At 39.5% G+C, this 72,089-nt stretch overlaps 1 protein-coding gene and 1 pseudogene across 1 annotated transcript; one reads left to right on the top strand and one right to left on the bottom strand.

Annotated features, from left to right (window-relative positions):
• The first annotated feature begins 17,249 nt into the window (after positions 1 to 17,249).
• Positions 17,250 to 18,278, top strand: LOC124118024 (NAD kinase-like). The gene is made up of 2 exons (XM_048402823.1): positions 17,250 to 17,548; positions 17,948 to 18,278. Exons 1-2 carry the CDS (start codon positions 17,448 to 17,450, stop codon positions 18,129 to 18,131), a joined length of 285 nt encoding a protein of 94 aa, XP_048258780.1. The 5' UTR covers positions 17,250 to 17,447; the 3' UTR covers positions 18,132 to 18,278.
• A 10,614-nt stretch (positions 18,279 to 28,892) lies between these two features.
• On the bottom strand, positions 28,893 to 52,738 carry LOC124125874 (annotated as a pseudogene).
• Between the last annotated feature and the right edge of the window lie 19,351 nt (positions 52,739 to 72,089).

The raw sequence follows: 72,089 nt of genomic DNA, 5'->3' as shown, positions 1-72,089 counted from the left end.
CTGGGGTTTTTAGTTGTGCAATTTATACTAAGTTGTTTGAATCCTTGGTTCAGCCTTTTATGCAATATGGTGCTTCCATCTGGGGGTTGTATGAACATAAAAAGTTAAACACTCTACAAAACAAAGCATGTATATTGTTCTTTGGCCTTAGACGTAATGCGTCAAATGTTGCCGCCAGGGGAGACATGGGTGCGAAATCATGTGTCACTAAGCAACGCATAGAAGTATTTTGTTTAGTCCGACTTAACAGTATGAAAATGACAAGATTGACCCGTGCAATTCATGCTTGGTCAAATAAAAGAGGGCGCTCATGGGAAAAGGAAGTTTACTAGCTGGCTAGAAACTTGAACGTCGTCGACTTGATCGATATCCTGTCGATGACACGTGGTTACTTCACCCTCATTAAGCAAACATTATTTCAATTGGATGAAACTGCTGGGGTTTTCAGAGCTGTGGAATGATGCCAATCACCCTAATGGTAATAAGCTGAGGACCCATAGATTGCTTAAGAAGAATCTAGCGCCTGAGCCTTATGTGTTTTATCCTACAAACACTAGAAAATATTTGGCACTTTTACGCAGTGGCTGCCTCCCCATTAACGTTGAAAAATGAGGTGCAGTCTCCCACCTGTCGTCCCTTCAGGATAGAACTTGCCCTTTTTGTTTTAACTAAGTTGAGACTGAGGTCCACGTTTTAAATGTCTGTAGCAAGCATGATGATTTACGTTATGATGTAATGAACGCTATGTGCCAGATTTCTTAAACTTATCTTCAACCTAGAAATTTATTACATTACTCAGATGTGAACTCGGGTATTAAACTCTTTATCAGTTAATTGATTAAATGTTCCAAAGGCGCTTGAGACGTATTTAATTTTTTGTGCGATTTTTTACATGTATGTTATTATACTTGCGAATAGTAGTATGTCTTTTGTGATTAATATTATACTTGTAATGTATATGAGTATGAGTGTAATTGCATTTCTGTGAGTAAGGGGTGTATGTGTGTGTGTTTGTGTAGGTTGGTGGGATGAGATGGGGTGGGAGTCTGGGTGGGGGTGGGGGAGGGGGAGTGTGTGTGTGTGGGGCTGGGGTGGGGGTGAGGTCATCAGAGTGTGCGCGTGGGTATGTGTATGTATGGTGTTCGTTCGTTCATTTGCCTGTGTTTGTCTACGTGTTTTGAGTATGATTGCGTGCGTCCTTGCGTGACTATTAGTCATTTGGCGTGTGTGTATTTGTGTGTGTTCAACGAATTTCATAACTTCACTTAACATTGTGTTGATAGAAATCTTATCCAAACCATGACTTTATAGATATGATTTTATGTCTAGTGTCTCGAAAGCCATACCTGGTCGGATGTTATATACTCACACGCAAAAGAAACGCAAGTCGAGTATGCAATATGCATGTTATTTATTTTCAACAGTAAAGACAAGAAATACTAATATGGCAAGATTGACAAAAATTTGACTGAAGACAGTTTAATGGATTAAAAGGCAGATGACATAATTGTTTTTTTCAAATGTTAAGGGCTTACACAGATTCGGGTCAATACCCAAAATGTCAGTCAATACCTGGTAAGACCACCATGAGCATTGATCACTGCCACACATCTCCTGTACATTGAGTGGATCAGACGATTTGTGAAGGCCCTAGGGATCCAACAGCTGTGCCTAGTTCATCGGCAGTTGTAAGGACTGGGCGCACATTGTACTGACGCCTTTGAACCTCATCCCACAAGTGTTCGATAGGGTTCAGATCAGGGCTTAGGGCTTGCCACGGAAGAACACGGATGTTGTGTTGTTGCAGAAAGGCCATGGCAGCTCTGTCAAAATGAGGACGAGCGTTGTCCTGCTGGAACAACGTGGGGTCTGATCCCTTGGTCGATATACCGCTGAGCAGTGACGCCGTGTCCCCGACCTTGACCAACATTCAGAAAGCACATGGGTCCAATTCTCGCATTAAGTCTAATCCCTGCCCATATAATGACGCTAGGTCCACCCCCTGGATCCCTTTCCACAACGTTTCTGTCAGCGAAACGATCACCTCGACGCCGCCAAATTCTGACTATTCCGTCTGCATGGGAGACACAAAAGCGACTTTCATCAGAGTAGATGACACGCCTCCACTCACGATGACGCCAATTGCGATGACCCTGTGCCCACTGAAGTCGTGCTTGTCGATTCTGTGGTTGGAGAACAGGACGACGTGCTGGTCGGCGACATCTGAGGTTGTTTAAACAGAGACGTTGGATCACAGTGTCCCGGCTAATGTGTCGATTATGTGTTCCTATGGTCTGTCGAACATTTTCACTTGCAGTTAGGAACGGATGTCGCTGGTGATGACGGGTAATCTGCCGATCTTGTCGAGGTGTGGTGGCCCTAGGACGGCCGCTCCGAGGAAGGTCATCTGTGGTCTGTGTAGCATGTATCGATGCAGGAGACGGTAAATTGTGGTTATGTTAACGTTGAAATCACGGGCAACATGTTGGACAGACTCTCCAGCTTCCAAACGTCGGATGGCCTGGTTTCTCTGAATTTGAGTTAGGCGTGGCATTATTGACCAAGGAGCGGTAGGTCCAAGAATCGGACACAGTTTTATACCCACTACAGTTCGTGACAGTTCGTGCATTTTCGATTTCGCGAGAAATGGGTGCATGCTACCCACATATTCATTGAAATGGTGAGTTTATGCGATTCGTTTTTTTATGTTGTGTTTTAACTCTGGGCTTCCAAAATGCAACCAAAAATATTGATAACACCATCAGGCTTCACTACATGCTAAATCTCGTATCAATTTATTGTTCCGTGTTTGTTACCTATTTGCTTAAAACCACTTGCGTTTCTTTTGCGTGTGAGTATATTATATTGTTTGTGTACGTGTTTTAGTGAGAAGTGTATATAACATGTGACATAATAATAAACAATATTCATTCTCTCTCTCTTTCTTTCTCTCTCTCTCTGTATGTGCATGTAAAAACAACAATAGTAATAAGATAACAAATGTGGAAACTTAACAAGGAAAGCCAACAATTAGCGCTGATATGTGATCAGCAACAGACAAATAGAAGCCAGGAGTTAAGTAATCACTGATTGGAAATAAAACGGAGGCCGGTGGTAATTAGCACTCATAGATTACAGCAATGGGCAACAACAATGGACAAATGGACGCTAACTGGATAATTAAAACAGACAATGAAATCAAAGTAATAAGTCCCAAGCACAAGGCATACAGGTTCCCTGGTCACAGTTCATGACTGGCTGGTGCCTCATGATATTAATGGCTTCTTGTAGTTTACTGTGTCGTCATGTGATGTTGGTGGACAAGACTTTGGTGGCTTCCCACATGATGGTATGGATTTAGTTCTTGAGGATGTGATCGGAAATTGAAGATTCCTGGTCTAGTTTGTTGACAGAGGTCTGATGTTCTTTGAGTCTGGTGTTGAGGGGTCTGGGGGTTTCTCCAATGTATGTGTGGTCACAGACGAAGGGGATCTGGTATGTGGTGTACACATCTTTTAATTTCAAAAGAAATCTGGATCGGTAAACAAGCAAAACATGCTTATGTAAATACATCTCCAGGTAATAGCTTTACAACAGATTGTTGTTTACACAATAGAACTAAACATAAATATATAACATGCACAAATGAATTACATGAACCCAGTACATTGAAGTCATGCAGTTTTTCATAACTTAACTTACAAATTTAAAGCTACTCAAATATTTCGTTTTTAACAAAGAAATCATGAACTGATTTAAGAATATCCAATTTTGTAGAACTGCTGACTTGACTATTGCTTTATATTATTGTTTTTAAATCATACCTATTGGTGGAGAAATACAATGTTTCTGATATTTTCGTATTTTTGCCAGGTATAGAAAAAGTGGATTGCATCTTCAAAATTATATCCACAAATGCAGTCTGGTATTTCTGATACATGCCGTCTAAACGTATCAGCGTTTAAATACATCCTCTGAGGTTGGGGCAGGAAAATGATGACTGACTGGGCCTTGGTAGGGTGTGGGGAGGATGGTGGCAGGAGTTGTATTGAATGTACTGGACTGTGTGTTGGCTTGCGGTACACTGATGTTATCATAGTCCGCCATCTGTACTTTAGAGACACGTCTAGGGAATGTGTGATTGGTTTCAGTCTCCATGGTGGACTGGATTCTCTGGTGGTGGGCGTTGGTATGTTTTAGGAGCTCTGTGGGGTCTTTCATGTGAGCTATCGTTGTGAATGTGTCGTTTTCTCTCCGACACTAAAAAATTGTTTGGAATGTCTTATGTCGTACCCAACCATTGTTGTAGAAATATAAGATGATAATGATTGGAGAATAACCCGCCACAGATTAAAAAAAGAAGTTAAACCGAAACCGTGTCCAAGCTTTTAAACAAATAGAATTATTGTGTGCGAGTTAGGACCTTATCAATATACCATCTGTGATATGTACCCAATGTAGACGCATTAACATAGTGTATTCATATCTGGAACGATTTCTGCACAGGAAATAGACATTTGGGATTCCAATTAAATAATTATGCACACGAAGTTGTTTGATCAACTAACGTGTGTTTATACAAAGGGAATATGCACTTTCAGCGACTTTTGTCAACCAAGCATATATACACGCACACGGAAAGGTACCTTATATCATAAAACAATCCATGTATAAATGAAAAATAAATATAATATTTTATGAATACACTACACCAGTACGGGTATGGTAATGGCAACACCTCGTAAGTCTGCAAAGCAAATAGGGCGGCGCCGTAGACCTCACGCACGTGGTCTGTTCATCTTCCTGACACCTTCCATGGTGATGATAAATGACACTTTGAAACAAACCACACATATTTCCATAGTTTCATTAGTTTAGATTTCCTTCTGAAAACCATATTTAGTTTCTGCAGCATAGAGAAGAGGAAAACGTGTAATACTAATTTGCATATATTTTTAAAGATCGACATGTTCGTAAACGAAGGTATAATGTAAGTCTTTAGTCATTAGAGATTTATAATAGTTAACTGATTTATTCATCCAAACCTTGACTGTTATATACTGGAATACGAAATAAGATATTATACATATGATCAGTGTCTCTAAATTGCAACAATAAGTTAACCCAGAAATCTGTACGTAAAAGAATTCATTTGGAAACCAACAAACTGCCGACACATGGCATAAATTACCAATTGTACAATAAAATTAACTAGGTTTACAAATCAAAACACATTACTGCACAGAAAGTACAACGGCAATACAACATTAAATGGCAGTACAAGTATAATGTCGATATGAAATATGAGATGGCAGTAGATTTTACTAAACAGTCAGTAAATATTTGCTAATTAGACTAGTATAGGTGGCCTCTCGTAGAATAGTACAATTTACTAATAATTTGGTAGTGGTTACTATCCATCTTTCCAAGAATCTTCTTCTCATAACTTACTAACTGCAATAGTTTATTTACTAAACTTAGCGTAAGGAATTACTACACTTTAATAAATGTTCGTTTTTTGGTCATTCTGCATTCCTTGTTGACAGCTGGTGGATAACATTTGCATCAAAGAAGTAAATAAAACACGACATAAACAATACAGGTGAAAGATAACACATATTAAATGATTTGCAGTGGCATTCAAGGCGAGGCCGTTCTGTTTTGGTTTTTAATCATTGAACCGCTAAGTTCTAACCTATTTAAACATTTAACATTTAACATTCATTCAGAGAACCACAGCAGCTGAAATGTTTAAACGCCATCATTTTGATAACCGAATCTGAAAATATATTCAAGAAGTGTATACTTAACTAAGAACGCTGTGTGAGTCGACCCTGTGAGATGCACGTGATATGTGTTCCCAGAGCTTTTCGTGCGTGCACCTCGCTCTTTAGCGACTCGAGTCTTTCGGGGCCTGTGTACAATTCTTTTATGACCAATTTGAGCACATTGTCAATTCGTACAATGCATAGAACAACATAAAACTGCATGGCACACATGTTTCTGAAGAAGTTCTGTCATTGCCAAGTAGTGTTTAATTGACAATCCAGTAACTTAATGCCCGTTCAAAGACAGAGACGCAATGCCACCGTTCAAGTTTAGTTACACAATACCAGAAATATACCAGTCGTGTTTTACACTGGCAAACGTAACAAACCTCACTCCACAGTACATGCAATAAAGTTCCTAATTGTGTCAGTCATGAAACAATGACACCTTATTAAGGCAACATATACATGTGTAGCTAACACTCTTGACCAAGTCCGGATCCGGCATTTTTATCAGGGAAGGGTAAAAAACATCAAAACCTCACTCAGATAATTTTACTGTCAACAACACACTACATTTGATTTTCTAAAGGTGGAGGGAGAGGGGCGGCCCCCCTGGAACCCCCTCTGGATACGCCTTTTTGCGGCTCTGAAAGCTTGCATTAAACATATTCCGCTTCAGTGATTATCTTTGGATGCACCTGTCCCATGCAAAGCTGTCACCAACACGATTCAGTGAATATAGACACATAAATATCACTTGTGCAGCTGGTTATTTCACAAATGTACATTCATCTTGGATATACACTCAACCCCTTCAAGGGCTTATAAATAAAGAAGTGTTAGATTAGTTCATGAAAGTTGTTAACAATAAGCCGACCTATCCATATATTTTCAACACATGTGGTGACCTATCCATTATAGAGTTTTTTGTAGCACTGAATCGTGTTTTTGTCTGAATTAGTGTATTGTTAACATAAACGATTATTTTATCTGTAGGATAACCTCACATCTTGTACAACATGTCACAGCCAAGACAACGGACCTATTGACAGAGCAGTGTGAGATATACTAGCTGCTACCACAGTAAACAACATCATATTATTGTCAGATGTTACCATCTAAAATATCAATGACATAATTCCACATGCCAGTTGTGACGTCTCTTCATTCTCCAAGAACTATTGCATAATGTAACCATCTAAATATTAGTGATATCATCACATATGATATTTGTAACATCACTTGCATATACAAAACCTATTGTATAATGCTACCATCTGAAATGTCAATATCATCACACATGCCAATCAATATACATGTATGCCAAAAATAACAATCACTTTCTTCTATAGGAACTATTGTATAATGTAACCATCTAAATATGAATGATATCATCACATTTGATATTTGTAACATCACTTCCATATTGCATAATTTTACCATACAAAATATAAAGTTTATGATGTCATCATGTGTGGTATTTGTAACATCACTTCCATATTGCATAATTTTACCATAAAAAAATATAAAGTTTATGATGTCTTCATGTATGATATTTGTAACATCACTTCCATATTGCAAAATATAACCTCTTAAAATACAAAATTAATGGTATTACATATAAAAGTATTGGTAATACTGTGTATCAAATATTTTGAAATATACTTTTGGATCAATCATTCCTATTTTATTCAAAATTATATTTATTTCCACCAAAGCTGGTTTTCCACGATTTGCTAGATCAGCAATACACGTTGTCATCTTGAAAGTTGAAGAAAATATTATACACAAATACTTATTTCCCTTTGGCAGATAGGATGCCTCCCCTTCTGAAAACAAGTTCGATTGATTTTTGGATGTTAACAGGTAATCCCCATGTATCTGAACACCCCCACCCCCCACCCACCCCACCCCTTCCCAGGATGTTAAGCTGGGTCTGCAAACCCGCAGTAGATTCTGAGAAAATATTGGCGTCATCTGCAAAGAAGAACAGTAACAAAATTTAAAAAATAACGGGAAATAATTGTATGCCATGTTGACCATTTCATGTTTAGTTTTTGAAAGTTCTCCTTATAAGTATGCAGCCTTTGCATACACCATTTGGACAGTCAAAGAAATCGGTGGTCTCATGTTAATGCCGACAAATGTGTATACCTTGAGCATAAGTTAAGTAACAGTCGTGGTCTCATGTTAAAGCCGGCCTATGTATATGTATTGAACATAAGGTAAGTAACAGTCGTGGTCTCATGTTATAGCCGGCCTATGTATATGCATTGAACATAAGATAAGTAACAGTCGTGGTCTCATGTTATAGCCGGCCTATGTATATGCATTGAACATAAGATAAGTAACAGTCGTAGTCTCATGTTAAAGCCGGCCTATGTATATACATTGAACATAAGGTAAGTAGTCAGTCGTTCTCTTACGTTATAGTCAGCCCATGTGTATACCTTGAACATAAGTTAAGCAACAGTCGTGGTCTCATGTTAAAGCCGGCCTATGTATATGCATTGAACATAAGATAAGTAACAGTCGTGGTCTCATGTTATAGCCGGCCTCTGTATATGCATTGAACATAAGATAAGTAACAGTCGTGGTCTCATGTTAAAGCCGGCCTATGTATATACATTGAACATAAGATAAGTAACAGTCGTGGTCTCATGTTATAGCCGGCCTATGTATATGCATTGAACATAAGATAAGTAACAGTCGTGGTCTCATGTTATAGCCGGCCTATGTATATGCATTGAACATAAGATAAGTAACAGTCGTGGTCTCATGTTAAAGCCGGCCTATGTATATGCATTGAACATAAGATAAGTAACAGTCGTGGTCTCATGTTATAGCCGGCCTATGTATATGCATTGAACATAAGATAAGTAACAGTCGTGGTCTCATGTTATAGCCGGCCTATGTATATGCATTGAACATAAGGTAAGTAATCTGTCGTTCTCTTACGTTATAGTCAGCCCATGTGTATACCTTGAACATAAGTTAAGTAACAGTCGTGGTCTCATGTTATAGCCGGCCTATGTATATGCATTGAACATAAGATAAGTAACAGTCGTGGTCTCATGTTAAAGCCGGCCTATGTATATGCATTGAACATAAGATAAGTAACAGTCGTGGTCTCATGTTATAGCCGGCCTATGTATATGCATTGAACATAAGATAAGTAACAGTCGTGGTCTCATGTTATAGCCGGCCTATGTATATGCATTGAACATAAGGTAAGTAATCTGTCGTTCTCTTACGTTATAGTCAGCCCATGTGTATACCTTGAACATAAGTTAAGTAACAGTCGTGGTCTCATGTTATAGCCGGCCTATGTATATGCATTGAACATAAGATAAGAAACAGTCGTGGTCTCATGTTAAAGCCGGCCTATGTATATGCATTGAACATAAGATAAGTAACAGTCATGGTCTCATGTTAAAGCCGGCCTATGTATATACATTGAACATAAGATAAGTAACAGTCGTGGTCTCATGTTATAGCCGACCTATGTATATGCATTGAACATAAGATAAGTAACAGTCGTGGTCTCATGTTATAGCCGGCCTATGTATATGCATTGAACATAAGATAATTAACAGTCGTGGACTCATGTTATAGCCGGCCTATGTATATGCATTGAACATAAGATAAGTAACAGTCGTGGTCTCATGTTATAGCCGGCCTATGTATATGCATTGAACATAAGGTAAGTAATCTGTCGTTCTCTTACGTTATAGTCAGCCCATGTGTATACCTTGAACATAAGTTAAGTAACAGTCGTTGTCTCATGTTAAAGCCGGCCTATGTATATGTATTAAACATAAGGTAAATAACAGTCGTGGTCTCATGTTAAAGCCGGCCTATGTATATGTATTGAACATAAGGTAAGTAGTCTGTCGTTCTCTTACGTTATAGTCAGCCCATGTGTATACCTTGAACATAAGTTAAGTAACAGTCGTGGTCTCATGTTAAAGCCGGCCTATGTATATGCATTGAACATAAGTTAAGTAACAGTCGTGGTCTCATGTTATAGCCGGCCTATGTATATGCATTGAACATAAGATAAGTAACAGTCGTGGTCTCATGTTATAGCCGGCCTATGTATATGCATTGAACATAAGGTAAGTAGTCTGTCGTTCTCTTACGTTATAGTCAGCCCATGTGTATACCTTGAGCATAAGTGAAGTAACAGTCGTGGTCTCATGTTAAAGCCGGCCTATGTATATGCATTGAACATAAGATAAGTAACAGTCGTGGTCTCATGTTATAGACGGCCTATGTATATACATTGAACATACGGTAAGTAGTCAGTCGTTCTCTTACGTTATAGTCAGCCCATGTGTATACCTTGAACATAAGTTAAGTAACAGTCGTGGTCCCATGTTAAAGCCGGCCTATGTATATGCATTGAACATAAGATATGTAACAGTCGTGGTCTCATGTTATAGCCGGCCTATGTATATGCATTGAACAAAAGGTAAGTAGTCTGTCGTTCTCTTACGTTATAATCAGCCCATGTGTATACCTTGAACATAAGTTAAGTAACAGTCGTAGTCTTATGTTAACAGAAGAGTCAATGTCTTTTAGGTCGTAGTCTCATGTTAACAGAAGAGTAAATGTCTTTTAGGGCTGATAACATTTTTCGAACCAGGCCATTACATTGCAAACAGTACGATGCTTAATTCTTTTTATACAGTCGAATGCTATCTTAAAGTCCAAAAATGCAACATATAGTTTTCCCTCTTTTTAATCAAACCCTTTTCTATAATAGAGTGTAAAGTAAAAATATGATTGGTGGTGGAATACCCAGATCGGAAACCTGCCTGCGACTCTGGTATTTTGTCCTTTAATTCTGCCCAAGCGGAAAGTCTTTTATGAAAAACACCCGTAAATGTATATATCTTGCTAGTAACGCTTAATAATGTAATTCCCCATATACACGACTTAGTTGTCTGGAATCTTCGTATCTCACTTCTTATGTAGCAGTACTACATGTATAATATACTGGGTCCAAACTGAAGTTAATATACCAGAGTTGTAGATCATATTAAAGAGGCAAATAAAAATGACATACAATTGTATGATTTACGTTTGACATTTTAATCCTCTGTAATAGGCGATTCTAGGATAATATAATCAATTTCATCTAAAAGCGGGTCTTCGATATTACTCTAATTATCCTCGAGGTTTAAAGTGTCGGACCACATCTTCTGACTGACTTGATAGCTTGTTTTGTCTGCCTGCAAATGCTCTTGTATTTATTAATTTCAACACAATAAAGTCGCCTATTTTGAACACATTTGCTTTTCCGAAAATGTTTAAGGACAATCAGTAGAGAACACAGACATATACTGAAACATCTACATTGCGCTACATTAGAACCGTTCTGCAAAACATGTGAGAAGTAATCAAGCAATCACTGGTCTATCACGTTTAAATGCCTTGCGTGTTGTGACGCGGCAAGGTAGTGCCAGCTGGGGCATGCTGACCTAAATCGATATGCACAGTGTGTGTGTGAGAGAGAGAGGCCGTGCTTACATCAGATAAGCGACGGCGTGTAGCGCCGGGTACAGTGACAAAGCATAGGTGGTATGCACGTACGAGTTACCTCCCTTATTGAAAACCGTTTGACTTAAACAGCCACATTGTTGCATAATGTACAGTGTGAAAGTGAGTTGGATCTGACGCTGCTTTCATCGGTTTAATGCTGTATCAGCTTGACGTGTGACGAAATAGCAAGCCTATACATATGAATTGAACATAAGTCGAGTAGTCAGTCGTGCTCTTACGTTATAGCCAGCCAATGTGTATACCTTGAGCATAAGTGAAGTAACAGTCGTGGTCTCATGTTAAAGCCGGCCTATGTATGTGTATTGAACATAAGGTAAGTAGTCTGACGATCTCTTACGTTCTAGCCAGCCCATGTGTATACTTTGAACATAAGTGAAGTTACAGTCGTGGTCTCATGTTATATGTATTGAACAAAAGGTAAGTAGTCTGTCGTTCTCTAACGTTCTAGCCAGCCCATGTGTATACTTTGAACATAAGTGAAGTTACAGTCGTGGTCTCATGTTATATGTATTGAACAAAAGGTAAGTAGTCTGTCGTTCTCTAACGTTCTAGCCAGCCCATGTGTATACTTTGAACATAAGTGAAGTTACAGTCGTGGTCTCATGTTATATGTATTGAACAAAAGGTAAGTAGTCTGTCGTTCTCTAACGTTCTAGCCAGCCCATGTGTATACTTTGAACATAAGTGAAGTTACAGTCGTGGTCTCATGTTATATGTATTGAACAAAAGGTAAGTAGTCTGTCGTTCTCTAACGTTATAGCCAGCCCATGTGTATACTTTGAACATAAGTGAAGTTACAGTCGTGGTCTCATGTTATATGTATTGAACAAAAGGTAAGTAGTTTGTCGTTCTCTTACGTTCTAGCCAGCCCATGTGTATACCTTGAACATAAGTTAAGTAACAGTCGTGGTCTCATGTTATAGCCAGCCCATGTGTTATGAAGTGAACATAAGGTAAGTAATAGTCGTGGTCTCATGTTAAAGCCGGCCTATGTATATGCATTGAACATAAGGTAAGTAGTCTGTCGTTCTCTTACGTTATAGCCAGCCCATGTGTATACCTTGAACATAAGTTAAGTAACAGTCGTGGTCTCATGTAAAAGCCGGCCTATGTATATGTATTGAACATAAGGTAAGTAGTCTGTCGTTCTCTTACGTTATAGCAAGCCCATTTGTATGCAGTCGTGGTCTCATGTTATAGCCAACCCATGCAGTCAGGCTTGTATACAAACATGTATCACGCGAGAGCATATGTTTATCAACAGCAGTACACATTCTACTACTTTATGTATTTGTACTGTGGTCAAAATCTTCCCTGGTATCAATATACTCAAAATCCTCCACAGCCCACAGGCGGCTGTAATGGAATCCCAGAGGTGCCCTGATCATTATCAATTGTTTACAAGCACCTTTATGTTAATAATTTTCACTAAATTGTTGAAGGTTTCGGATCTTTGCCTTCTTGAGCTGCTTACCTTGGTCGTTGCTTGATTCACGAATGGTTTGATTCGATTCTGAGTAACGACCTGATCAGTATCAGTAGTTTGTCTGCACCATATATGTTCATAGACGTCACCAAAGTGGTAAAGGTTTAAATAACTTAACTACTGCACGAAGATGAACCTTACGTTAATAGTTGGCAGTGCTGTTTGAAGTATGTCAAGGGAAACAACTCCATATGTATAAATTAATGCAGCCAACATAAAATAGGCAGAGAATGGTGAGGTGAGGTGAAATGGGGATTATTGTTTTTGCATAGCGATCTGAATTTTAATTATCTAGTGTGACTACATAACACCAAGTGCTAGATATTAAACTCAGTTGAAAAGCTGATATTGACTTTAACACACAGAGGAAAGACGTCAGGGTTTCCAGCCTTGTCAAGCTGATGAACTGGATGCTGATCGGCAGTTCTTTTGTCTTTACAACTAGTTGTGTGTAGCTGACAGTGAAAATTCTGAAGATTAGATTTGTGTGGTTGCATTCAAAATAGAAGAGGATTTCTAGGATAGGATTCAGGCATGCCTGTTATCACAACTACTGTGACCCTGGTCAATAGAGACACTTCATTGGCATTCAATAGTGCTTTTTCACACATTGTGCCGCGACGCCCTCATGCAACTGGAGAAGTGTTCAAAGTGGTGTTGAATATAAAGCACACACTCCCCAACTAAGTACATGGATTTCATTTTAGGGAACTTCATATGCTTCAAACAGCAGTGACAGTGATCATGACGTTTAACATTTAACTCTTTCCCGTGTGTACCACGTGTATGATGTTGTCAGTGTAGTTCCCTGCTTCTGAAGAATAGGCTGAATGTATACATGCTATGTAAGTGATGTTGGTTGTAGGTGAGGAAGATCTTACGCCTTCACCGTGTGCCTCGGTGGTGATGGGGCACTGCTCTATGCTTCGTCTTTATCAGGTAACTCAATGATGATGCAAGGATCACAGTTATTATAGTGCTATGATAATCATAAGTTCCATACTTTTAATATGGGCTCCAGGAAGTGTTAGTGCTGCGACCTTTTGCACTTCTTAGCCCTGCCTGCTGGATTAATGTTCGCCCCGTAAACAGTGTCCGAAATAACTGCCCGTGGTTGGTAACTTTCCTATTGGGCTGCAGATAATTTTATGATTTCTTGCGTATTCAGTTTTTTTTATTTCTCCTGTAGATACTTTTGTAATTGTTTGCATTATTTTTACTTAATCAAGATCATAAGTCGTGCTTTGTGTCTTATTTGTGGGATTTTTCAATATTTCTTATGTCTGAATGTGGGGGTCACCTGCTTGACTGTCTGCAGGTGATAACTGGAGATAAGTCTTCAGTCCATGTAATCAAATCATAGGCCTATCTGAAGGGTGAATCCAAGAGATGTGAGGCTCTCCCTCCTCCCTCCTCCCATGTTACTTTATTTTGATGAGATATAGAGCCTAAAGGCTTTCTCTCTCAAATATTATATCAGACTGTCAGTTTGTTTTTTCTTTGCGAAAATGGCATTCATCAAGGTGGGGGGGACCTTTTAAATTTTCTTCCACATCATCAAGACAATGACGAGGAATATTTAAATGTGTTTTCTGTAGAGTAGTTTATATTAAATATGTAACTAGAAAGACATGAAGAAACATTGAAAGTGGACAGCAGTCGTGACTGTAGATAATTGGGCTTCCAGATTATGTCACGTTCGTTCATCATTCCTAACGTCCGTGTTGGATTACCCAAATGGGTATGATGTGTGAAACTATTTGGGTGGGTACTGAGTAGGACCCGGGTACCCACAGGACTACCCGGACCCATGGTTAGTCAAGTGATAAATTGTTTAATGAAAAAATAATCTAGAACTCTATGGTTACACCTCAAGTCACTAATGCTCACACATCTTTCGGACTACGCACCCATTCCTTCTGACTTATATATGTTTGAAATAAAGATATAACTTCTGTCAACTTCAGTGTATGCATGACCAGATCGTTTTATACATATATCTAAATACATTTTGTCCAGGGCTACGGTCAAACTGTTCCAAATCGGACATTGTGTACCTATCTCTTGATACCTACTCCAAGGTAGTTTCGGGAAATGAGGGTTTGGTACCCGGGTAGTAAATTTGGACTCGACCCAGCCCTAATTTTTACCATCCCCTGCCATGATATTGCTGGAATCTAAAATAAATCGGCGAAAGACCACACCCACTCACTACTGTGTTGGCTTGCAGCCTGAGTTCCTTCAGTTAGACAACACTCAAATCTGTTTGAAAAGTTGAGTTAAAGTCCATTGAAAAATCCATTGGCGAACGTTGGCTTCAGGTTGGCTTGTCTGTTCATAATAGGTTCTGATGGTGGAAATTACCGCCCCTTGATCATCTAACCAGAAACATGTCTGACACTTGCTGATATGAAGTTGTACATGATGTGAATTAGTTATTATGATGTCGAGTGCTGTGTGTAGAGTGTTGTTGTCTCCCCAGCAAAGTGTTCCTCCTGTGATGGCCTTCAACATGGGTCCCTCGGCTTCCTCTTTCCATTCCATTTCTGCAACTTCCAGGAACAAGTTACAGTGTTTTACAAGGTACGGTGTATAGACATAGTGTCGGAGTAATAGGGAAACAATAACACGAGTTGCTGAAATCTGACAGTACAAGTTCATTTTATGCATTCTCATATCTCGCAAGGCAAGATAGACACCACTAATGTGTAAAGATGCACGCAGTTGGCACCTATAATAAACCATGGTGCATTTTCAGTTTACATCTAGTTCTTGTAAAAACTAAGATCCTGTATGTTAATTTGTGTAAAATCTGTACATAAGTTTACTTGATATGAATGCATTATTTTATTTGTTCAGCAGATTCATGTTTACTATTAAAAAGAAATTTAGTTAATTTTTTGTTTGAACTTCCCTTTCATAATTGTTAATCATGTTAATGAAGAATAGAAAATGGCAGTAAAAGCTGCGATTCTGACACAAGGTGGCTGATGGTTGATGCGATACATATCATCATTCTGCACATTCCCACAGTGGTGAACAGCTGTGACCTGGGGGTTCCTCTCACATTAAGATTTATAAAAAAAATTCAAACTTGATTTTTTTTTTTATGCTGGCAGCCATATTTGATTTCCATTCTCAGACGTTAAGCATTCTCAATTTCAATATGGCAGCCATGTAGCCATCTTTGATTTAATAAAAAGAATTTTCTGAAATAATATTCTCCGAAACTTAGAAATCTGAAACTTGGAGGGTAGGATGGGCAGGTTTGTTCAAGGCATCAAATATGGCTGCCAGTCATTCAGGATGTGATGTTTTTATTGTTTCAGGGGATGCTTCTCTGCTGTTGCGATACCGCCTCAAATGTGTTGTATGTAATCAGGGTTCCTAGTGCTCCAGAACACCTCATGTAAAAAAATATGGACAAGAAATATTAGGAGCTGACACGCCGTGATATAACCGGAATACTGTTAAAATCGGCGTTAAACCCAACTCACTCACTTACTATGTGAAAGTGTGGTTAGGGCTTTGTGAAAGTCCTTGGACATAGTCTTGTGAAGTCTTCTGTTGGCCTTGTGAAGTCTAGTGATGGTCTGAGAAAGGTTTTGTGAAGGTCTGGTGAAGTCTAGTGATGGTCTTGTGAGTCTAGTGATAGTCTTGTGAGGGCTTTGTAAAGGTCTAGGGATGGTCTTGTGAAGTCTAGTGATGGTCTTTTGAGTCTAATGATGGTCTTGTGAAGTCTAGGGATGGTCTTGTGAAGTCTAGTGATGGTCTTTTGAGTCTAGGGATGGTCTTGTGAAGTCTAGTGATGGTCTTGTGAAGTCTAGTGATGGTCTTGTGAAGTCTAGGGATGGTCTTTTGAAGTCTAGTGATGGTCCGGTGAGGGTTTCGTGAAAGTCTTGTGATTGTCTTGTGATGGTTTTGTGAATGTCATAAGATTGTCCGCAGTTGCAGTCAATTGACCCAGCATCATGTCTGTGGTGAGGTCATACAATGGTCTTTTAAAGGTCCATATAAAGCTTGTGTGATGTTCATTGACGCAGCATTATGTCTGTGGAGATGGGCACAAGTTCTTGGATCATATGCGTCGCTGCTGTCATATGATGAAACACATCACATCAACACCTTCAGATAAAGGGGGATAACTCCAGCCCAGAAAGCTATACAGTGATGAGAATCGTAGGAAATTATCTCTTAAGGCTTGAAGTTTCTTATGACATAATGTCTTCGAGAATGTTTGAATAGTGCACTGACATCGCACAAGGCTTTCAGTGATCATTCATTTACATTCTCAACTCCGTAGGGAGTATTCTTCTGTGTGGATTGCAGTTACAAAAAGTCCACTGCAACTTGTCGTTATAGGCTACTGAATGGATGGTGTGGTCAGGTTCCGTGACTTGTTTTTTAGCTTTTCATCAAACCCTAATGGCATAATATCAACCACTGGATAGCCTGGTCCTGCCTTGATTATAACAGACCCCTGTCATAGAGCTGGAATATGGTAAAGAAACAAAACAAGTTGCAAATGTGAAAGTGAAATACAGTAATTGTCAGATCTAACTTGTCTTTAGAAATATCTTTATCTTCTTGTAAGTGTGAACCTCCACATGCTTGTGTAACGTATGTGTTTGCTTGTTCAGATCATGGTGTCTCCGGATGCGCGGAACAATGCCTGGGTGTCCTTTGATGGCCGGAACAGACAGGAAATACAGCAAGGAGACACGTGAGTAGAGGTTTAGATGTTGTCTATCGTAGGTTTCACTTTGTTTTAAAGTATGACCTATAACAATGTGGAATGTTTAGTTGAAAGAACATTTATGAGTATTATCGACTAACTGTACCTCATTTGTTGGCTACGTATAAGCACAGCGATGTACCCGATTCCCTCGGTGTGTAAACTGTATAACCATGTATACTATAACTTACTGCCCCTCACTTCCAGGCTGCGTATCACCACAGCAATGTACCCGATTCACTCGGTGTGTAAACTGTATAACCATGTATACTATAACTTACTGCCCCTCACTTCTAGGCTACGTATCACCACAGCGATGTACTCGATTCCCTCGGTGTGTACACTGTATAACCATGTATACTATAACTTACTGTCCCTCACTTCCAGGCTGCGTATCACCACGGCGATGTACCCAGTTCCCTCGGTGTGTGCCAAGGACCAAATAGACGATTGGTTTGATGGTCTCACTGACTGTCTCCACTGGAACGTACGGCGGCAACAGAAGACGTTACCTTCATTACCCAGCACCACCAGTCTGGACTCCGTTATCTTGGACCCTGACAGTAACTGACCAAGGTGTATGTGTAACGAGCCTACAAGTAAATTCTAGCAGGAAATATACGTCATAAATGTGCTTTTATAGACCCTGACTCACCAACCAGGACACCGTGAGATTGGTGTTGTGTCAACTGTGTTCACTGCTGAAGATCATCTGAACTGTATAACTGACCACGTCAAGTGCAAGGTCAAGGTCAAGGCTGTGATTAACAAGACACCATGATTAGACAGCTTCTATGTACCTCCAGATTCATAAAAGGTTATTTGGATTTGGCAGGAGGTGAAGATGTGTGAGATCAAGACTATCTAGGTGTGCAGGTGTTTGTGTGCACATCTGTCTGAATGTCTGGTATCTAAGTGTCAAGATGTGCTGGTATCTAGGTGTCTGTGTGCACATCTGTCTGAATGTCTGGTATCTAAGTGTCAAGATGTGCTGGTATCTAGGTGTCCAGAAGCCCTGGTATCTAGGCGTCCAGGTGTTTGTGTGCACATCTGTCTGAATGTCTGGTATCTAAGTGTCAAGATGTGCTGGTATCTAGGCGTCCAGGTGTCTGTGTGCACATCTGTCTGAATGTCTGGTATCTAAGTGTCAAGATGTGCTGGTATCTAGGCGTCCAGGTGTTTGTGTGCACATCTGTCTGAATGTCTGGTATCTAAGTGTCAAGATGTGCTGGCATCTAGGCGTCCAGGTATCTGTGTGCACATCTGTCTGAATGTCTGGTATCTAAGTGTCAAGATGTGCTGGTATCTAGGCGTCCAGGTGTTTGTGTGCACATCTGTCTGAATGTCTGGTATCTAAGTGTCAAGATGTGCTGGTATCTAGGTGTCCAGATGCCCTGGTATCTAGAATCAAGATGCCCTGGTATGTAGGTGTCCAGATGCTATGGTATCTTGGTGTCTGGGTGTTCCGGTACTCAGTGTCCTGTCCTCAAAACTCGAGCTAGCTCATGTTACCCTATAAGGAATACAGTCACATCTGTTTTTGATAGAGATGAAACTTTGGAATCGAATCATCTTTTATAATTCTATATGATCACAGTGCAATAATACCAGCTTGATCGGGAAGGTGAGAGGGACAACTGGGTCACATTGACCTTTTCCATTGGCGCCGTTATCTGGTATATTAAATGTGTATACACAGTCTCATGCAAAGGGTGTGTTTCTGCTGTTGTATTGACACTGTGGTCAACTGGCATTTGTATATATGTCAGATACGTAGTTTAAAATGTTTTAAATGGCTGAGAAGGTGATGGAGGGAGATATCGTTATTCATTGTGTCTGTCTGGACAGAATGATTTAGTTTAATTATCCCGTTAATTGTTCATACATCATTAATATATATGTCAATAGGTTTGTGTTAGTTGATGTTTCATAATTCTCTCGGGAAGCAGTTTTTTTGTCATGGAAACAGATGATGTCATCCCTTTCCGGTGACCACTTAACATTCCTGAAAACTGTAATATTTCCAATAGCAAGGCACATTAATAATTTATTTTACTTAAAGAAAAAGACTGGACTACAGCTGCTTTTTAAGTTTTAAGGGTTTTTATTACTGTATGGTGATAGAGTAACTACCTGCCCAGTTTGGCAATGCTCACTGCGGTATATCACGATGTGTGATTGTACTTGTTATAAAATTGTATATGCGAATGAAGTTCACATGCTACTAGCACGATGTCATACAAGCTCATCACAAGGTTACTACAAGTTTAGTACGATGTTTAGTAGAAATGTGATTTCTGAATTATACTGATGTTGGTACGATATAGACTAGTTTCGTACGAGTTGAGTACGCGATACTTACAACCTTATGACGACATTAACACGATCTCTATGAGTTTATCACGATGTCAACACGACTAAACCGCAACCAGAATAAGACCGCATGTTGCGGCTGCCATCTTGTCAAGTCAAGTCCGGTGCAAGAACACCTTGCTGCAGGAGCTGACACGAGAGACCATGACAGGGTTCTAGAACTTCCCTATGGTGGACCCGCATAGAGAGTCCTTACCCTTCTCCCCGAGTCCTGAGGGACTGGTCCTGGACCTGGTCCTAGTTCTGTGTGGGTGTGGTTGTGCGTAATCTCCAGACTGGGGTGGGTGATGCAACCCACACACTCATCCAACCGTGACTATATCGTAGCGGACTTAGATAAGCTCGTATTCAACACTTGATTATCGTAGTGAACTCTAGGTACACCGTAGCTAACTTGAAGTATGCACGTTTCCCATATCATACTCGTGACAAGGACACGGTTTGCTCTTCCCCATGCAAATTATAATGTGTTGTGCTCTCATGAATCGAACTAACTTTGTGTCTATCGTGAAGACGTACTCACATGGTGTCTATCGTGAAAAAGTCGTGTTTATGTCAGGTCAATTACAGCACGAGGTCGCTACGAGTGTGGTATGACATACAAAAGCTTCCTTCGAACACAACCTTGGACAACACATATATAACACGAGCAAGGCACGATGTCACATGATCCAACCACAATTGTGATCACGAGCACATAAGGAGTGAAGTTCGAGTATATTACGAGCTGATGTAACGATTGCTCACGCGAGCTTAACATTGTGAAATGTCCCAGCCTAAATCACGAAAGGTTACTGGTAGCGTAACATACAAGAAATGAATTGAAGCAACATGCAGTTTTAAGTGGTTCTTTAAATGACGATGTGAAGAGTTACCTCCCTTCCAATATCAATCAACTGGTAGTTGAAAATGGTAGTTACGAAAGGACTTTGCAGGAAGAATAAGAAAATTATTTTTAATTGTTCACTTATGATTGTTTATCTATACAGCAAATAATGCAAACCCTGGAAATACACAAAGAAAGTATGTCCATGTTGTAAATTGAAAACCAAAACATGAGAGTAATTTATTTAATCACCTCCACATTGTGTCTTTACTGTGCACCTGCTGTTGTTAATCATATATATGTGTTGTATGTTTCACCAGCTGATAAATTTATATGTGTTAAAGTTAAAAGAAATGCCGAGACATTAAGCCAAGAGCAGAATCTTTTTGCAATACTAATATGAACATTGTCACTCGCTGTTTTCCAATGAGTTTTTTTATCAGACCATAGGTTTCCAATCACATAATCAGTCTTCCTGCATTCTGTGTGAAACATTTCTCTATGCCATCCACATGTACAGCCACATAGGTAGTTTCAGTAACCCACGACTTCTCAGTTAACCTGTAAAATATAGAGTAGTCAGCAGACATCTTTAACAAATACTTGTAGTTGTAAGACCAGTAGTAGCAAATGGGCAGATAACTCTAATTACCCCTGTGCTTGGCATCTGTATTTCTCGACTTGAGACTAAAGTAAGGCATTCTAATCAGCAGCTGAGGTTGTTAACATTCAAAAACCTAAACCTTTGTGGCGTCAAAAATTGAAATCCCAACTTGTGGAATTGTGGTGTTTATTGACAGTCAGTCCTCCAGAAACATCAATCACTTAATCTTATTAAATAATACTTATTACATATGTGCTCAAAAGATAACTCTATGTAAGCCCATTTCCACTGCTGTGATATTTTGTTATAATGCTAAAAGTGGTGTAAAACTTACTCTCATAATAAACTCAATATGGTTGCAAGACATTAATCATAAGGCAAGTTATTCTAGTCACTGGATTAATGTAATATCGTCATTAAATATTGTATCTCTATGAAATGATGACATATGGTGTCTAATCTCTGCGTGGACCAGGTCCACGGTCCTGCATAAACTCTTCCTTTAGCATGCAAGTAATGGCAACAATTATCATATTGATGTTCTATTTCAAGTGAAGTGGCATGTACACAGGTTGTCTAATAGGACCCCTTTGTTGCCACTGGCCTGTCCGCACCATATCCGTGTTCACTGTAAACGTCCTGTGTCATTTGAATGATTCTTCAACAATTAATGTCTGATAATACTAAGATATTGTTCAAAGCAGTGTTGAACCCGACTCACTCACTCGTTTACCCTTGCCACCATTGTCATCTATCCAACTGTCCGTGTGAAGCTGAGTATACTGCCTATGTGTCATGTTGAGGGAATGGTGTGTTCGTTATTACACAGCCTCATTGGTATGGGGATTTTGTAGGGAAATGTATTCGTCAGGGTTACAACAGTACTGCAAGAGTTAACACTTGCGATTATATACCCAGTACCTTTACCTTCCAACATTGTGTCTGACGTAGCTGTCTGCCTGTTGTCCCGTGGATGGCAACATTTCTTCTTCAATTAATTCTTACTTGTCCAACTGTCCTGTAGAATGATCAGTTATTCATATTCATAATGATGTTTGTAATATATAAATTATGTTTTGACTTAATTAATATACAATGTCAACACGTGTTTGTATTTTTATGAAATATTTTATTTATCAAGAGAAACAATAAAAGACTACACAATAACAAACTCTTAGTTGTAATATTTGTGATGCTGAAGTCAGTGAACATTACGTAGAGGCTACAGAGACAACTGATTATGGGAGGGCTAGTTATCATAGACTGAAAGTAAGTAGGAAGGGTTCTGCTTTACATGTAACAACAGAAGCAGTCCATTTCCCACCATTTCCTGAATAGCCAGAAATGGGGTGACAGCATACTCAATGATCCAGTATATTATATCTCCATTCTGTATATACCTGTGCCTTCATGCATCTCTTACTCGAGACTAGATGTCACATGAGAGGTATTTGATTAGATGTCTAATTACATCTTTGTGCCATTCAAATTGGTCACAGGGCGATCTTTTATCAGCAAATGGGTGCAGGGTATACATCATTTTAGAATGGAGATATAATACAGTGGAAAAGTGACAATGGGGGGTAGCAGAAGGTCCCAATTGATACATAGCTGTAGAAATGCTTGGTCCAGCATGTCTTATTCAGTACAACTTGGTCCTCAGCCTCCAGCTGTCCGAATAACATTTGGTAAGCGTCTGGTTTAATGACATCTCTTCTGAATTTAGCACAAAATACATACTTAAAGTAGTATAACTTGGCAACAGCGTCCTTAATAACAAAGGTGAAAGGACTTCCGTTTTAATTTCATCATTTCTAGTTGGTTAAGACAACAACAATAAAGTGCAACTAGGAAAATGACAACTCAATGTCTCCAGCTACCTCAATAAGAAAGTCATAAGTACTGGTTTAACTACATCATTTCCCTTTGGGGAAATACAACCATCCGGTGCAACTAGAAAATTGAAACATACATGCCTCTAGCTACTTTAATAAGAAAGTTATAAGATCTGGTATAATTACATCACTTCCCTTTGGGGAAATACAGCAATCCCGTGCAACTAAAAAATTGAAACATACATGCCTCTAGCTACTTTAATAAGAAAGTTATAAGATCTGGTATAATTACATCACTTCCCTTTGGGGAAATACAGCAATCCCGTGCAACTAAAAAATTGAAACATACATGCCTCTAGCTACTTTAATAAGAAAGTTATAAGATCTGGTATAATTACATCACTTCCCTTTGGGGAAATACAGCAATCCCGTACAACTAAAAAATTGAAACATACATGCCTCTAGCTACTTTAATAAGAAAGTTATAAGATCTGGTATAGTTACATCACTTCCCTTTGGGGAAATACAGCAATCCAGTGCAACTTAAAAATTGAAACATACATGCCTCTAGCTACTTTAATAAGAAAGTTATAAGATCTGGTATAATTACATCACTTCCCTTTGGGGAAATACAGCAATCCAGTGCAACTAAAAAAATGAAACATACATGCCTCTAGCTACTTTAATAAGAAAGTCATAAGCACTGGTGTAATTACATCATTTCTATTTGGGGGAACAAACAATTCAGTGCAACTAAAAAGATGAAACATCCATGTATCTAGCAACCTTAATACGAAAGTTATAAGATCTGGTATAATTACATCACTTCCCTTGGGGAAAACAAGAATACAGTGCAACTAGAAAATTGAAACATACATGCCTCTAGCTACTTTAATAAGAAAGTCATAAGCACTGGTGTAATTACATCATTTCTATTTGGGGGAACAAACAATTCAGTGCAACTAAAAAGATGAAACATCCATGTATCTAGCAACCTTAATACGAAAGTTATAAGATCTGGTATAATTACATCACTTCCCTTGGGGAAAACAAGAATACAGTGCAACTAGAAAATTAAAAACATACATGCCTCCAGCTACCGTAATAAGAAAGTCATAAGCGCTGGTGTAATTATATCATTTCCCCTTATTAGGGTGCTTAAATAGGAACTTAGGCCTGTTTGCTTTGTCACACAGATCTAGGAATGGGGAAAATGTTTAACACTGTGGAAACTAACTTGTTGGATGTACAGGATGTATCACGTGGTTGAGCCTAAGAAAACAATTGCCGCTCTCTAGACAACCTGAATGAGTCTGGATTATTTCTAATACTGTATATATTTACAAAATTCCGAATTCAAATACAAGCAAGCAAAAGCAAAGAAAACATAAGTTTCTACAAAATGGCTATCTACCCATATATTCATGTATGAACTCCAGTTGTGAGTTGATACTCGTCTGGGTAGAGGGATAAACTGACATATTAAAATACTAATACCAATACAAACAAAGTATTTTGCCAAGTATGTTTCAAATGTAACATAACAAATTACGCCCAATCTCATAAAATTCAGATATGGTAAAAATGGCATTTTCGACTGCTCACATGAAAGCCATATCAATAAATCTGATCAGAATCCTGAGAGAAATTTCCTGTCACGCCAATTCTAGGATCATATACACATTATTGCATTTGTTTTCAGTGTTATTTAATTTGTTTCGAGTCGTTGGTCACATGTTATAGTATAACAGGAAATAACACACACATGAAAATACATTTATGTTTTGCTGCATACAACAGGGTACATTCTACCTTCATAAACTTCATGATACATTTACAAATGGTTAAACAATCAGTTCCTTATACTTCAAACATTGTTTCAGTGAAATATGTGTTTTGTTTTGCTTGTTCGACTACAGTATTTACAGTGAAAATGACATACCTTGGTACATCTACATGTGTATAGAACAGATATCGACCCTAATGTGTGTGTGCATGTATTAGCTAATTTACTCCACCATCAGTAACCAATACACACCTATCTGTATTGAAAGTCAAAGTGTGACATCAATAAGCAACACACACCTGTCTATCACACAAATCCCAGTGTGACATCAATAACCAACACACACAAAGCTCTGTGTGTGACGTCAGTAACCAACACACAGGTGCCTGTCAGACAAAGCCCAATGTGTGACATTAGTAATCAACACATACCTGTCTGTCACACAAAGCCCAATGTGTGACGTCAGTAACCAGCATGTATGTCACAGTAGGACCAGTGAGTGACGTCAGTGACCAACACACACATGTCTGTCAGACAAGGCCCAGAGTGTGACATCAGTAACATACACACACCTGTCTGTCAGACAAGGTCCAGTGTGTTACATCAGTAACCGACACACACCTGCCTGTCACACAAGGCCCAGTGTGTGACGTCAGTATTCAACACACCTGTTTGTCACGCAAAGCCTAGTGTGTGACGACATCAGTAATATACACACAGCTTTCTGTCACACAAGGCCGAGTGTGTGACATCAGTAACATACACAGACATGCCTGTCACACAAGGCCCAGTGTGTGACATCAGTAACATAAACACATCTGTCTGTCACACAAGGCCCAGTGTGTGACATCAGTAACATACACACACATGCCCGTCACACAAAGCCCAGTATGTGACATCAGTAACATACACACACCTGTCAGTCACACAAAGCCCAGTGTGTGACATCAGTAACATACACACACATGCCTGCCACACAAGGCTCAGTGTGTGACATCAGTAATATACACACACCTGTCCGTCACACAAAGCCCAGTGTGTGACATCAGTAACATACACACACATGCCTGTCACACAAGGCCGAGTGTGTGACATCAGTAACAAATACACACCTGTCTGTCACACAAGGCCGAGTGTGTGACATCAGTAACATACACACACATGCCTGTCACACAAGGCCCAGTGTGTGACACCAGTAACATAAACACACCTGTCTGTCACACAAAGCCCTGTGTGATGATATTAGTAACCACAGAAGATAAACCCATAGTCACTTTTTACTCTAGTCATAAATCCAAATTCTATAGCTACGCGTAAATATGCGAACAACATTTATGGAATGAATCTGACAAAATATAATATATACAAATGTAAGAGACTACACAGGGAAGCAGGCATGCACCTAAATAGAACCTACAACCATGCAAACATGTGAGCAAGTGTATATTTACATCATGTGACATAACAATGTGTTTCACTATGTCATGAATCCATAGCGACATCCTGAAGATTTTATCATGTGGCATACATACATATTCATATAAACATATTGATAACATGCATGAGATGGATTTGAGAATGCTGCCATAATCTCTTATGTCATGAAGATCTCATACAGACATATCTAGATATATCCTTTCAAGTACTTGTCTTTGAGGAACATATACATTTCGTATCTGGTCTTTGTCAAGGTGAGACCAATGCATTTGCAGATTACAAAATCGTCCAGATCAGTACAAATATCATACTTGTTTACAAGTCACTGCATGTTAAAACAAGGGGATTTCCAACATTTTCACAATATGATACACATCGGTATTGTTCATATCGGCCAATGAATAATCATTTAAAATAACAAATTTGATCGAAACAGTGTTCCATGCACCTACTCACATAAGACACATGTCAAGATGTCTCTCTTTGTGTATGTGCATTTTGAAAACTGTTTGATGATATGTAACTACTGTCTATCTTAGCGTTACTTGGAAACTCCACTTTGTGATGAACTGTTAATACTAGTAAGATGCAATCACTTTTATTTACATTACGGACAAGTACAAGTATGCCGTGAACATACATGGTCATGAGCAATATCTAACAGTCTTTGCAATGCTGACTGAAAGTTACTGACTGGGACAGTGGCCCCATGGTAGGCGCAGCCAGTAGCCAGAACAATCAAGCACACAAGTTAAACAATTATAAACACTGTAAACGCCAAACAGATAACACGCGTTCACGTCCAACACCTTGATAAATGGGAAATAATTCTGAGATGTAACTTGCAAATATTACATATTCAGATTTCATGCACGATTTATGCATTAGGTGCTTACCCTTTTCACGAACACCTGGTGTCATCAATGATTTTCAGTGAACTATGAATATAATTGTCACCACTACTTTGCCTTTTACGCCCTATGGAGTCTGTTTCGAGAAGTAATTGGGTCGTTGATGTTTCATATTTACCAGAGAGACAGTTGTCATGCAGGTTAAAAATAGACCATGAAGTGATACTCTCACAAATACTTCAGCGTTGTCACAAAATGCACAGTAAACCACAATTTTCCCCCGTAAAACAGGCAATATTTTCAAATATTTTAAAACAAGACGTTTTTTAGGAAATTCTAACTGAAGTTGATGAGGGACAAGAAACTTATACTTTGTACAATTTTCTCTTCTTGTAAGCAGGAGGCGTACAAATAACCATAATATCTACAGCTCAAGTACAGATGTTCTAACCGATAATTGTTGGGGTCAGACCTACTGTTACCATGGCCCATTTAATCCATAAGAAGATAGTATATTTTCAAATTTGACGATATCATTATATGTAGTCAATTGATAACATGTTTAAGGTAGCTAATATTAAATTATCAGAGCCGGGATGCGTTAACATTTCAATGATTTATCAGTAGACAAGTTATCCTGTGAGTGAGTGAGTGAGTGAGTGAGTGAGTGAGTGGGTTAGTGAGTGAGTGAGTGAGTGAGTGAGGTTTTACGCCGCTTTTAGCAATATTCCAGCAAAATCAGGGCAGGGGAAGCCAGTAATGGGCTTTACACATTGTACCAATGTCGGGAATCGAACCCGGGTCTTCAGCGTGACGAGCGAACGCTTTAATCACTAGGTTACCCGATCGCCCAGTTATCCTTTGATGTAAAATCGTTGTAGAGAGGCGATGAAACATGTCTGTGGTAAATTTAGTGCAACTATTTTCAATTGATTCCACTCTTTCTTTTACGTTGGAAGCAAACGATGTATCAAAACTGTCAGACATTGCGGAAATACTCACAAAGCGTAAACATGTACCCTCTGGCATTGCACGAGTCCTGTTTACTTCCACTTCTCGACATTTCAAGATTTCATGAAGTTTTTGTTCGATAGAGCTCTGTTTAAAGCTGCGACGCTCGGAAATCACAGTTAGTATCCCTGCACTTGCTATATTGGATGTCATCAACATTTCAAAAGTTCACACCAGAGACGGTGGCATTGACAGTGCAACCAGTTTTTTCTCAGATGTTAGCCACAGATAACACCCGTCCCCATCCTCCTGAAAAGTTCATTGCGCGGTGTTGATAGATGCGTGTACTAGTAATTCTCTCATTGTGCTGGTCATTGTGTAAGCATGCCTTTGTTCTGCTTTAATTTAGTTCCGACCCGCAAAAAAATATCAGGATTACATAAAATTGTAGTGAAAATTTTCCGACCCGGTCGTGAAAAGTTCCGGTTGACAGGAACAAATGTTTGGGTTTGTTAATGAGCGATGTTCCTGTATATTGTTAATGTGCAACATGAAAAACAGGGAAACTAAGAAATACAATCACAAAACAAATATACAAATATATCAAATGATGAAAAAGAAAAGCAAGAAACAAACATCAGTTATCTCGGGTAATATGGTTGACTGTTCACGGCTTCTTAGTAAATAACTTGTTCGTTGCATTCATGCAGTCAATATATCATTAATTGTTTCCACCCACTTACTGATAGGAGGCATTGTTTCACACAGCTTGGAAAGGATTTCATCCTTCAGCTCGGGCTTAAGTGACTCTTTGGTGTCTCACCGCGCTGATTGGGGAAGAGAAGTATAATATTTATGTCTTGTGTACATATATCTGCCCCCGCCTCCAAGTAGTTCTATTGTCTCACTATGTCCCCGCGATACTGCTAGCTGCAGAGGGGTACGGCCATGATTGTTTTGTGTAGATACATCTGCCTCCTTGTCCAGAAGTAGTTTCACTGCCTCACTATGTCCCCATGATGCTGCAAGGTGTAGAGGAGTATCACCGTATTTGTTTTGTGTAGATACATCAGCCTTTTTGTCTAGAAGCAGTTTCACTGCCTCACTATGTCCCCACAATGCTGCACGATGTAGAGGAGTATCACCATATTTGTTTTGTGTAGATACATCAGCCTTCTTGTCTAGAAGCAGTTTCACTGCCTCACTATGTCCCCGCGATGCCGCTAGGTGTATAGGAGTATCACCATCTTTGTTTTGTGTGGATACATCAGCCTCCTTGTCTAGGAGTAGTTTCACTGTCTCACTATGGCCCCGCGATGCTGCTAAGTGTAGAGGAGTATCCCAATCTGTGTTTTGTGTAGATACATCAGACTTCTTGTCTAGAAGTAGTTTCACTGCTTCACTATGTCCCCACCGTGCTGCACGATGTAGAGGAGTATCACCATATTTGTTTTGTGTAGATACATCAGCCTTCTTGTCTAGAAGCAGTTTCACTGCCTCACTATGTCCCCGCGATGCTGCTAGGTGTAGAGGAATATCACCATCTTTGTTTTGTGTAGATACATCAGCCTCCTTGTCAAGAAGTAGTTTCACTGCCTCACTATGTCCCCAATGTGCTGCTAAGTGTAGAGGAGTATTACCATCTTTGTTTTGAGTTGACACATCTACCTCCTTGTCTAGGAGTAGTTTCACTGTCTCACAATGGCCCCGCAATGCTGCTAGGTGTAGAGGAGTATCACCATCTTTGTTTTGTGTAGATACATCAGACCTCTTGTCTAGAAGCAGTTTTACTGCCTTACTATGTCCCCGCGATGCTGCTAGGTGTAGAGGAATATCACCATCTTTGTTTTGTGTAGATACATCAGACTTCTTGTCTAGAAGTAGTTTCACTGCCTCACTATGTCCCCACCGTGCTGCTCGATGTAGAGGAGTATCACCATATTTGTTTTGTGTAGATACATAAGCCTTCTTGTCTAGAAGCAGTTTCACTGTCTCACTTTGTCCCCGCGATGCTGCTAGGTGTAGAGGAGTATCACCATCTTTGTTTTGTGTAGATACATCAGCCTCCTTGTCTAGAAGTAGTTTCACTGCCTCACTATGTCCCCAATGTGCTGCGGGGTGGAGAGGAGTATTACCATCTTTGTTTTGAGTTGACACATCTACCTCCTTGTCTAGGAGTAGTTTCACTGTCTCACTATGGCCCCGCGATGCTGCTAGGTGTAGAGGAGTATCACCATCTTTGTTTTGTGTAGATACATCAGCCTCCTTGTCTAGAAGCAGTTTCACTACCTCACTCTGTCCCCGCGATGCTGCTAAGTGTAGAGGAGTATCATCATCTTTGTTTTCCGTAGATACATCAGCCTCCTTGTCTAGAAGTTTCACTGTCTCACTAAGACCCCAATGTGCTGCGGGGTGTAGAGGAGTATTACCATCTTCGTTTTGAGCTGATACGTCAACCCCCTCCTTTAGAAGTAGTTTTACTGTCTCACTATGACCCCACCGGGCTGATAGATGTAGAGGAGTATCACCATCTTTGTTTTGAGCTGATACGTTAACCTCCTTCTCTAGAAGTAGTTTTACTGTCTCACTCTGTCCCCACTTTGCTGCCATGTGTAGAGGTGTATTATAATCTTTGTTTTGTGTGCATACACCAGCCCCCTTGTCCAGAAGTAGTTTTACTGTCTCACCATGTCCATGGGGTGGAGATAGATGTAGAGGAGTATCACCATCTTTGTTTTGTATAGATACGTCAGCCCCCTTGTCTACAAGTTGTTTTATTGTCTCATTATGTCCCCACTTTGCTGCTAGGTGTAGAGGGGTATCACCATCTTTGTTTGGTGTAGATACATCAGCCTCCTTGTCTAGAAGTAGTTTTACTGTCTCTGTATGTCCCCACGATGCTGCTATGTGTAGCGGAGTATCACCATCTTTGTTTTGTGTGGATACACAAGCCCCCTTGTCTAGAAGTAGTTTCACTGTCTCACTACTTTCATTCTCTGCTGCTAGATGGAGTGGAGTACTTCCACCTGTATTCAACCACTGTACACATTGTGGATCTAATGGCAGATGCTGGCCATTTTGTTCATTTAAAAACATGTTAGCGTAGTGAAGATTTCCTGTCTGAACTGCCAGATGAAGAAGTGTATTATCTTTTCCATTTGTGATATCTTGAAGGGGGCAGTTGGCAGGTATCAAAGATATCAAAATGTGTAAGATGTTACACACGACGGTAGAGTCAGGAATTTTTGGATAACTGCTTGAACAGTTACACCTCTGATGAAGCAACGAAAGCTTTAATATTTCCTGACACCTTGATACAATATCCTTGTCATTTTTAAGATATTGTAGTATATGTTTCACTAAGTACTTATTTCCAACTAACACAGTGACTAGGAGTACATCGTACGGCTGAGGTATCTCTGAGGTAATATTCTGTGTCAGACGTTTCTTGATAGCTTGATCAATAGCCGGAGAAACACAGAGTGCTAGGAGGCAATCAGACGGAGGTGTTGTACACTTATCTAGCAGCTTGCGCACTAGCTGGTTATCCTGGATATACAGAGCAGGTGCCAGTAATTCTGTTGTATCAACTTGATGGAACACGTCAGACAGTATTTCATTCAGGAGTAACGTCAACCCCTGTAAAATGACATCAGAGATAAGTGAAGTATAGTGGAAAAGGGTAAGTGAATTATGATAAATACCAAAACTTGAATGCAAATCATCATCTCCTACAGAAGAGGGAACGTCCCACTTAACACATTTCACCTCGTGCTTTTTCTGTAGAACTTCAGTTAACTTTTTATTAGACCGCCATCTTCCTACCAGACACTTCACAAATTCCTCATGACGTAAAGAAGGATGAGCAAGAATGTCAATGTAGCTTTTGGACAGAAGAAGATCTGTGATCTTGTCAGCTAACATGTGGAAATTGTCTCTGGCTAGTACAACGACCAAGTCATTCTTGTTCATCTCCTGTGTATGCATCAATTCCACCAGCATCTTTGGTGGGCAATTGCGTATAGCAATTTCAGGTTCCCGTTTGGAAATATTGATAAATACAACGTCATGTATAGATTGATGCTGGAACTGGTAGGCTTTTCCTGTTTTGACTAAATACACTCCACAGAAATCCTTTATCTTTGATTGAATTTGTGTCGGAGTGACAATGGTAGAAATATTGCAACATTCTTTAAGATACTCAACCATGGACTCAAGTTCTTCTTTATAGGTAGAGAGTTTCAGTTGATCTGAGCTGAGGTTACCATCTTTCATCAAAGTGAGAAGGAGGACAAGGTGACCAATATCATCACATTCCTGCATTCTCATTATTTCCTCAGAAACGAACTCCTGCGGCCTTTTGAAGAACTCCATACCTTTTGCTTGTGCTTCTTTACTTGAAGAAAAGAATGTACAACACTGGGGAAACCCGAGGACAGTGGGCATTCTAACAATGGCATTACATTCATGATAAGAAAATAATTTTTCTCCACATATCTTTTCTATCATTTTAAGTTTTTCTTGTGATGTGAGAGCATATTTTCCTTCATCTAGAACTATGCACTGAATAGTTTTTATGAGTTTGTACTTCCTGATCTTCGCATCACACTGTGAACATATGTCAGATCTTGAGGTAATGACAAGCCATACATGACCCAATTCGACATTTAGCCAAAGTCTGTCAAACAATTTGACCCAATTATTCACATCTGATTCAACCAGATAACTTGATCCAAATATATTATCGATTAGCACCACATACTTCTTCTGTTCAGCACGTTTGTCCCCATCGTGGTTCTTGTGATTTACCTTAGGAATCAGATTCCATTCATTACATGATGAAAGCACGATTGGGAAGCGGTCTGTTTCTTGTGATACGTTTGCTAAAATCTTTCGACCAAGTGTAGATTTGCCTGAGCCTGACTTTCCTTTTATGAAGACAGATCCATACTGTTGCATCAGATTGTATGCAGACCTCTCAGCGTTTGTAGACACATGCTTGTTTGAATCGGCCTTCTCGATAAGGTTCTTTGCATCACCTGCAGTTATATGTCAGTGTCATTATTCAAATATCGAACAAAAGTTATCATTGTTAATAATTCTAAGAATACTACCTCTATTACATCAACAAACGTCCTCTTGATTGTAATTTACACACAATTAGTTGGCAGATATGAAGATATGGCAGATATGGCAGATATGAAATAGAGGTATGGATTTCGCAAGAATAATTATTGTCTGACATTGAGAATGAAAGTATTGACACCTAAAATAACTCTCAAATTTGAGTAAAAATTAAAAAAATAGGTTTAAAGTGTTTTTTTTCTGAGAAAAGCGGCATATTGCAAAATAGGGACAAAGTATGTCAACTCTCTTGGATTTAAAAAAAAATATTACAGACTGTAATACACTGATCCAGTATTTATCAATTTTATCGGGTGGACTTGACTTTTCACCTTCAAGTGACTTCTTATAGTCTCATGATTCTTTTTGTTTCCATTCTCTTGGTTGAATGCTTTCAGTAAAGATGTTTAGTATATTTAAAAACTTACTTTTTTCTTCAAAATAGCAAATTTATATATTTTTTTACTTTTTAACACGCCAGCATTTTGATGGTGGCAATAACTACTTCTGAGTTCCACAACATTTGGTGCAATAATAGGGCAATCACTTTTTTGTATAGTATAGTAACGTCCTTCCACCGAAGATAACAACCATTCCAAATACTCAAAGAAACTACTTATATTGAAATTGATCATCCTTTAAACAGTTTCAGCTAACTGGAAATTGTACTTTTTGAAAACATGATATTATACGTTATTGAAGAAATGATTTTTAGTTAATAAACTAGAAGCAAAGTCACAATGATTTGAACAAAATTGATGTCAAATGTAAAATACATCTTGAAAAGATTATGTCTAACTAAACGCCATTTCATCCTCATGAACACAAGCAAGATATATTATTGGTGGGAACGAGTATATGAACTTCAATTTCTTTGGTCAACTGGTTTCTGCGACGACCAATGCCAGACAAGCAGTGCATGATAAAGTCACTTGATGTTCAGTCCGGTGATCTTAAAAGTGAAGAAATCACAAGCTTAAGCAAATTTCACAGATTGACACAAGCAGTTTTACTTGGTTGAGACTGAAGTATGTTCAGAGAGACATCAGTGTTGGTGATTGGATAGAGTGAATCAAATTGATCTCTGACAGTCTGGTTATGTTCGAGGTATCACATCCTTGCCGAGTATGGGTAATTTTGATTTTTCCTGTTTTTCATAAGAAGCAGTCTCTTTCGCGTGCCTATTTATCAATCATTATTTTACCAGCAAGCTTCCATGATTCAGGATTAGCTAATTCATTCCTGAAATTGTACCTGTATATCTTCTAATCAACTGAATTGCCTTGAGTTTGATATTGCTTTCACAGATGAAACATTTCAGTACTTACTGACTAGACTGTCCAGTTTGGGATTACTGCAGTAGTCAGAGACCAAAAGGTTGTACAATTTTATTCTAATAATTAAACAAATATGATCTGCAGATTTGACAACCATTTGATGTAACTTTTACAGGTTCAGTCGACATAACCAGTTTCAAATGTATAAAATCGGTTGCTGTATAATATGTAAAAAGGATCCTCATCAATTGTTATCTAGAAGCACATGCATACAATATAATGTTATTGTTTATGAAAACATAAGCGTGATTTTTTTTATGAATGAAAAAAATAGTCCTGGTATGACAGAGATCACAGTTATCCAATCAAAAAGAATAAAACAGGGTCAACCTTGTACGACACACGTGTGACGTAGAGTTTTAGTATCTTACAACCTGTACCTTAACCACATGGGTAATTAAGGGAAACATTTTACGTTGAAACACTTGTAAGAGGCACCAGGGACCATATAATATATCTATATCTATATATATATAATGGTCTCTGGTGGCAGTTACGGCCAAGCAACTGGTACGTGTACATGTAGTGATGAACTCATTTTATTTTACTGAAAAAAGTCACTGATTTTGGTTTGGTTTTGACTGTCCCGTTCTTCCTGGAACACATAATTACTCATGGGTAAATAGGTCTCCTATCTTAGAATATTCCAGAAAGGTGTCACAAATAATACTCAAGACTAAATACATAGTTGATGGCATGTCATCCTATCCAAATCGATGCTTATGATGTTAATCGATGGATTGTCTGTCCTGGACCACCGTCATATAGTTGGAATATTGCTGTGTAGCAGCCTTGAACAACACACAAACAAACAAAAACACACAAACAAACAAATACTTGTGTTCTTGATTGGTTCAATTTTTTTTTTAACAAAATATACATAATTCTGGGGAGGGTATCATTACCCAACCTCTATTATAGAGCAGCGGCCAACCCTTTAAAAAGAAACTTTTTGAAGGAGTAACCCTTCCCCACAGTAGAACAAAGCATAACAACATTTTTCTTCACAAGATGTCATTTAAGCGTTAGAAAAAGCTGGTTGTGATGATTTCTTTTGGTTGCAGCCATTTTTTGTGTGGTAAAGTGCGCATTTGTCTGTAAAATAACAGGCTCTTAACAAGTCAGTTTGCATATTAAGAGAAACTCAAGAAACCTACAATAGGACAAATAAATAATTAGCAAAATTGTTTAAATCGAGTAATGGACCAAAATGTATCAAAAACAGGAAACAAATCAGTCAGTGTATTACAAAACTAAAGATAACTAAACATCCATATTGATAATCATGTCGTTTGATATCTCAAATTCAACCTCAATGCTTTTGAAGCTTAAACAAAAATCTATAAGTAATGTAGGTATAATATCATGTATGAAAATTTAGCAAATGTGATCCCACCCCTCATCCTGTTAAAAAATAAATAAATATATAATTGTATATTTCAAAAATTACTATGACAAAACTAACATTCTTGTGCACCAAATTGTTTTATTTGAACACATTGATCGTATCTAACATATATACAAAGAAAAAAGTTAGGCGCACACTAATATTATGTCACTGTTGTTTGGTCCCAATATTTGTAACAGTCATGAAAGATGTAATTACGGGAAGAAATATGTTTTCTTGAGATGATGTTATCAGTCATGCATGTTGAAAGCTCACGTGCCATGCATGGTATGCCCGTGCAGCATGCTACCCTCAAGTATCTCTAAAAGCAGTTTATCCAAACGTTAAAATTGCTTTCTTAAGCTCGATTATAAAGAGTTATACCATGACATTGTGTGACCATGGCATAAAGGGGGTTATCAAACGCCACAAGATGGCAAATAATCGGCATGCATAACGCAGGAACGTCTTTTAATGCCATTGGTGAGAATTGTGGGTATTATTACACTGTCGTAAGCTGTTTAGTCGAGAAACATGATCGCAAAGACAGGGACCTTCTTCGTCTCATACGCCGAGAACCCGTTTTAACAAGTACTCGTATGAAACAGATGTGGTTGCCCAATCGTCGTTTCAGCATCAGAACCGCCAGGAACCGGCTAAAAGGAGCAGTACTGAGGGCTAGACTAGTCATAAAGCTTCCCTTAATTGCATGGTGTATTGCGCGACAGAATCTGAGAACATGGAGGCGGATCCATTGGTCAGACGAAAGTCGCTTTCTGCTCCACGTCACTGATGTAAGAAAGAGAGTTTGGTGGCACCGGAACACGGTCTACGCCCCTTGGAACATTAAACCGACTGTTGCATAGGGCGGGGGCTCGTTAATTGTTTGGGGGTGTATCTCTCATAATTGCAGGTTGGAATTTGTCTCCAAAAGGGGCAACTTAACAGGGGCTCAGTACATCTGGGACATTTTAAGGCCAGTCGTCGTTCCTCATTTTGACAACCACCCTCTTGGCATTTGACCTCAGTACATGGATTACAATGCCAGGCCTCATCATTCGCATGCAACCGTGGATTACAAGAGGGCCAATGCAATAACGACTCTACCCTGGCCAGCAATTAGCCCACATTTGACCACCCATTAACATGTTTTGGATGCTCTTGGGCGGCGCATACAGGCACGAGATCCTCCTGTACAAAATTAACGCCAATTGGAAGCAGCATTGCATAAGGAGTGGTTGTTGTTGACCAATCAACAGGTCCAACGTCTGACTGGAGGCATGAGACGTAGGGGGGGGAATGCATCATCCGGCCACGTGGCGGTTATACCCGCTACTTCTTTGTCTCAACATACCACCAAAACAAACTAACTGACATGACTATAACTAGACTCCACACTGGTCACACAAAACTACACAGTCATGAGCACATATTCAAAAGCATTGTACAGGCCGCTGCCCTCATTGACCTATTGTTGGGGACATTAACCAGGTCAGTTTCCAATGTAACATACAACATACAACGCAACAAACTCTTAAATAAAATAGGCACACGCATTACGGTAATACCACAATTCACCAACTCCTCACAACTGATAAAATAGATTGCATGAACACGAGAAACAAACTTTATACTCGGAGACTATACTCTATACGAATATAGACTCTCGTCAATTCCCAAGCCTACCATTCAGACCTCAATCTCCTAAAAATGAGATCTTAGTTCTCGCTATCGCTAAACAAAGATCTGAGGACATCCCATTACGGGTCCCGTCAAAACGACCTTTCATCCGACCAATCAAAGCTTCGCAGATCATGAAAGTGAGTGAGTGAATAGGGTTTAACGCCACTTTTAACAATATTCCAGTTATATCAAGGCGTGTCAGCTTAATGTGGGAGGAAAGATGATGATGCAGGTGAACCCACGAGCACGGGTATGATGCTGACAAACCTACAAACATAATCGGGGCGAACCCACAATCATAGGTTTCTGGCATGCCCAAGGGACGCAACTCTGCACAGCGAATGGCGGCGCCTTAGACGACTGGGCCACCCGTGCCCCCAGATCATGAAAGTGACAGTCGGAATTTCTAATCATGCGACTTCGAAAACGTTAACACGGGGGTATTCAGAACGACAGTTTGATTCCGTCAAAATTATTGTTCATCTCTCGCTTTCCGGGGAAGCATTTGAACGAAGGAAGCGTTGCACAGTACTTGGGAAGCACTACCATACAATCTCAACCATATATTAGACATTCGGTTTGTTCAGTTTTCAAACTTTTAATCGAGAACTGTGTCAACATATGTTTCAAGCGTAGTCTGAAATGGAATTCGCAAGGTTGAAGCGAGTGCCGTAAAGCTCAAGAAAGTTGCTTTCTAATTGGCTAATCGATTTCTTGTTTGTCATTTCAGTGGTCAGTCAAAGTTCGCGAAAGGTCGTTCTGACGTGACCCGTAATGGGATATACTCAGATCTTTGTTTGGCGAGAACTAAGATCTGATTTTAACGAGATTGATTCAGACCTCGGACTCATGACAATGCAGGCAGTAAAGACCCAAGCCCTGAAGACACTTCCCCCAAGCCGCTCATTGTCACGCATGATGACGTCGACGTTGACAGATAAAAACAAAGTGAACCTGTAAACAATGTAAAGAAGTCAAGAAATGTTACCTTCAACAATATGTGGGGAAAGTGTTTTGTCGGTGTCTATTGACATAGACACAAGACTCGTCCCAAGATATGTTAGAGCAAAGGAACCATTTGACGTTGTTCAAGATGCTTTGTATGACTATGCTAAGAATCGTGATGTAACTGCCACAAATGTGAGACTCATGAAACACTGGACGCAATCCTACCTTCACAATTCGAATAACTGTCCAAACGCAATGTGTAGATATCATATTGGATGATGACTGCCTCTGGCCCGAAAATGTTAATTGTCGTGAATAGCTACCCCATAATGTGTGGTACAATGACGACAAAGATGAACATAAATAATGAAGGTGAAAAATTGTAGACTTGTGACATATGCACTTTTAATGGCAATCATGACTACGTGGAATGTGCGTTGGGCATTGAATTGCTTTGACGAACTTCGCTCAAAACTTACGAGCTGTGACATTAAGGTTATTACCGAACACTGGCTAGATGACACACATGAATCGTTGCTCTATGACTTGGATGATGACTTTAACGTCTATGTTAAATGTCATCATGACCACTCATCTCAAAGAGGCGCATGTGGACAGCCATATTTATTTGTAAAAGTACTTTTTCGAGTCCGTCAGCAATCAGTATACCTTCAAGCAAGCATATCATTGGGGCTAAACTCCTCATTTGTAAATGCCCTATGTATATAATTTGTGTTCGCCTTCCCTCATCTAACGTTTCAGATAGTGTGTCCATAGAACTAAATAATGTACTGGAGATTAAGCATAAATGTTCTCATCGAGGGGAGACAATTCTACCTGGTGATTTCAATGCAGATCTGCGTCATGGAAGTATATTGAAACGCAGAGCAAAATATCTGCAAAGAGTGCACACTGAACGGAATCTATTTTATGCCGTACCCCTTGATGATAATGCTATTTTTACCTTCACAAGCAAATGTGAAACTATGAGAAGTATGATAGATGATGTGTTCATTAATCTCCAACATGTTAGTAAGGCTGTTGGTTATTCTTTAGATACTGGAGTTCAATACTCAATATCTAACCATTGTCCAATATTCCTATGTCTGAGTATTGATTCCCAGCCATGCCACCATGGTGGTGAACATCTTAACTGGCGTAAAACTAATTATGTACACTTTACCTAACCATAAAGGCCATGGTTAATGTAGAGATGACCCCACTAACTACAGAGGTATTACCCTCACTCCTGTATTAAGTAAACTGTTCGAAAGACTCCTGTTGAATAGAATTGAAGAGTGGGCAAACAAATCTAAAGGTTTCCCCCACCCCTTTCAATTTGGATTTAGGAGAGGGGCTGGGGCAGAAACTGACCAGTTCACATTAATGGAAAGCATAGCTCATTATAACGAAGATAGTCTCTATTTTATTGCGCTTTTCTTAACAACGAGAAAGCTTTTCACAGAGTCTGACTTAATGGTCTTTTTTTCAAATTGTATTACTTTGGAATAAATGGAAAATTATGGCGACTTTTACGCCGATACATACCTCATGTGTAAGCATTGGAGGATTTACCCCAAATGTGTTTCATGATAAGCAAGGTGTTGGTGAAGGACGCGTTTAATCGGCATGGCTTTTTACTCTGTATATTAATGACTTCTTGTAATCACTTGATGATTCTGGGCGTGGCTTGTGTCTTCCATACACCCGGCATCCTATTAGCAGACGGTTCTACGTTATTGAGTATCTCCCCTGACGGACTGCAAGATCTACTGAATGATATGTACACATATGTTAATAGATTGCATTTGAAATATAATGCCAGTAAAAGTGCATTTCTACTGTTTGGGAATATTTGTAAATCCGTCTGTCAACGTGTCTACATTAGTTCACGAAAACTTCCTAAAATGGAAAATGTAACTTATGCTGGATTGCTTTTAAAAACATCACAGAAAACCTGAGAACGTACCCATTTAATATGTGAAAAACTAAGAATGTCAGTCACTATAAATTATAATCATGGGCTATATTTAGGTGGTTTAAATCCTGTTCGGATGTTCATATATGGGAAAGGGTGATATCACCATGTGGATTTTTTGCTTGTAGTGTCAGGGGTAAACTATCCCCAAAGGAATAAGAAATCTTTGAAATTATTCAACGTCATTTTCGTAAAAAGATTCAAGGGTTGTCTAGATGCACTCCTTCCGTCGTCACCAGAGATTGTCTTTGTTTAATTTCTATCCAGGCATATATTGATCATTCGTGCACTCTGATTCCTTGGAAGACTATGTAATAGTGACATTAACGTTAAAAAGACTATTGCAGCAAAGACTTGTTCAGTGTCAACTCGATACAATTAAAGAAAACGATGATAAATGTAAAATGTCACCCATTTATCATATGCTATCACTAGTAAACAAGTATAAACTCAATAATGATATAAACACCTGTACCACCTCTTCTCATTTCCCAAACAAACATGCATGGGCAACTCCCCAGTCATTCCTCCAACTATTACCAGATAGGTAATTATCTAATCAAAACCAAATTAAACAGTATCATCTAAATGCTCTACCCATAAAAACAAACAAGCAAAAGCAACTAAAAAATCACACTACTAAATCAATCCTTTCAGCTTGTTTTCAGTCCCCTATTCCAAAATAACCCATTACTCTTAAGTATTTCCCTTCCTATCATTCACTCCCGTCATAGTAATGTTTTGGGGCATACATTTGCAAATTTAAAGCTTTTTAAATAATTCCTTCATATGTTTTAAAGTATGCCCTAAGTGCAAAATCGGCAATACCGGAAGCGATCGTTAAATCTCCAACATCATCATCATCATCATCAACATCACCCTCAAGACTTTGTTAAATCGTTCATGATCGTCTTGCTACTGGAGTGCTCACGGTCGAAACTCAGGTTTTGTCAGTAAGTGGGTTCGGGGCTTTGTCGATCTGTATTCTGACAAAGTTGTATTGAACTAAACGTAGTCACTTGGGTTTTTAATACTCTGTTTGGCTATTAATCCATGGATAGCCAACTTTCCAGTGATTTCTGAACTCTAACTAACTAGTCTTTCTAATTCCCAGTTTTTCTAGCAATTCGTAGATGACAAACCTTCCAGTGATTAACTAACTATTTGGGAACTTTAGTATCTACTAGTTCAGTCAAAGTGACAGAAACTTTAGTCTAAGTGACTCATTTTAGAGATAAGCTCTCGGTGTTAATTTCCACCTTGTTCATTCACTCATTAGAGTGTGGGGTTAATTGACTCATGTGTTAATTGGTCGGAGCTGACATAATTTGCAGTCGACACACTGGTTCCATAACTTGTCAAAGTGTTGTGCCAGCTATCTCCCATTTTAGAGCTGTAATACATGCAGTTGTTTGGCTAAAACTTTTTTGTATATTTGCGCTGATAGAAACTATTTGTGATCTGCATTAGCGCCGAGTGGATTTATTTGTAATTGTCAAATAATTAGTATAATTGGTACTTAATAAACCTGTGAACATGTTACCACATTTTCGTTATCACTTTATTCTTATTCTATGACACACCTGATCATTAGAGCACAGCTCCGACAAATTCCAGCAGAGAGGTATTTTATATTTTATTTTCACTATCTCATCACTCACTGATGTGTTCTTTGTAATGAAGAACATCTGAACATTTATAACTTAGAATATATCCAAATATTGTATTAACGATACTCAGTATTCTAAGTTATAAATCTACGAATGAAAGGATTATGTTTGACTTCTCAATTATGTCCGAAAATATAAAAACATGTTTGTGCAAATTGGCCTCAGTTAACATATGGGAAAGAAGTAATGAAATACATACTGATGGTGGTGATATTCCCCATACCACCCTGAACAAAAGCAGCGATATTCTGATGATGCACATGATCCCCTCCTTATCCCCTCCCATCGCCAAAAAATAACATGTTTCTTCACATGATAAACACTTGGAATGTACATATAACTGGTTATGTAATTTGAAAAGAAAAATATAAGTGAAGAAATATACAGGATCATAAATTATACAATACCAATTAAACAGATTCAGATGAGGTAATGACCAATGGTTTGTTCTTTCTGGTACAAAACATTTATAGTGCTGAGAGTATGGTTACCTGTCATTGTCATGTTGTCGGGTACTGTGGTTCCACCATCCCCTCCTAAAAGCAAACAAAAACATCAATTCATGTCACCAAAATACAACATGTTTCTTCACATTATGATGGCCTTCATAAACACCTGGAATTTAATATCAATCGTTATGTTATTCGAAAAGAAAAAACAGTAAGTGAAGAAATGTACAGGATCATAAATGTAAAGGCAATTATACAATACCCATTAAACAGATTCACATGAGGTAACGACCAAATGGTTGGTTCTATCTGGTACAAAACATTTATAGTGCTGAGAGTATGTTTACCTGTTATATGTATGTTGTGGGGTACTGTGGCTCCATCATCCCCTCCTAAAAGCAAACAAAATGGTTACCTGCCACTGTTCTGTTGTAGATTACTGTGGTTGCATCATGTTTTCGTTTTGATGTCATCCTTCTTTCACCAAGGTGTCACTACTGAAATACAAAATATTGAGTGAACTATTTGAAACAAAGGTTGTTTATTTGTTGTCTTACTCAGAACACAGCAATATTGTAAACACACAATAGTGTAATTACAATCCAAGTTGTTGATATTATGCCCTAGTACGTCTGACAATCAATCAACCAAGTCACCAAGGATGTCCTATCGATCCATTTGGTCAGAAGACTTTTGGGAACCTTTTCTAACCTGGAATTGAACTACTCAAGAATATTAAATGCGTCTACCAGGGCTCGTTTTAGCTATATAACACATGCAGCTGTGCAACATTTGAAAAATGCAACCTAATATTAAATTATGTCTACATGCACATAGTGCGCGTAAGAACATAGCATGTTTTTACAATAAAACCATGAATTGTGCACACAGCAGCGCCCTCAATACCTCTAAGCTATAGTTACCATACTACATCACTAATCCATGTTTTATATATGTGTAGTTTGTTATGCTTACTTCTTGTGGACATGTGCACATGTTCCAAATACGTTTTACCTCCATACGTCATTAATTTATGCAACACTAGCAGCAAATCGACGTAGATTTCTAACACGTTAGTGTTGTTGCAATATCGCTGGCGCAGCAAAATGATCTGGGGCAAAGCCACTAAGACACCACACCATTATGATATTGTTGGTTGAGATCGCGAGCTGGATGTTCTGGAGGCGATCCTGCCAGAGTATATTGCTAAGATGTGCGCTTCATGTCGGACCACGGGACGTTGGTGACAGTTCTCGATTCAAAATTTGAAAACCGATCAAAAGACAATAGTAGAATGTCTAATACTATAGTAATAGATGGCAAAGATTGTATGCCAGTACCTCTCGTGGCTTTTGGCAAGTCTTTTCCACTGAAGCAAGAGATGGACAATGATTTTGACGGAATCAGTCGTACAGCCCGTAACTGTCATTTGTAATGCCTCGTGTTAAACTTTTCGAGGTTGCATGACCAGAAAACACATTCAGACATTCACTTTCGCGATCTCGTAAGCAACGGTCTGTTAAGTCGGATACAGGGTCATTCCGACGTTACCTGTTATTGGTTGTCCAAGAGTGTTGGTTTCGGGCCTCGGATGGTAGCTCAGGGTGGAGACGGATGACAAAACTCAGGGGTGAAGTTTCGGCTAAAGCAGCCATGTTTATTGATGCAGGTTGGAGTGAGTCGAAAGGGTACATGTTGATAATAATGTGACAGAACGCACACCGGGACCGAGTGGCCAATCTTCCCGGGTGGGAGAACCGTTCTGTCACTTACACAAGTCGATCTTCTGGCTGCCTCCCTGACTGACCATGTCAATCGGGTTTTGTAGAACGGTATTAAGTAGCGTGTGGCAAGGTCATTGTCCCACGTGTATGTATGTACGTAAGATCCGGCGACGTAAGGAGGTGTTAATTGAAATTTATAGATAGCGCTGGAGATTAAGGGTCCTGCCCGGAGGGGCTTATGATAAGAGGGGATACGCCGAATGTTTGCTGAATATACAAAACAGACAAAGGGCATAGAATTTCGGTGCACTCGGAAACATATTGAAACAGTTAGGTATTTAGATAAATGAAATGTAAAATAAAAGTATTGAAATGGTTTACACTATTTTAAGTAAAAGTATTGAAAAGGTTTGCACTATAACAATACCCCTGAACGTCTTGGAGCTTTTGTCCTCAAAAGCGTTTTAAAAATAGTGACAATATGGAGTAAAAGTACAAGTACAGTACAATGCAAGTGACATTGACAGGTTGACAAGTAGTTGCTTCATGCACAACACTTGACTGTGATGAATGAAAGGGCATTAGATAAGCCATTCAGACGTGTACAAGTAAATAAGTGAAACAATTATCGGTGAAACAATTATACATAACATTAACAAGTTGAGCGGAGGTGCCGGCTCGTACACACAAAATACAGGTGAGCGGAGATTCCGACTCATACACAAAACACATTGGACGAGTTTCCACCGAGCGGCACATCCTGCACGCGGTCGCCCTTGCAGTCGGAGTACCAAACTTCTAGATACATTTAGTATCACAGGTATCACATTGAAACAGACAATAGACATTGTTGAAGTAATGTACACTGATGACGTAGGGACAAAAACATAATGTGCATAAAGCGTTTGCATATGAAAGTCATCTTTTCATGATAACAGTAAGATCCTTGAACTTGGGAGTCTTATATTGTGAGCCTAGACTCGTCAAGGCTAGCAGTTGTGGGATTTGTGAGACCATTAACGGTTGATCGCACGAATATACATAATTTTCGCCGGTATCATAACTAAGCACAAAATCACGTTAGCAAAACAACGAAGTAGGATATAGACTGTATACACAGTCTCCACTAAATAAGCTTGGTAAGCAAGAGGCTCCCTAAACTTATTATAATTTTACAATCGATGCTACTACATCGATTTTATCAGTTTTCACAAAGAGTACAAATAGTTTCTGTGCTTACATACTCAAAAAGGAATAAATGAAGCTATAAGCAGAAAATTGTAGGGTATTGGATAACTTTTTGAAGGCTATTGTCTATAGTAATGGTTATAGGGCCACAAATTAAAAGAAAAATCCTTGAAACCGGGAGTCTGATTTGTATCGGACGACTCGGAACACGCATATATCATGGATCTGCACTACAATCGTATAAGCATAGGGTGTAGGACATGAATAGAGTAAGAGTCTAGCCAATTTCAAAAACTTAATCTGATAAGGATGTACCTCTGCTAACAATACATAGATTGCAATACATACTCATTATAGAAAAACATGACAACATTTTAAGACAACAAAACAATAATGACTTGATTACATAACATTCGTTATAGGAACAAGAATGTCCGTGAGATGACGTATAAGCACAATACAAGTTGAGAGTTGGAACAAAAGTTCAAATATATTGACTCCGTCTAGGGCAAAATTCAACAGGATAGGGTGTCTGTGTGACCATGGAGGAAGTTGAAATTGTAGAAATCTGCCCACCAACTTTCAGCATCCTGCTGACCTGTGTATTTAGGGAGATGTATCTGTGCCATTACTGGGGGTTAATTCTAGGTAAGATGAGACTGAATGTGTTGTTCAGCTAGTGCATACCAATATATGTGCGTCCAGCAACAGCCACCCTCCCCATCACCAAGATACCACAAGCAACCACAACAGGAACCATACCAACCACAAGAGGAGCCATACCAGTCACCACAGGAACAATACCAACCACCACAGGAACCATACCAGTCATCACCACACCACTATCAGCCACCACAGAAGGAGTATCCAGTCCCACCACCTCAGCCCCACCACACAGCACAGCAACAACAACAGACGCCATCCTTCTTCTCGTACAGCTACAGTAACAGTCAACGTCTGCCAATTCCACAGCACCTTCGAGGCAGATGTCGCGGATGTGGTGAGTTTTTTCAGTTCCCTCACAATTGCCCTCATAGATATGTAATTATTGCTTACGCGTAGGTCACCATGCAAAGGTATGCATGCGCACATACTAGCAACAGACACAGGGCCTCATACCTGATACTCAGCGTTCTGGGGTCAGGCAAGAGTCAGCCTTTGTATCACTTGTGGCTCCCTTGACAAAGAACACTGTTCATGTCAAGGTGAAACAAGTGAGAACTACAGCTCTTGTTGACACAGGTGCATCAGTTAGCTGTGTCAGCATGGGCTACTTAAACAAAGTTGGCATAAAACCCTCTCATTTACGCCCATCTCACCTAACCGAAATCATAGGCGTAGGTGGTGAAAAACATTCTGTGCTAGGTTATGTCTCTCTTGACATTAACATAGGGCTTATCTACCTCTCCCAAATCTTTCATGTCTTTCACAACTTACATCACTCTCTCATCTTAGGCATTGACTTCCTTGAATTAAACAAAGTCACTATAGACCTGCCCCCAAAATGCCTTCACATACACGAAGGTCTTGTTTCAGTTTCTCTGGCATCAATCAATGGAGGCCACGCAATACCATGCAAGTCTGTAATTTTTCCTCCACACTCTCAAGCTGACATTCCCAACAAAATTTCTCATTGACAACAAGGTCAAGTTTTTCTTCTTGAACCAGTTCCGGCATTAAATGAGATGCAGCTCCAAGGTGCTAAGTGCCTTATAACCAACAATCCAAAATCAGCTTGCACGAGATTGCTTAATGCTAGTGACAGCCATGTCACTGTATATTCAAAAACAGTGGTTGCTGTAGCCTCAGAGATTGACTCCACATCTGTCCTTGACCTTCCTGGTACTTCTGATTCTGACCCTCCTACTTCTAAAAGAGCTAACACAACACATTCACAGGACATTGACTTTGATCTTAGTGATGCTGACCTCACACATGAACAACAAACACATTTTACTTGCATTTCTCCAATCACAAAGGTCGGTTTTTGCCTCAGATTGGTCAGAATTAGGACACACACACTTACATCAACACAGAATAGAAACATGTGATGCCAGACCGATTAGACTCCCTTTTAACAGGCATAACGTAGCCATTAGAAAAGAATGTTCAAGACAGGTGAAAGAAATGTTAGATGCCAATATCATTCAACCTAGTTCTTCTGGGTGGCACTCACCTGTTGTCATGGCTAAGAAACGTGACAGCTCTTACGGCTTTGCCGTAGATTATAGACGCCTCAATGCAGTTACTAAGCCTATATTTTTCCTCTGCCACGTTGTGAAGATGTCGTTGATGCCATAGGTGACAGCCATGCCACAAGTTTTTGTGTCCTTGATTGTGCTAGTGGCTTTTGGCAAATACCACTCCACCCAGATACAAAACACAAGTCAGCCTTCATTACGCCTGATGGTGTTTTTGAATGGAATCGCCTTCCTTTCGGCCTGAAAAATGCTCCTATGGCATTTCAGCAAACCATTTCAGAGGCACTAAAAGAGATGAATTGGTATATGTTGATGACATAATAATATTTTCTAAAACCTTTTTTGAACATCTGAATCACCTCAAGGCAGTATTCCAAAAGATCAGAGAAGCAGGCCTCACTCTAAAACCCAGCAAATGTAAATTCACGACAAAACAAGTTGACCTACTTAGGGCATATCTTCAGCAGGGATGGCATCCATGTTGATCCTGCCAAAATAGATTCAGTCACACAGATTCCACCTACTAAAAATGTCTATACTGTGCGTCATTTCCTAGGTTTGGCATCTTATTATCGGAAATTTGTAGCAGACTTTTCTGGCATTGCCTCCCCTCTTTACAATCTTCTGAAAAAAGATGCATCTTTCGAATGGTCATACAATTGTCAACAGGCATTTGAAAAGCTAAAACATGCCCTTACAACTGCACCTATCCTCGCATACCCTGACCAAAACCAACCCTTCATCCTCACAACTGATGCATCACAAACTGCAAGAGGGTACATCTTAGGCCAACTTGATTCTCAAGGTAGAGAACATGTAATATGTTATGGTGGTCGCTCTCTCCATACTGCTGAAAAGACTTGGGGTATCACACATCTAGAATGCCCGGCCGTCCTAGAAGGTATAAAAAACTTCAGGGTGTACCTTGCAAATGGATCATTTTCTGTTTACACAGACCACAAAGCTCTGACTTGGTTTAAGAAAACCAAACATGACTCTGGTCGCCTTAGTAGATGGTCCCTAATGTTGCAAGAGTATGATTTCGAGATCATACACAGGCCAGGCAAAGCCAACACAAATGCAGATACCTCATCCCACATTCCTCATGCAGAGCAAGTGCATCAATCTAACACTGATGATATACCCTCCCCACCCATTTCAACAGAACCCATCTCATCAACACGCACATATGCACAAGTAGCTGCCACTGCTTCATCTCCACTCTTACCCACTCCAACTTCACATTCGATGTCACCATCAAGCAGCCCCAAAGTATCATTCCCTCATCACCAAGGCAACAAGAGGTCTACACCCTCGACTGCCCATTCTTGCCATTACCCCAATCCCAATACAGGCAACATGAGGTCTACACCCTCGACTGCCACTTCTCACCATAATGCCAATCCCAATACAGGCAACAAGAGGTCTACACCCTCGACTGCCACTTCTCACCATTATGCCAATCCCAATACAGGCAACAAGAGGTCTACACGCTCGACTGCCACTTCTCACCATAATGCCAATCCCAATACAGGCAACAAGAAGTCTACACCCTCGATTGCCACTTCTTACCATTATGCCAATCCCAATGCAGGCAACATGAGGCCTACACCCTCGACTGCTTCTTCTCTTCAACATGCTAAATCTGACTATACCAACAAGAGGTCTACACCCTCGACTGCCACTTCTCACCACTATGTCAATCCCAATGCAGGCAACATGAGGTCTACATCCTCGACTGCCACTTCTCACCATTATGCCAATCCAAATGCAGGCAACATGAGGCCTACATCCTCGACTGCCTCTTCTCTCCAACATGCTTATTCTCACTCAGCCAACAAGAGGTCTACACCTTCGATTTCCTCCACTCGCCAATATACTTATTCAAAAGCAGGCAATATGAGGCCTACACCATCAACAGCCTTATCTCACTAACCAGCCAGCCATGCTCATCCAAGTCCCATGTCACCTACTGACAAGTAGACAAACAAGTCGGCCACCACTGCTACAAAATCCTCCAACAACAGTGTCCACACCAAACTACCGTTCTCGTCCCTCCAGCGAACTGAGGTCTTCTTCCTCTTCAACCAAATCATGCGCATCTCCACAAAACAACTTTCCAAAGCATACAAACATTGACAATGACAAACTTGACTCACTCAGTGTCTCATCAGAAGATATCGGTAGAGATGACATAACATCCTCTATATCTGTAGACTTTGTCTACAAGTTGGGTCCTTCCGATCTTCCTTCAGGCCCTATTGTCTTTGCTATAGGAACTGATCTTGATGATCAAGACTTGGCAGAAAAACAACTTAAATCCCCCGCCCTCCTATGGTAACACAGCTAGCTGTCCCTGTCTGCTGTCACAAAGAGCTTCTTTTTGCCTACCATGATTCCAAAGCTGGTGGTTGCCACTTTAGACGAGATGCAACTCGTCAGACAATATTCACAAAGTATTACTGGCCAGGCTTTACCAGGATTTTGAGAATTATGATGTCCTGTGATGACTGCCAACCCTCCAAAAGAAGGACAAATGCCAAGCCAGCACCAATGCCCATTGTTTTGTATCTGGGTGCCCATGCCTATTAAGGACAAATTCTCTCGTCTCCATGTTGACATCCTCGGGCCATTGGCTGAAACTAAGGAAGGTTATAAGAATATTCTCCTTGCAGTTGATTCCTTCGCACGCTGGACAGAAGGTTTCCCTATGCGCACTCAAGAAGCCTCTGAGGTTGCATCAGTCCTGTTCTCTGAGGTCTTCACAGGGTTTGGTGGTCCCCGTACACTCCTTACTGACAGAGGTATGCAGTTCACTTCCAAGCTAGTAAATGCTCTCTGTGAACTCCTCAATAGCAAGCACTACTACACTTCGTCCTACCACCCCTAAACTAACGGGATGTGTGAAAGGAGGAACAGTGTCATAGAGCAGGCTCTCTGAACATATGCTGACCCTGATCAGACCAATTGGGCCAAACTCATTGTGTTATGATGGCCATGCGCAATGTACCTTGCCAATCTACAGGGTATTCACCACACTACCTTCTGTTTGGAATGGAAATAAATCTTCCTTTTGACACAACCTTGCTGCCTAAATCTACCCTTGGCAAAGATGCACAGGGTCATTTTCAAGATCTCTTGAAAAATCTGAATGTGGCAAAATCCCTTGCAAAGGACAACATGTCTGCTGCTCAGGATAAAAGTAAGAATCTTCAGGATGTCAGAGCCAAGGAACCTTCATTTGCAGTTGGTGATCAGGTTCTCTCCCAAACTTTCAAAGAAATGGATAGGACCTTACAGAATCATTCGCATTGGTCAAAACCATACATTCAAACTACTGAACACTAACACAAACAAAGAACATAAATCCTTCATTCATGCCAACAGACTTAAAACTTATACACCTCCAACCCCTCGAAGACAACCTGCACAACCAGCTCAGCATCTAGCAACACCCACTCAGTCGACAGCCTTCCAGCCCGACTATCCTCGTAGAGAAGCCTCAAAAACAGCTCAGCATCAATCAACTCCAACTGTCAACATACTCCCATCCTGACAACCCTACCACAACACAGCACATTTCTGCAGAGCATCCAATTATGCTACCTCAATTGTCTGATAACTCTGACAATATTCTACAGAGTTCCACATCATCTGCCCAACCAGATGATCAACTTTATGCTGGAAAACCCATACACAAAGCTAAAAGGAAGTCAGGAGAAACTCATTACCTTATTGGCACTCGTGAAGAGCTACCACCTCGTGGTGAGTGCTGGGTAGCTCTTCCCCTGTGTGGAACCGGGGCAGAATATTTCTACAGCACCCCATATTAAGGTGCCTTCAACCTTGACATTCCCTCTGGAGGTTCAAAATCCCTTTGAACCTTTAGATATGGAGGTCACTACATCACTGTCATAACAGCGAAAGGACCTTCTCCATGCTCACGATCTCCAATTGAGCCGCCATGAGTTGCTCTCCCAATTTAATCCAGTGGAATTGTAGAGGACTTTGGACCAATTTTAATGACCTTCAGCTTTTAGTTCAAGATTTTAAACCATTGGCATTTTGTTTGCAAGAAACGTTCCTTTAAACTACAGATAATTTTGATTTATGAAAATATGATTCCTACCATTGCTTTTCCCCACCAGTGGATAAAGCAACGGGGGGATCTTCTGTTATGGTGAGGCAGGGCATCATTCACAGTCCTGTTCCTCTCAATACCCCTCTTCAGGCTGTAGCAGTACGTATAACAATTAATATTGTTTTTACTTTGTGTTCTTTGTATGTCCCACCAACGTACTCTCTATGGCAGTCTGATCTTTAGGCACTGTATGACCAACTCCCTAAGCCATGTGTCATCATGGGAGATTTGAATGGTCATAACCCGCTTTGGGGTAGTAATGTCACCAACACTCAAGGCAAATTACTGGAAGATTTTTTATTAAATAACGATCTGTGCATTTTTAATGATGGTTCTCATACATATCTACATCCTGCAACTGGAACATACTCTTGTCTGGACTTGGCAGTGGTAGATTCTATTTTACTACATGATTTTGAATGGTCAGTCCACGATGACTTCTGTGGAAGTGACCATTTTCCTACCATATTAAAATTTGTTACACCTTCTGATGTTCCTCCATCTTCACGGTGGAATTTTACTAAAGCCAACAGGGCATTATATGAAGTCCTTTGTTCTAACAAACTAAAACCTGACGTTTTTATTGATGTTCCCGACTCTATACAAATATTCTCTGATGAACTTACTAAAATAGCTGATGAATGTATTCCGTAGTCCTCCTCAAATCCTCACATACGTAAACCATGGTTCAACAATGATTGCAAAAAAGCTGGGAACGCACGGAAGAAGTTGAACATTTTTTCGACGCCATCCAATGGTCCATAATCTCAATAAATTTAATACTGCAAATGCTAAAACACGGCGCACCTTCAAACAAAAAAGGTCAATCTTGCCAAAATTATGTGTCCAAGATTAATTCACGGACGCCTGTGTCCAAGGTATGGAACATGATTCAGAAAATAAAAGGTTAGTGTTCTAAATCAAGCATCCACCATCTCAAAGATGGGGATCACTTATTAACTGATAAATCAGATATTGCAAACAAAATTGGTGAAACTCTGGCTAAACATTTTTCCTTGTCTAATTATGTCCCTCAATTTCAAAAATACAAAAAGCTGCGGGAAAAGAAACCTTTACATTTTAATTCTGATAATGGGGAAGATTATAATGAAGTTTTTTCCATTCATGAGCTCCATACTGCACTTGGGCAGGCTCATGACACTGCTGCAGGGTCTGAGAATATACATTATCAACTCTTAAAACATTTACCGCAATCATGTTTAGAAACCCTTTTGATAACATTTGATAAAATCTGGACGTCAGGAGAATTTCCTTCTTCATGGCGTGAAGCTATAATTGTTCCCGTACCTAAACCTGGACGTGATCATACTGATCCTTCAAATTATTGACCAATTTCATTGACTAGCTGTGTTTGCAAATCCATGGAACGCATGGTCAATAACAGATTAACCTGGTACTTAGAATCCAATAACTTAATCACAAATATTCAATGTGGATTCCGAAAAAATCGCAGTACAATCGACCATTTAGTTCGATTGGAGTCATTCGTTAAGAATGCCATTGTTAATAACAACATGCAGTGTCTATCTTTTTTTATCTAGAAAAAGCATATGACACTACACTGATGTACGGTATTTTAAAAGAATTTACATGATTTTGGATTGCAAAGCTGATTGCCTCAATTTATATCCAAGTTTTTAAATGACAGGCAATTCCAAGTCCACGTGGGTTCAACCCTGTCTGGTCATTATAATCAGGATCAGGGTGTTCCACAAGGCAGTATTTTGTCTGTCACTTTGTTTAGAATCAAAATCAACAGTTTAGCAAAGGTTTTAAACGATTCAATTGATGGATCTTTGTTTGTGGATGATTTTAATGTTTCTTGCCTTGGTAGGAACATGCATACGATTGAGAGGCAAATGCAATTGTGTTTAATAAAATCCAAAAATGGTGCTTAGAAAATGGCTTTAAATTTTCCAAATCTGAAACTAACTGTATTCATTTTTGCAGAAAACATAAACCTCACAAAGACCCAGAACTAATCTTAGATAACACCCCCATTACCGTTGTAAAAGAAGCGAAATTTGTGGGCATCATTTTTGATCATCATTTAACCTTTTTACCTCATATAAAATACTTAAAGAATAAATGTTTGAAAGCCCTTGATTTGTGAAAAAGTTGTCTCTTATTCCAAGTGGGGAGGGGATCAGAAAACCCTCCTCCAATTATACAGAACACTTATTTGCTCTAAACTGGATTATGGCTCCATCATCTATGGTGGAGCCTGCAAAAGCAGCCTTAAACTTTTGGATACTGTCCATCATCAAGGTCTAAGACTATGTCTTGGATCTCTCCGAACTTCTCCTATTGACAGTCTGACGTAGAGGCTGATGAGCCTTCTCTTAAACAACGCCGAATCAAATTATTCTTGTCTCTAAATTATGCTCTAATAACTCGAATCCAGCATATGACTGTGTTTTTAACCCCCTTTATGAAAATCTCTATAATAAAATATCATCCGTTCTCCCCCCACTTGGAATAAGACTTCAATCTGATATTTCAGCCGCTAAAATTAATTTTGAAGATATAGCCCCTACGCAGCTTTTGTCTTCTCCACCTTTGCAGCTAATAAAGCCAGAGGTGGATCTGAAATTAACTAAATTAAAGATATCGGAAACAAAGCAACTTATTTATCAACAAAGATATATAACACATATAATACTTACAAATGTATATTTACAGATGGATCCAAGGATAGTGATGCTGTTGCCAGAGCCACTGTCATTGGATCAAGGACCATCTCCTCCAGGTTACCCGATAATAGTTCTATTTTCACAGCAGAGGCCCATGCCATTTTAACAGCTTTACAATATATCAGTAAACAGTCCAAACATAAGCAGTTTATCATATTTTCCGATTCTCTTTCTTGCCTGCAGGCCATCCATAACATATGTCAACATCCACTTTTAATCAAAATTATTGAATTATTTAATGACCTTGCTACTGGCCAATACGACATCCTCTTTTGTTGGTTGCCCAGTCATGTGGGCAATAAAGGCAACACAATGGCTGATGCTGCAGCAAAAGCAGCAACCGACAATTCTGTGACATACACTTCTTATCCCATACACTGATTATAAACATGTAATCAGATGTTACATTCGTGATCTGATGCAAAAGAAGTGGGACACCCGAGTAGGTATCAATAAATTACATGAAATAAAACCACATATAGGTTAAACCTACTTGGGCTGTCAGTCCAGATTTGAAGAGGTCATAATACGACGATGTCGTATTGGCCATTCACTTATACTCATGAATATATTTTAAAAGGTGAGGATCCTCCATGCTGCATACCTTGTGATGAGAGAATCACAGTCAAGCATGTCCTGCTTGATTGTGTTGATTTTTCCATCAAAAGGGATAAATATTTCAAAGTTTCATCCTTAAAGGATCTTTTTAATATCAATGCTCGTTTAATTATTGACTTTTTAAAAGAAATTGAATTGTTCTTTAAATGGGCGATCTTTTTCAATTTATCTTCCCTTCACTAACCCTCTAGGTGCGCTGACCCGGACGGTATAACCTTAAACTGACGGCGCATGTGGTATGCGCGATACGAGCACTACATGTCATTTTGACGCCTATAGACAGTTAACTAGTATAAGCTTCACCTCTGTCGGCAACGGTCACGCTTGTGTGTGGACAGCATATCTTTTCGCCTAAACAATGATTTATCTATTGCCATGTCCGGAAATAAATGTCCCTTGATTTAATGATACATCAGGGATGACCACGACTGATTATATTATATAGTTATCCACTAGATAGGCGTTAGAAGCGATGCGGTGAGATCAGCTGATCGTTCATCTCAGGTCGCTTTGTTGACGTTTTGCAATCGGTACTGAAAGTGTTGCCCTTGATGTATGAATATGAAACTTAAGTAGATTTTGTATACGTTCCTATATCTATGTTGTAGCATCGCCGAGCAGGCTACATCATATGCATGCATTTCAGTATGTACAACGGTGAGGCGATACGGTACGCGAAATGTGAAGGTCTCATGCAACATTGCCCGTAGCCTCAATGTTGTGAATTTTGACAGCAACACATGTAAGTATTTGTCAGATATATAACAGAGAGCAAAGAGGAATGTTCTCAAGAAATTGTAAGAGTAACAGGCACTGTAAAATTACGTCATAAACTAGATATCATGTTACAATGTTCAAAATAAAAGAAATAGAAAACACTGAAATCTGTTTTGATATTTAAGGGTAAATTGGTGCATGTTGTATACAAGGATTTTATGTATATGAATGATATCTGTTTGTTGCCAAATACTACCATGATTATATTTTAATATGATCAATGAGAGATATATATTATTTTGGCCTTAAATAAATTCAGACACAGAGGACCCTACATGTTAGTTAAAATACATATTCAAGAGTATCTGTACAAACTACATTTTTTAAAATAAAACAATATATTCATACTAATTGCCAATCTCTAAAATGTTGATTGTATTAACAATGCAGTGTCTGCATTGACAATAGTCATATGATTGTGACACAGATAAAGCTGATTCTTAACTTCATTAGGCCTTGCTTATGTTTCAAATTCCAACATTTTTTTTCTCTTCACACCAAAAGATATCTTCATTGCACAATGGCTCTAATTATTTTGTTTAATATCTTGGCACACTTGTGCATGTCTACTAGTATTTGATTACACATGCATGACTTTTTAGCTGTCATCTGTTTCTGAACTGAATGTTATGCTAATAAAGATAAGTAACATAATAAAGGGACTCTGGTATTCTTTCAGGTTTGCAGAATCAATCAATTCATTGTGAAACATTTTTAATTTCTTACATAAGTTACTTTGATCTTGATTAGATCAAAATAGATACAAATTAAATTGAGGAGATTAAATTATGCAGTCTTATTCATTTCAGCCAGTCTGTCTAAATCCGATCCTATTTTTCAGGCAATAATAAATGAATGAAAATTTAAGAAAACATATACCTTACCTGAGTGAATCAGTCAATATGCATATTGACTGAAATGTTGAGTCAAAATACATATTGGGCCTGATTATAGACACTGACATATGTAAATATAATCTGTTATATGCAAAAACAAATGACATAAATAAATCCATTTATCTACATGGAATGACTGTGGGGTTCAATTTGCATTTATTTGATTTTGATCTAAAAAGTAACATCTAAAATCAGTTGTTTTATTATTTTGAACGTTATTTCTTCTTAAATTATGTGTAAAGGCGCGGATGAATACTTACTATATAGATCATTGGTTAAGGCCTGTCAAAGTTGTCTGTGTGCTGCAAATGTTTGCGTATCACTAATTTTATTAAATTGAAGTCCATGGTAGAAGTTGTTGAGATTTGAATGCTTGAATTGTTGTGGGAAATAACACAAAGGCTGATAAATAAAATGAGTTTGCATTATTTCATCGATGCAATATGTTAGCCCTGACTGACAGAATGCCTCGCTGTTTTCTGACGTAGAAAATACCGTGGCAATATACCATTTTTCATGACGTTTTTCCCGCTATATTCCAAAGTGACAATTCGTCTTGTAGATGAAGACTCAACAAATGTTGATATTATCAACTAATAATCACTACAAAATATGTGCTAGTTAAAAATATTCAGTTGTAAACGACCGTTTTTGAACGAAGGTGCAACAGGAAAACTCTTTAGCTTGGCTCCGTCTCTACATGTCAGTAGTTGTCGCAGCGCGCAATGATCCGGGAACCAGACCGGAAGCGACAGTTTGGACCGTCGCTTATATCATTTCAAAAGGAGAATTATTGCCCTTTGGAACAAAAGGATCGCCCATTTTGATTGATATGTTTTGTATATAATGTAGTTTTTATAATTGGTAAAATAAATTTGATGACTGAGATTGTTTGTGGCTGTATCCTCGAAGGGGGTTGAAGCAGTGTAAAATTATTGTCCCCCTGAGAGGGTATGTAAGACCACGTCTTTCAAAGTATATTTATTTTGGCCACGTTTTTAATAGTAGTATAAAGTTCGTTTAACTTTGGCTAAATTTGTCATAATCGCCAACAGCTGAAGGGATGATGTAAATCCGGCTGGGGTCCATGCAGGTAGCATAAGTACTGTAAGTCCCCATGGCCCCTAGCATGGTGGTCTACCTTCAGCTGCTGGCGATCTATAGCCTTTTTTTTCTTGTTTTATTATGTATAGTGCTATTCTCTTTTATAATTAGGTATAGTTTTATATCTTTTCTGTGATGAATATAGTAATTTTACTGTCCTTCGTTGACAGGTTTTTATATAAGTTTCAATATATGTATTATGTTTAACTATTGATAGTCACTAGATGGCTGAAATATTGCCGATGTGACTTAAAATTTTAACTCACTCACTCATTACCTAATTGCATGGGAAGGTTACCCCCAACGCACCTGGGAACCTGCCTCCAACCTTAGTGCGGAAATGATAAGTGATTACCATACATTTAGAACAGGATCTCGTAACAGACGAAAACGGAAACACAGATATTTCGCAAAATCATAGGTCGTGACCTTCCATGCTATTCCTCCTGGCAACAAGTCATCATTTGTCAAGGTAGATAAGCTCTGACCACATCCCACAGGTAATCAAATTGCCTTGGGTTATATAGGTGCTACGCAGTGAACTGTTGTGGCCACAACTCTCCCTGCATCAATGGTCATCCCATCTGACTTGTACTTTGGTTTCTTTTTGTCTTTGGTCCATCATTGAGAGACACTATCCTTGAATTCGGCTGATATTTGTGCCTCCTGTCCTGAGTGAACTTGTTTTGCCTTCAATCCCTAAATATGATACTTACACGTCAACTACCATTAATCTCTCATTGTCATCATCACCTTAACGGACTACAATGTCTCCATTCTGTTAGGAATCTTGACTGTTCCTTTGGCAGCATTCCTCATCCTTGTCACAAAATCTCAACTGTCTTCTCCAAGACTTGAGTGTGTCACAATTCCAATTCTTCGACTCACTCTGTGTATTTCCTATTGGCACATCCAACCTCCTTCTGGTGTCTCACTTCCCGCACGTAACACAAACTCTATAAGCACCCCTTTGCCGCCTATATCCTATTATTTCACCACGGATACTTTCAAATCGTAGACCTAGCTTGTGTTTGACAGTGTTAGGGCAAATTGTTGGGGAACGCTAAAAACTCCCTCCTCACACAACCTTTCCTCAATCCATATTATGTATGTTCATGTTAACCGGGTTCCACTTCACAGAAATGCTTGTTCATTACTTCAAATTGTCATTTTTCTTGTAGTTTAATATGTAGGTGTGTTTCAGAATCTTTGTAATGGAAATTGTGTGCCTTATGTTTTCAACTTATCAAATTATCTTCATGCACACATTTGTTCATGTCCAAAGTAATCTATTGTATCATTGTTTTCTGATTATGTATGTATATTCGCTTCATTGAAATCCTTTATTATTACAGTGCATATATTTCATTATACTTTTAAACACAAATTAAACTTAAACTAGGAAATTCTAAAATTCGAAAGTCGCTAGACCAATATTTCTCGTTTTTATCGCCACTGTTCGACCATGACGGCTGCTCCTTGGCAAGCTCATTCACGCGAACAGAAAGTCATGCAAGTCTTAATCGTTTACCAATTCGGTGAAACTCACGAGCATGGGTATGGTGCTGACAAACTTAAAAACATAATCTAGGCGAACCAGGATTCAAACCCACAATCATAGGTTTCTGGCGTACCAAAGGGACGCAACTGTGCACAGAGAATCGAGGAGCCTTAGACGACTGGGCCCCCCGTGCCCCGGAGTTTTGTAAGAGGCTGAATAATCCTTGTAGGCGAGAAGGCAGTCTACCATGTGACGCGTTACTCCACTTTTGTCCTCTAGTTTCAGTAAGTACCACACTTTTTATCTCAAAAGAAAAAGAAAAGGATTGCCACGAAAATGAAGGTCTGCTTGGCAAGGTCATTGTTATGTGGCAGCGTATTTATTGCTTTTGAATAATCGACACATAACATTTATAGTAAAGGCAGTTATCTCCCTTACCCGAATCTCCTCACTCTCTAGTCACTTGTGTTCTGGTTGCAATTGTTCTGCACATGTGTGCCAATAAAGTCTATAATGAATAGTTCTCTCGTGTCCTGATGTATTATAAATCATGGAGTCCCCACAGTCCAAACTGTCCGTGAACATCAACCTGTTCCTAAGTACATTTGAAAAGTTTGGGCTTCATGATTGCTCATGACAAAACTGTCGGGCTAACGGCGATGTTTCGATAAGTTTCCCGCGGCTTGCCATGTTGACAGTATGCTAACATATAATAGTCAAACAACAAGTAATGTAGCTTTTTACGTGTCAAAGTATGTCACCTAGGATATGTCGCTCCAATCTCCAGTGACATCGTTTCAAAGTCTCAACAGCATTAATCTGAGCGCGGTGTCTGTAAATAATGGTGAGTTGTGTGATCTGCAGAACATTTTACATACAAATTCGCTAAAGATTATGCAAACAATATTCAATGAAATCTTGAATAAAATTGATAAAAAAACAGATTACAAATGGAAGTATGCAAGTATGTATTCATTTACTGTTATGATATTTTGGTCTTTGCGTTGGAAAACAAAACTGAAACTCATGCATTATGTGCACACCCCTTTACGCAGCTGTATATTTTTATGTAGAAATGTCAAAGGCTATTTTTGGCTTTCCTGGGAAAGTCTTTGTGTCAGGTTAGAAAATCAAAACTCATGTATGCGTGTATATGTAAAATGTGCACACCCCTCTCCAAGGCTGCATCTCTTGGAGAAATCTTTATGACAATTGTTTCATAGTGAGATTCTAAAACATGTGTTTCGGAAATTTACATATTCACAGGATATTAAAAAATGAGGCAAAGATGTTCATGAAAACATCGGCTATTAAAGCACATAGGCTGGGTAATTGGTTGGTAATGATGATTGATATTTTGTGATTTAACATGATAACAAAGCTTGGTCTTCCTGTCTGAAGAATTATCACGGTGATCACCACTAGCAGGATTTTACTCATCAAGAAAAACATTTATGAAGTGAGGCCCTCTCACTAGGTCAATTGTACACAACTGTTTATTTGGTCAGTACTAGTCTGATGAAGAAAAAAATGCCCTTCCACCCTTTTGTTTTCAAAAGCCATTTTTGAAGCTTTAAATGAGGGACTATACTGTGCACTGGCCGTCACTGGAGTGATTCAGAATGCAACTCGACCAGCTGATGATCAAGGAGGTCCTCGATAAAGGAGGCATTTCACTGATTTTAGCCTAAAAATGTATCTAACAAAAATATACTCTTCAAAAAAAGGAAACGCAATACGAATATTGTTGGCCATAAAAGCAAAATTAGTGGACCAAGAGGTGCATATTGAAGAAGTTGAATGTGTTATAGCGTCAGTGACAAATTTCCCGGATCAAAATGATCACAACATGTAAACCATTAGTCGGGAAACACGTACGATTCGGAAAAACGCACCCAGTGCATAAACAAAATAAGGGGTTGGGGCTGCACACACTGCAGCAGCACTATGAACAGCATTAAAGTGCTGCGTCAATCGAACAGTGACAGTTCAAAAACATGCCAAGATAAAAAGAAGTGAATAGAAACAACGTCTTAGGCCGCTTGCAGGCAGGGGAATTCAAATTAGCTGTAGATAGGGTTTTCAATGTAGCGCCCAGCACCATCTCAAGGCTATCGGATCGGTTTCAACAGCAGGGGTCAACATGTGATCGGCCAAGTTTGGGACGACCAAGAGTAACCACCTCCGCCCAACATCGCTACATCCAACTTCACCACCTACGTGAATAGACGACCACAGCCACCTCAACTGCATCCAAAATACCGGACCGTGAAGAATCTCCGGCCCGACGTTCAAAACTGTTTAAGAGCAGCACGTCTACGAGCAAGACGTCCTGTTCAACGCGTCATAATGAGTGGACAACATCGTCAACAACGACTGCATTGGTGTCGTCAACACAGGGTATGGCCTCAACTGCGATGGAGAGATGTCTGGTCTATAAAAAAACCCCGTCTCCACAACTAAACTTATCGATTACCTATATACTTTGGACTTCATAACCTGTACAAAATAAAATTCTCGATTTGTCTTCTGAATGGAGATTCAAAATTATTTTAAAAACCTCTAAGATTCTTATTAAGAAACAACTATATGCCAATTTATACGCTCAAAATGCACCTGCATAAGGAAGGCATTACTTTCCTTAAAGAAGCAAAATTCCTTGGAGCTACACGGACATGCCATATTTTTAAATTGGTCAATTCATGTTAAACGATCTAAACCTGATGAAGGCTATCGGTGGTACAGACTGGGATGCAGACGAACAAACCCTTTTGAACATATACAAAACAATCTAATTAGGACTATGCCACACTCTGGTATTAAACTCATTATCAATTACTAATTATGATAAACCAAGGTCCATACAATATGAAACACACCTACCAATACATGCTACTGCTATCAGGCTCAACCTCAAAACTACAGCGCCCCACCCTAGAACTATCTCTGAACACCCCTTTTGGTCTTAGGGAAACCAGCACCTCTTTACGAGTCAACACCCCTTTTCAGTCTAACAGAAACTGACACGTCTTTACGAGTCAACACCCCTTTTCGGTCTTAGGAAAATTGACACGTCCTTACGAGTCAACGCCCCTTTTCGATCTTAGGGAAACTGACACGTCTTTACGAGTCAACACCCCTTTTCGGTCTTAGGGTTAGCTTTGCTTTGGGCAAGGGTTAGCCATAAATTCTTACCTTTTCAAGTATTAATCCGGTTAATTCCGATTAGTCGGTCATGTTTACATCAACAATGGTGGGTGTGCACTGTCCAACCCAGAGTTCCATGCGACCAGCATAGACCCTCTGCCACAGGCCAGCGCCATGTGACGATATGTCACAACAGTCCAGATATTGCGTATGTTTTTCAGCGATACAGTCCCTTTTATGTGTAAATATGTATTGGCATGCAACTCACTGTCGCAGTTGTAGTAGCATATTTATATAATTATGCAAAACAATATGTTAAGCCCAAATACTTGCATTTGTCCGTTCTATTCTCATTTCTGAAAAAGCGTGTTTGTTTACAAACAAGAGAAAGTCTGGTCACGTGATATGCAAATTAGCCTGTGGCAGTGGGGTTATTTATTACGTCACCACTGCGCCGGAGTGTGGTGGCACACTCCGGGGCAGTGGTGACTCAGTATAACACCACTGCCACTGTAAACAGACGCGCGTTTTCAGAAATCAGTATAGAATGGACTAATGCAAGTATTTTGGGGCGTTTACATATTGTTTTGCATAATTATATAAGTATGCTACTACACCTGCGATAGTTTGTTGGTTGACAAATTCTATTAATATATCAAAGTGACCGTTTCGCTAGCTCTCCGTTTGGGTTCGATGACAGCACGTGGAGCCGTACAACCAATGTAAACAAAGTATAACTACGCAGAAACAAGTAGATGTTCACGTATGAGGATACTTTCTTAAAGAACTGTAACCGTACTTTGAAAATGTGTAGGCTTGTCAAACATGAAACGGATGAAAAGCATATGCAATATCTTGAATGGACTGGGAAAGATGTGACGAATCGTCACATGGCGCTGGCCTGTGGCAGAGGTCCTATGCTGACTTGCTGCCGGCCGCAAGGAACTCTGAGTAGGAGAGTGGTGTGGCGGGTGTGGTTTCAAGAAAAGATGAATGGGAGAGCAGACCGTGACGTCACATGCATGCGCAATTCATTGTTTACTTTATTATGCATGCGTGTCAATGGGGTGCACTGATTACAGGTGATAGCACTCGCATTTCAGTGGTAGAGCGTCGACTAATAAATGCATTAATTAGCCAAGCAAGTGAGCCGGCTAAGCGCGTTCGAGCCCCCACAGCACTAATTTGATCTGAAAAGTTCGCCTGGGAAAGTGCACTACTCCCCGTTTTTTCTCCCTTCCGTAACATAAGTTCGATCGTGAGATATGTTCGATCAGCCATTTTCATCACTTACTCTCGCGTTGTTATACGAGATTTTGCGGTACCTGGAGCTTTCATCGGGAGCGGAAGCCTTTCGCTTCGACTGCACTAAATATGCTTCTTGTAAAAAAGCACAACGTAAGTTTAATCCAAACAATAATGAAAAAGTGTACTTTTAACCAAGGATTCCTTAACTCACTTTTTCCACAAACAAAACATCGTTATATTAAAGAAATAAGCCATCGTAAATGTCAGAGAAAAGGTCGTCTGCTTTGTTTACTATCTAGACAATGGAGGTCACATGACAAAATAGGTCACGCCCTCGCCAAATTAAAAATCTATGGAAGCTTCACTATTTCAATTTCCACGTAATTTAAAAGCTTTCTGGTCGACGTGAACTTTTTATATTAAGCATTTCAAGTGTTTGCTAGTTATTTCAAAGAATGAATTTAATTTTTTAGGCCATCTTAGATGGAGAACCAACAGGGAAGGGTCAGTACCGTCAATATGTGTCAAACGCACTAGACAAGGCATATGATGCTGTAATTGATTGGATGGCTATAATATAAGGAGAGCTTCTGAGAAATTTTGTATACCTTTTTCGACTTTACATGATCGAGATTAGCGGGAAAGTGTCAGTGGACTGAGTAACAACTGGAAGGGAGCCTCTTCTTTCACTTGAGGAAGAAAAGTTATTAGTTGACCACATCGACGTCATGGCTAACTTTGGATATGGTTACTCCAGGGCCGAGGTTACCTCTATTGCAATCCGTCTTGGAAAAAGAAGTAAAGATGATCCACCTCTTTCTATGCAGTGGTTTTACGGTTTTTGAAGAGTTGGCCTGATCTTCGAGTTAAGAAGCCCCGATCTTTACTACTTCAAAGAGCCAAGGCAACATCCGAGGAAACCATAAACATTACATTGATGAACTCGCCAGCATTTTGAAGATATATAGGTTGGAGGACAGTCCACAGAGAATCTATAGCGTAGATGAAATGGGACTTGTAGAAAATCACGTTCAAGCTTCCATAGTTTCAAGTCAACAAGCTGTTGTAGCACCGAGGTCAAGCACAACAAATGTCATGGGATGTGGTAATGCGTCAGGAAATGTTATTACCCCGTTTTTCGTCTTTAAGGGACAAAGAATGCGAGAGGAGCTTTTGTCAGGTTGTACACAAGGATCGACTGGAACTGTTACGGAGACGGGATGGTCAAACACGGAAGTTTTCCAGCATTATCTACAATCTCATTTCAAGAAACTCGCTGTCGCCGCTTCTGAAGAGTTTCCGTTGTTGGTATTGTACGACGGTCACAAGTCCCATATTTCCATTCCACTTATTAACTGGGCACATCAAAATAATATTGTTCTATTTGTGCTTCCAGCTCATATTTCACATGTTTTATAACCGTAGATGTTGGTTGTTTTGGACCTTTTTCTAAAGTTTACAACAATTTCGTCACAAGTCCACGCGTGAGAATGCTTCATCATCAATTGACAAACACTCGATTTGTGAATTAGCATGCAAGGCCTATAATCTCTCTCTCACTACTTCTAATCTACAGTCTTCTTTCCCGGAAATGTGGAATCTATCCATTTTACAAGGCAACTACTACCAAAATCAACTTTGCCCCGTCTACAGTCTTTAAACAAGCTTCAAAGTCGAATGGCGAAAAAGATGAAACTAGTTACTTGACAAACGTTTCAACTTTCTTTCAAGACAAAGAAGATGTTTTAAGCAAGAAGGCGGTGCCTACCAAGAAAAGAAACGTTCCCAGTGCCGTTGTTGTTGGTAAGCCCATAACAGAGTCTTCTATTTTGATAAAATAGTTTCACATCAGGCAAAGACATATGTACCAAAGGGGAAAACTGAACCACCTAAAAGCTCCGAACAAATTTCGAAGAAGAAGACATGCACCCAGGCATCGCCCCGACCGTCAACAAGCAAAGGGGCAGATAATTCTCCTGTATCTATCAACGATAGCGATCGTATCTATTAACGGACTGGTCTTCTGACAGCGACAGAGAGGCAGATAATGAGGTTTGTTGTGTTTGCAGCAAACGTGAGCCACAGGCAATTGGCAACTGTTATTCAGTACTTTACACTAGCTGGGCTCAATGTACTCATCCAACCTGTCAGCATTGGGTACACGTTCGTTATTGCACTTCAGTGCGTGTAGTCAGAAGAAACTCTGAATTCTGGTGCCCTTGTCATATCGAAAAAGATGAATAATATCCAGACTGTATCATGTGTAAATATGTTAGTTTTCATGTTTTCTCCACATTTTAACAATTGTGTGGGATTTTTTGTAAACATTACAAGAAAAACGACAAATCTGACAACGCGGCATTGTGTGATGTCCTGTGACACGGATAGCACTCCATACATTCCACTGTATGCGGGAGAGCGAGCCAACCAGTCAGGTAACCGAAAGTATGTGACGTTGTTTCTAGGCCATGCTTGTTGACTTCAAACATGGCGGGCGAAGTATCGATCGATTTAACAGTGGATTTCAATGGAACTTTGCCAATATGGACGCTAATAAACAGTTATTAAGGTGAGCTTTTGTTTTCTTTATGTTTGCTTTGTTTTCCGCTAGTACAGCGCGAGATTGCCTATGTTATCGAACTTATGTTACGCAAGGATATATCATTGTCATCACTGTCAAAGTTCATAAATAGGCAAAATACTTACAAATACGGCTTGTCTGACCATAAAAAGGAGACGAGGACGCCTCCGGTAGTCAATCAATTACATTTAATGGCGGTCTATTATTTCATCATCATACAGGCAAGGCATGGCACTTTGTCGGGTCAACCGCCGTATTTAGGTCCCCAAACCGGAAAGAACGGAAGTTGTCGAATGAAAACCGTTCCACGCATGCGCAGTTCGTATTTTTACGGTCTCAGTTCAGTATTTTCTTACACAGACTACACACGGGGGGTTCAAGTGGGATATGTCAAATATAAATCGCACGAAGGTAAGTTCATTCTGTTTCTAGAACCATATATTTTGTTTGGCGGACAACACAGCGGGGTTCAAGGCAGGTACAACCCTACCTTTATGACATTTTGAAACTAAAATATGGGGGTAAAGGGTTTCCGACCCCCCTTTTCAAATACATTGCACCACAGTATAATAATACACGGGCGGAGTTTTAGACCCTACTTGGGTCAACTGCAATATTTTAGTCCTCACTCTGTGGGTTTCCGAAAGAAAACACTGCCCTCGGCAGCTTTGTTTATATTTAAGCGCGCACGCGCTAGCGTACCGAAATACTGCAGTCTACCCCACAAATGTCTACGTTCTGTCACTATCTGGCTTTGGATCCCTGAAATCTTGAAATTGACAGGTCACCCCATGCAGAGTCCTCGTTTCAAAATATCCGGCTCGCCTGCAGCCTAAAAAGCGGCTGCCGAGTCATACTCAGTTACATTGGTAATCATATGGATGTAGCAGCAGGCTCTATCAATACCAAATAATCTACAGGTGAATGCTGAACAACATCATAGATCGGGGTTAATCCTGCTTCATTCTATACCTAGTTACGGAGAATGTAAACACAAGATTGTCAGCCATATTGACAGCTGCGAGGTGTGAGTAACCGTGATGCAGGTTAAGTTCTGCCACATCAAAGTTCAGGGTGGATAGGCATTCATTTTGATTTTATTATTATTTTATATATTTATTATTTTATAGATTTATTATACCTCTTTATTATAATTTGGATAACCATCCAGTTAGTCGCCTCTTACATAATCGCCTTTTACGGCAAACATGGGTGGCTGAAGGCCTATTCTTCCCCAAATCTTCACGGGTCTTTTTTTCCAAAGCCTCAAATGAGAAATTATTTTGTCAGGCAGTGGCTGCAGAAATTGAATCTTTCATGATCAATATGAGGCATTTAACTGATGCAAGCATCAAAATGTATAAGATAAAACGAACTATTTCATGCTTTTTATGAAATACAACGTACATCTCAGCATGTGAATTCTTAAAAACATATTTCCACTCGTTGTTTCGTATAATATATGAAAAAGTTGCAAGGAGCAACAAAGAAGGAAGTAATACTACTTGAACAGTTGCCATGTTTAGTGAAGAACGAAATAATGTTACTTGAGCCGATGACGGGTGTCTACATGTACAGTCTGTATTATTGAATGGGCGTTATAATCTGTTTCCCTCCTGTCTTCATTATTTTAAATTTAAATGTTGTGGTTTCACAAACATGTCCACCTGGACTAATTGATTGTATGACACGATTAATCAAAGTATTATCAGCGATACTTACCAGCTTTGACCAAGCAGTGCCTGAATCCAGTACTATCTCTTAATGCAGCACCGCATTACACCAGTCGCTGTCTTTATACTGTTACCCTTCAGTTACAATATGTCACATGACCAGACCGGGTGAGCCCACCCCATACCGTATAGAAGTACGTCACGTGTTTGTGCACTCAACAGGCAGACGGAAAACAAGTGCCATCTTGCTGGCAACAGATAGAGCGAGGGAATTCATTTTCTCTAACAACGAAACTATGGCTTAAGTTCATATCATAGATAACATGGAGAGCCAGTATGTATTAGTCAGTGGTTAGTGACTGAGCCTATCAATCATTGCAAATGTGTGGAGAACTCTGACCACTAGACTGAAGTGAAAGTCAAAACCGACCAGGACATCTCAGGCCAGATAATTGACGTCTGGACTTTACTCACTCAAGAGAACATAACATCTTGTGATCTTATGAGGACCGGCGCATATCGAAAATCCATACTCATAGGTCTCGGAACTAAGGACAGATTATTCCAAATTAATTTAGGACAATTTACTCTATTGCTCTTGGCATTTGGCATTTTTTATCAGCATCAGATGCCAGTCACGTTTTGTTCTTTGGGTCATAGCTCAAAATCAGGAACTCTTTCTCGTGAGAACCCTGACCAGGACATCATGACCTTTCACACGAGACTGGTGTTGGGGGCACGGGTTGCCAAGTCGTCTAAGGCACCGCTATTTGCTGTGCAGAGTTGCGTCCCTTGGGCACGCCAGAAACCTATGATTGTGGGTTCGAATCCCGGTTCGCCCCGATAATGTTTCTAACTTTGTCAGCACCATACCCGTGCTCGTGGGTTTCACGGAAGTGGTAAACGCCTCAGACCTGCATCACTTCGGGCTTTCCTCCCACATTAAGCTGACACGCCGTGATATAACTGGAATACTGTTAAAAGCAGCGTTAAACCAAACTCACTCACTCACTAGACTGGTGTTGAGTTTCGGCATCCCGTTCTTAGCTTGGAAACAGATATGTAAGTTCAAAACGGTCAAATCATTGGAGTTCCACAGCCAATATCATTTCCTCAGGCTTTCTTGTTGAAATAGTTAAAGATGTTGGACAATTTGTCTGCAAAGACGTTGGGACATGGAACAATCTGTCACCATTTTCACAGTTATGTTTTTCATCGAATGAACTACCTTTGAATTAATATAATAAAATATCTTTGTCTTGTTGGAAAAGAGAATGTCACTATAATGCTTTCATCTTTGTGATAACACGTTATACACCCTTACTGATTACTAGGGAGTGCCTTGGGAAACAAGTTTGGATTGTGTTGATTTTACTGTATTAATAAGAACGTATCGGGATCTAATGTAGTATGATATAGGACACCTAAACAATGCGAGAATCATGTGCGTTTGATATGAAGAATATAATAAAATGTTCAATTGTTGAATAATGTATTTATCTGATTTGATGATTTGTTTTTAAAATGTGATGGTGGTTATGTGAAACCAATGATATGTAAGTATTAAAGACTATCCAATCAAACTTCATCCTCAAAATAACTTTATCATACTATTTGTTCAACTGTCTAGATTTAAATGTTCTTATCAGGTTGTGAAAAAGCAATAACCTCCTCGTTCTCAATATACCCCACACGTAGAGGTTGTAGATAATTCTTTCAATCAGGCTTGATAAAGGAGCCGCCTGTATGAATCATGAAATGTCACACGTCTCCATTGATTCGATGATAAATGTTGTTTTTCCCAAAATAGAGCTGATTTTCCTCATAAACTAGTATTACTGTTTTTTATTTCCCTCAATGAATACTGTTGGTCGAACGTTACCATTGTATTGCACTGAAAAGCTCAAATATTATTCTATTATTGATATAATATCCTCATTTATATATATGGCATGTTGACGTGACGTTAACAGTGTTTAGGCGTGATCTTGTATCTCTACCTTTGCATACACGACAAAGGCCACTGTCAGAAAGTGTAAATTTTTACGTAGTGAACTGGGTGTCCCTTGGCACGTTTTGATCGAAGCATACCTAATATAGCATACGTTGGTTATATCCGTTTGGTCCGTTGGGAACATTGATATTACTACGGATTCATTTGTTACTATAAATGCGATTATTTATTTCGGTTTTGTTGGGGGTGGGGGTGGGGTGGGGGGTTGGTGGTGGGGGCGGGGTGCGTGTGTGTGTGCTGGGGGGGGGGGGGGGGGGGATATAGTAGTCCGTTGAGAAGGATGTTTGCTGATACACTACTTTGGGTTCTTTACATTGCGACATGGTTACATAATCAAGAAATGGAGTCACGTCAACTAAAATGTTTCACAAAATCGATTAAGTAAAAATGCCCCAAGTTTTACGTTATTCTGAGTTCGCGATAGAGATTAACCCTTGGGGATTCCGAATCACAACTGATCCTCAGCAACCCCTACTGTTTGTAATGGATAAAGTAGCTTGGCTCTGTGACTTGGTTGATTGCCTATAATCATATCCAGACGTCACTGGGCGTTCGTCATAATATCAACCACTGGTTTATCTAGTCCAGACCATTTATATGCCACCGTCATAGCCCTGAGATATTGATGATTGAGGCGTTAAGCAATATTCATGCAATAAAATAAAGATTTAATTAAGATTACAATACATTCTTTTCAAGAGAGAGTGAGTGAGTGAGTTGGGTTTAACGCCGCTTTAACAGTATTCCAGTTATACCACGGCGCGTCAGTTTAATGTGGGAGGAAAGCCCCAAGCGATGAAGGTCTTTGACGTTTACCACTTCGCTGAAACCCACGAGCACGGGTATGATGCTGACAAACCTAGAAACATAATCGGGGCGCACCAGGATTCGAAACCACAATCATAGGTTTCTGGCGTGCCCAAGGGGCGCAACTCTTCACAGCGAAACGCGGCGCCTTTGACTACTGGGCCACCCGTGGCCCCCTTTGAAGAGAGAGAAACTCTGTCATGACAAGTATTCGGGAAAAGGTGCTGCATTCTTTGTGACCATGTCCATTACTAAACAACAATAAGCCAGCTGTCTATCGACCAATAACATAACACAATGTCACGATGGTAACATAGAATTGATTTCATACACGGCAAATGGATTAGTGTTTGTTTGTCGATTACATTTTCTATAAAGGGCGGGTTGACAGAAACAATTGTCGACACAGTTTGAAAATGCACTGTATGAAAGCTTATCTCACGCCGTCTGAGTCACTTCTGATAGTCACGTCCTTCACAGTGAAATGTAACTGACAAATGTAACAACAACCTTGACATGAATATTTACAAATGATAAGTTATATGTCTCCCCCTCCCTCTATAAAGTCTATGGTCCATCCCTTAGCGCCACTGGTAAAAGAGTTCCACCTAACACCCTATTAATGTGTCAAGAATGAATGAATAAATATTGCTTTACGCTGCATTAGCAATTTTTCCAGTTCTTCACAGTGATAATGTTTCAGGGGGTTAACCGTATTGCCATTGATAACAATTATGCTCTCAAGAGCGGTCGATATTTCATCCTTGTATGTAAGTTAGTGTAAAGAATGGTTGTCCGATGTTCTTTTAATAAACAGAGGGTTATGCTCACAAACTTGTGAAATATTGTAGCATGCTTGAAATCTATCTAAAACTAAATCTATATGGCAATTCAGATGCTGATATTAAATATTTATCATATATTGGGTAGGTTTCTCGGCAGGATAAAGCCAACGG

The sequence above is a fragment of the Haliotis rufescens genome, unplaced genomic scaffold (genome assembly GCF_023055435.1).
Source record: "Haliotis rufescens isolate VD_foot unplaced genomic scaffold, xgHalRufe1.0.p SCAF_29, whole genome shotgun sequence".
In the NCBI taxonomy this organism is placed as follows: domain Eukaryota; kingdom Metazoa; phylum Mollusca; class Gastropoda; order Lepetellida; family Haliotidae; genus Haliotis; species Haliotis rufescens.
Note: the sequence above shows the minus strand (reverse complement) of the source record. Positions and strands in the feature narration are given on the sequence as shown.

Bases quoted from the DNA above. Each gene is read 5' to 3' on its own strand.
- LOC124118024 (XM_048402823.1), top strand. From the start codon at position 17,448: ATGTGTTTGCTTGTTCAGATCATGGTGTCTCCGGATGCGCGGAACAAT. The intron at 17,549-17,947 runs GTGAGTAGAGGT...CCTCACTTCCAG, and splicing joins GAAATACAGCAAGGAGACAC to GCTGCGTATCACCACGGCGA.